Raw genomic sequence first — 72,089 nt, 5'->3', positions numbered from 1 at the left:
TACCTAAATTATTAGAAACAAAAGTAAAAACTATATATATATATATATATATATATATATATATATATATATATATATATATATATATATATATATATATATATATATATATATATATATGTGTGTGTGTGTGTGTGTGTGTGTGTGTGTGTGTGTGTGTGTATGTATATGTATGTATATGTATATAGGCGCATTAAACTATTTTGTTATACATCTTTGATGTTTTGGTGTTTTAGACACAAGAAGTTCTAGAAAAGAGAAAAAAAAATGTATGAATTGGGAAAAATTAGAGAAATAATAAAGTTTGTTTTCTTAGGAGCCTCGCGTAAGTGAGCCTTTTGGTCGCTTAAGCGAAATCTGGAAAAGATTTCTAGAAGAATCTCACAGAAGACTCACTTATGGGAACCATTTTCTCACTTAAAAGAGAGGTAATAAAGATCTCCAAGAACATTTTGTGAAAACTCACTTAAGTTAGTAATCTTCTTGTGTATGTAATTGGGCTTGCTCACTTTAAAGGATGAATAAAAGACTCAAAAAGAGAAATTTACTCTTATTCATGTGGGGACAAATTTTGGTTTCTTGGGAGAGAAAAAACAATGGAGGAACCTTCACTATAAACACTTTTAAGAACTTATCTTCAATTTTGTTGTGTTTAGACTAGCCAATAGAGGCTAATTTACATGTGTTTAGGATTGACTTTGTTGACTTAAATCCTTGTAATATTCCTCTTATTTTAATTAAAAAATTTATTCAATTAATTGATCTTCCTCCTCATTTTAATGGTTATTTTTTTAGTGACCAAACATAATATGAACTTAGGGAATTAAGTTTATTTAAAGTGTTTTTAATGCAACTATTCAAAAAGGAACCCTAAAGATATATATTACTTGGAATAGTATATGAGTTAATCACCTATACACTACCAATATAAAGTTTTTTTTACACTGGCAACCAATCATATACCTTAATAGTGTCATGTCACTATTAAAAGTAAATGATATGATAGTGACATAACACAATTAAGGTACATGATTGGTTGTCAGTATAAAAAAAAAATTACACTGACATTGCATAGGTGATTAACTCATAGTATATAGACTATTAGCCAATACTAAAACCTCAAAACTTAATCTGAATCACTTTATTAACATTTCTAAGGAAATGAGAATTTAATTAGAAGATTTAGAACTTCTCACCTAAGAAATTAGAGTCAATTTTTTTTTTTTTATCTCACACAACTTTATTAACATTATTAAGGAATTGAGAATTTAATTAGAAGAATTATAACTTTTCACCTAAGAAATTAGAGTAAATTTTTTTTTTCATCTCACACACAACTTTATTAATATTAGTAAGGAATCAAGAATTTAATTTGAAGATTCAAAACTTCTCACCTAAAAAATTAAAGTCAATTTTTTTATCTCTCACACACTTCAATTTAGAATATCAAAGATGAATAACTCAATCTTCTACCATACACATAAACACACACATTTAGAATATCAAAGATGAATAAATCTCTAAATCCAATTGTTGTGGATTAAATGAAAACTTTTTCAAATAATAAAATAATTAAAACCGGTTATGATTCACTTAGAAACTAATTCTTCTCAAGAATAGCCTTATGTTTTGTTTGGTAGAACTTATTTGGATGAAAAATTGAGTTGAAATGAGAGAAATGGTGTTGGAATTAAAAATGAGGGTGTGTTGATGAGAGACAACAAATAAGCATGGAAATAGAGGTGAGACTAAAGTAAAATAATTTCATCGCAAAAGTGAGGGGAAAGGACAACAAAAATTGCAATCACGTAAATAATAAAAATAAAAATAAAAAGAAGAAGAAGAGGCATGTTCCTAAAATAACCACTAAAACCTTCATACTACTCTTATTCATTGACTCCACATACTTGTGATTTTGATTGATTATGTAATTGCAATCGATTAAAATTACCCTCAAACCATAGATTGCCATTACATATATAATTTATTAAATAAATTTTGATAGATTAAAAATACAATTTTTGTTTTCTTTTATATATATTATACACACAAATATATATATATATATATATATATATATATATATATATATTATAATCGATTAAATACACACATCATGTTCGTCTATTATATAAGGAGGACATAATGTAAATTTATATAATTTTTATGTTTTCTTACATCTGTAATAATTTTTATGTTTAAACCAAACGATTTCAGAATATTGTTTCAATTTAATTTTCTTTCTATTTCTCTGAAATCAGATAACTCAAAATTTCATCTATTTTCTTTATCTCTTTCTCTTACCTATTTTTATCTATTTTAATTTTTTTTTCCTAGTAGTGAGTTGGGTTATAATAACCTAAGAAAAAGAATGTGTTATTTTTCGCACCCAATCCATTGGTGAGTTGGGTTGGGCCGATTACCTTGCAAGCTAGAATTTACATGGACACCTCTATATCTACATTGTGTGACTATTATTTATTTTGAAAATCTTACAGAAAATTCTTTGAATAATTAATAAAACTCCAAATATATAAATATTAAAAAAAAAATTATAACAGCGTGAGAGTTGTAAATATGATAAATATTTCTATACATTGAAAAAAAAAATGAGAAATATTTTCAGTATTCTAAAATATGAATAAGTAAACTTTAACCTAAAAAAAACTCGCATGACAGAAATGGTATAACGAATAACATGCGAATATTCCAATCTATCTACTGTGCCAGCAGATGTATTTAAAATGGCTTTTATGGCTTAGTTTTTTTATATTAATAAAAAGAAAAAACTATATATATAAAAAAAAAAAGAAAAAAAAAAGTTGACTGAGCATACATACAGCACGATTCAGCACATTGCCATCAAGTTCTTCACATATGGAACATTCCCTGAATATTCCTGTCTCTCCTCCACCACATATAAGAAATTTCTAGATGCATTGTATTAAGAAGCATTTATGTTTATTTAAGAAAAATGCTACACAAATTAAATATGACATTACCTTAGAAAAAATTGTTATTTGAATTGAATGGGCTGTCATTACAATGATCACTGGACAAATAATTTTTACTTATTTTAATCTGTTTATTTAATTATTCTTAAAATTTGACAAATTCTTATTGAATTCTATCAATATATCTTCTACGTGCAACATTAATTTTATTAAACGATGACTTTTTCTTTTCTCGTGTGTATACATTTCATCAAAAAACACATAAATTATATACAAATGTTAGGAAAACTTTCAAACACACTCTTTTAAATACTTTTTTTTTATTAATTAAAGTTTATTAGAAAATATAAAACTTGTGGATCACACATCTTGTTAAATGAATCAATGTAATATAGTACTCCTCTAAATTATATATCCATCGTGATATCTTGATTTTCTAAGGCCTATTAACACCAACTCCTACTTTAATCAACTATCTTTTTATATTATATTATATTATATGGAAAGAGAGTAAGTTTACCTAGACATCAATAACTCATGTTCTATATCAAATTTTAACGATCCAACCATTAAATTTAAAGTTTTTAATGCATAGATCAAGTTTGCAAAACTTTAGAAAATTAGAAAATTAATTGATACTTCATTTCATTAATTCAAATCAATGTATAAAATGATTTTATGATAATCCGTCAATTTGAATTAATGAAATGAAGTATCAAACGATTTTCAAATTTTCTAAAAATTTGCAAACTTGATCTATGTATTAAGAACTTTAAATTCAATGGTTAGATCATTGAAATTTGATGTAGAACATAAGTTATTGAACGGAGTAAGTCTAGGTAGACTTAATCCTAAAATAAATAGATTTCTTCTCTTATATATATATATATATATATATATATATATATATATATATATATATATATAGAGAGAGAGAGAGAGAGAGAGAGAAAGAGAGAGGGGGGGAGGGGGAATCTGATTACTTTATAAGTAAGAATACTTAAACTTAATTATTATGTTTAATGATTTATATTCTATATCAAATTTCAACAATTCAAATTTAAATTTCTTAATGTATAGATCAAGTTTGCAAATGTTTAAAAAAATTAAAAAATAATTTAATATTTTATTTCATTAATTTAAATTAACAGATAATCATAAAAGTATTTTATAAATTAATTTGAATTAATTAAACGAAATATTAAATAATTTTTAAAAATTTTAAATTAACGATTAGATCGTTGAAATTTGACATAGAATATAAGTTGTTAACAAGAGTAAATCTAAATAAACTTACTTCTGGAGTAAAAGGATCCATCTCTCTCTCTCTCTCTCTCTCTCTCTCTCTCTCTCTCTCTCTATATATATATATATATATATATATATATATATCAAAGAGAATATGGGAGATCGACTTACTCTAAGAGTAAATCTTGTTAAGCTGACTTAATTTAATAACTTATGTTCTACATTAAATTTCAATGATTCAATAATTTAATTACAAGTTCTTAATGAATATATCAAGTTTGCAAATTTTTTAAAATTGAAAAAACATATGATACTTTATTTTATAAATTCAAATTGATAAATAACTATAAAAATATTTTATACGTTAATTTGAATCTAAATAATGAAGTATCATATAGTTTTCAAATATCTTTTGAAAATATGCATACTTGATCTATTCAATAAAAACTTTTAATTCGACAATTAGATTGTTAAAATTCAATAAAAAACATTAGTTATTTAGCAGAGTAAGTCTAACTAAATTTACTCTTGGATTAAGTAAGTCTCTCTTCATATATATATATATATATAGAGAGAGAGAGAGAGAAAAAAAAAGAAAGAGAAAAAGAGACTCGAGAGATATATTTACTCCAAGAGTAAGTCTACATAAGCTTAGTCCCCTTAATAACTCATGTTCTATATCATATTTTAATGATCTAACTATTGAATTAAAAGTTCTTAATGAATAGATCTAGTCTATGGACTTTTAAAAAATTTAAAAACTATTTGATACTATATTTCATTAATTTAAATTGATGGATAATTATCAAAAATATTTTATACGTTAATTTGAATTAATGAAACAAAGTATATATATATATATATATATATATATATATATATATATATATATATATATATATATAAGTAGTTCTCCAATTATGATTTCGTGTCGATTTTCCATTTAATACTCTATATATCTGTTAGGTCAAAAGACAATCCTCTAAACTCGAAGTTCTAATGCTAACAAATAAAGCATTTTTATATAGAAGAAATGTTTGTGAAAACATCTTTGAAATATATCTTTGAAAGGTTTATCAGATGAAGTGTAAGACGTAGATTGTCTGTTAGACATTGTTAATCAGATGAATTATACTGTCTATCTCATGCGCATTGAATATTTATCATTTATTGAGACTAACGACAAAGTTTATTTTGAATGCTTCATTCCCTAATAGATTGAATCAAAAAGACCATCTCAGAACTCACAAATTTGTTAAAGAGAAGAATCGTGCCTTCCATCAAAACCAAATCCTTAAAATCACGGAGGAAAGAAAATAAAGTCACTAATATAGCTGTTATGCACTAACGTTGCTTCTACAAACTCCATTTGGTATGAAAAGTTGATAAATAGCCTCCATGGTTAGAAAAAGGTACCATTTGATGAAATATATTTAATGCTCGCATTAAAAAAGTTGAATACTCACCTACCACCACAAGGAAAGACAATGAAAATAAACGAAATAAACTTATGAGTTAGACTCAAAATGTTGTAATAGTCATCTTTTTCAAGCTACTATATAAGAAGTTTCAAAACATAAGAAAGATAGAAATGCTAATTTTACATAGATACATTTATATAGAAACCCATTCTTTCTAAATCTGTTCTTTCTTATAAACACTCATTGCCTTGTAATTGGTTGTATAACCTCTTAGTGAGACAAACATAACTTATCTATAACCTTCATAACCATTGTTATAAGGTTGAGCCTAGAGAGACTTATTTGAAAAAGAATACTTGTTCTTGAGCATGGAAAGACTTGATTGTAAAAGAATACTTGGTTGTTAAGCCTAGAAAGGCTTGTTTTTAAAAAAGAACACTTGGGTAGTTGCTTGAAAAGGCAAGTTAAAGAATACTTAGGGTTGAGCCAGAAGTGACTTGTTAAAAGAATACTTGTATCTTTGATTAAAGATAATGGAACTCAATCTGATTGGATTTAGAACTAGACGTAGTTTTAAAGGTTGAGGAAAACCAGTACAAAAATACTTAGTATTCCATCTAACTACTCTTCTTGCTTTATTTGACTAACGTTACTACTTCACTTTAGAAAATGTGCAAGTTTGTTATATACATTATTCAACCCCTTTTCTATTGTTTATCTTTTTTTCCACAATTTGGTATCAAAACTTAGCCTTTAACGGGGTAAAGCATCTAAATGAGGTTGAGAATCTAATTGTGCTAGAGGACAAAGATCCATTATGGGAAGCAATGAAAGATAGTATCTACCATAAGGATACTCTCTCACAAGGCCCCTACCTTTAATAGAAAGGACTACCTGTATTGCAAGGATCGAATGGAAATAATCATTAAATCCATCCAATACCACCTTTGGAGAATCATCACTCAAAGTGATATTGTTGTTACCAAGCTTGAGAATGAATATACTCGAGATGACTACAACACTCTACAGTTTAACACTAAAGCAAGATACATCCTTGCTTGCTCTTTATCCAAAATAGAGTACAATAAGTTTTGTAGTTGCTCAATTTTCAAAGAAATATGGGATGCTATCAAGGTAACTCATGAGGGTACTGAATATTTAGCCACCTACCAAAAAGGTCACTCTGATCCATTCGAAAAACTCGCCAGTTTTTCATCCAAACCATCCTCTGAATTTCACCACCTCAAAAACCCCCTAACATCCAGGTCCACGACACTTCATTTGACTCCGTTGATAAACCCCTCATCCACCTTTTTACCCGAAAATCCTCTACCTTTAGCCTCAAAATTCTCTTTCAACCTCATCTACATAACCACTAGTTTTTTCCTTTGCAAACCATCACAACCAAAATCCAAGCCTCAACCACCTCCTCAACCTTAGCCTCAGCCACCTCAATAAACCACCCCATAGCCTCCACCAACACATAAAAGATGCCTAGTGCATTGCCCTAAACCAACCCAAGCCTTGGAAAAAGAACACATAATGAAGTATCCAAAGCTTTAGTCTACTAAGGAAGCCAAGCAGTAAGCCCTCACATACGCTACTCTAATTGCCTTGGAGGCCTAACAATTGGAAGTTGCCATCAGTCTCTCCCTTTTAGAGTAGAGGATTGATGATACTCAGGCTCAGGTGGCCCCTCAAGTTGTTTTTAAGGGGGAATCTAAATCTGAAGGTCCTGCTTAGGTTGATCAAGATGAAGTTAAAGCCCTGAGTTTGACTTTGCTTGCATTGCCTAACATCCTTGTGGCACCATATTTCCCAAACTTGGTGGAACCTTTGCATGCAGCCTTAAGATCCAATGTCTCAACTAAGGTGATCTTTGATGTGGGACCTCTCAATGAGGATTGCTCCATGGTGAAATTGGATCATAGAACCCCCAAGGATTTCACTTCTACAATACATCTGTTTGCTTGGGTTGTGTTTGAAGATGAGAGCCCAGACTTTGAAGAAGTAAGAAAAATTGACTGCTTCATGGAGGAGAAGTCATCAGATGATGACTAGACACCATATGCCTATGACTCCAATAAATTTTCCTTCCTCTACAACTTTCATGAGTATAAGGGATTGCATCTTAGTAGTGAATTAGGAATCATCATTCATCCCACTATTGTGATGCAACCTTTGAGAAGGGAGATCAACTTGGATTGCCCTTCTTAGCTAGATGGTTAGACCATGCATTTTGTCAAGCAACAATAGAACGAGATATGGAACATCCTGAATTCCAAAGTTGCTCTTCAATTAACCATTGAAGACACTTCTCACAACCTTTCTTTCACACTTGGAAAGCCATACAAACCATGGATGATTCAACCATCAACAAAGTTCTACATGCAAGACTTTGTTTTCAGACCTACTCTTCACTTTGTCTATAAAGGCAAGGAAAAGTTGCCACAATATGAGCTTGAATAACAACATGATTTATATGTGTCATCACACATCCTAGCCTCTCTATCCTGCTGATGACAAGCTTATATGACTACCTCTAGCCTTAGGTTAATGCTTCATCATCTATCTTCTCCCTTCCAAGGTTGCGCCTACATCACTCAACACTTTTTCTATCAAACAATGCATATACAAATATTATTCCCCTTATGATGTCATTTTTCATATATTTCGGCCTGGGAGTATAATCTTTCTATATAGAAAAATGTTTAGGCTATCAAACCCCTCAGGACCCTTTGCTCCATTTGCTTCTTCACTACCATCCACTCCACCTTTCCTTCCACTTGCAACTAAAGAGAAGCATGACAATGTGATCATTGGCCTCTATCGAGCTCTACACTACATGTTGAGGAGGCAAGCACGTACTGAAAGGAAGTTCAACAAGATGTTGTCTCGCCTCAATCTTAACTTGAGGTCTGACGAGACAGATGCCTTAGACTAGCTTTTATTGATGCAAAAAAGGGGAGAGTGATTAAAGTTTTTGTTTTTGCTGTTTTGTATTTTTGCTCTGATTTATGAAGTTTTATTTTCCATAGTTTCAAATAGTTTTTTTTGCTCTAATTAATTCTGTTTTCTTCTAAACAACAGGTTCTTAATAGTTTACATTATATTTGCTCTATATTATATAAGCTATATTCATCAAATCATGCATGTTTTCAGAGAAAGTCTCATATGCATTGCATAAAGCATCTAGAGTAGATTCACATAATCTAATCATATATCTTCTGTCTTCTAAAATAGAAATACATACTCTGATTGACAACATATACTCTAATACATCTCAACATATTTTTATGCTTAATGAAGAGATAAAACAAGCATGTTATGTCATAATGATCCCATATACTCTGATATATTTTAATATGTTTTGATATAATTCAATATATTGTGCTTTGATGCTTTCTTATATGCTAAATAAAGAGATAAAAACAAGTACACCTTGCTATATCTATCATATATGCTTTATTTTAGCTCTGAAATATGAAGACCATTTCACATAGAATTTGTATGCCCTGTTTTAGCTTTAAAATATGAAGACTAGGTCTCATAGAATATATATGTTTACTGCATCTGATGTAATGGTTTAGTTTATCTCATACGTTTTTTTGAATGATGATAGATCTAAGGTGATGCAAGACAAAACATGTCTTCAAAAACATTATACTCATGAAAATCAAGCTGCTTGAATAATCTTTTTAGCGTCCTTGATAAGTGCCTTACATCAATCTGATAAAATCTTTTTTAAAATTGCTTCTATGTTTTTTAAGAGAAAAACATCTTAAGAAATATTGAAAAAGTTTTTCTCTTTTTCAAGGTCAGAATTTCTAAGGAAAATACCTTTTGAAAGATTACAAATCTTCTAAACAAAGGGAAAGATTTAAAAAATCCCTTCATCTTACTAAAGCAAAATCTTTTTCAAGAATAAAGAAAAATGAACATTTCAAAAATACAAAAATGTGTTTGTCACCATCAAAAAGGGGAAAATTGTTAGGTTAAAAGATAATCGCCTAAACTCAGAGTTTTATTGGTAACAAGTAAAGTGTCTTTTATATAGAAGAAATGCCTGCAAAAACATCTTTGAAACATATATTTGAAAGGCTTATTAGATGAAGTGTAAGACATAGATCATTTGTAAGACTTTGTTAATCAAACGAAGCATATGGTCTATCTCATATACATTGAATATTTATCATTTATTGAGATTAATGACAAAGTTTGCTTTGAATGTTTTATTCCTTAGTAGATCAAATCAAAAGACCATCTCGAAACTCATTAATTTGTTGAAGAGAAGAACCATACCTTCTGTTAAAACCAAATCCCTAAAATCATGAAGAAAAATAAATAAAGCAACTATTATAGCTACTATGTGCTAACATTGCTTTTACAAGCTTTGTTTGGTATGATAAGTTGATAAGTAGCCTTCTTAATCAGATAAGAGGTACTTGGTGAAACACATTTAGTGCTCACATTAAAAAAGTCAAACGGTCACTTGCCTCCACAAAGAAAGATGATAATGACAAATGAAGTAAAAAGTTTCAAAGCACAAGAAAGGTAGATATGCTAATTTTACATAGATACATCTATATAGGAACCCACTCTAGTAAATCTATTCTTTCTTGTAAGCATTCATTGATCTGTAATTGGTTGTATAATGTCTCAAAGAGACGAACACAACTTCTCTGTAACCTTGATAACTATTATTATAAGGTTAAATTTGGAAAGACTTGTCTAAAAAAGAATACTTGTTCTTGAGCCTAGAGAGGCTTGACTATAAAAACAATTACTTGGTTGTTAAGCCTAAAAAACTTATTATTAAAAGAATACTTGGATAGTTACTTAGTATGAATATAAGAATAATAGTGTCTAATAAAAAGGTAAAAACCAAAAAAGTTAACAAAACTATCCATTTTACAATAGGTATAGATTATGATATGAACATAGACATGTCCTTAAAAATACATTAATTCACTTTATAACACAAATTATTTTAGATGCATATGTTTCATTCACCGAATATAATCTTATTCAATGTATGTAAAACCATTATAAACAATAATTTTTATAAAAAAAATATTTAGTATTATTTCATATATTCCAGACTTAAACTTGACATCTAATTAAAACAATCCTAAATCTTATTTGAACACTCGTGTTGGAAAAATATAAGAGGCTCTCCAAAAGTTGCCCTAGGACCGATCATTAACACATGCTTTCCACTCTTACTACAATTGAGTAGGGACAACATACTATATATATTTTTGTGATAGATACGATAAAACCCATAAGTATCAAGATTCATAATGTTATAAATGAAATAAATAATACAATTATTAAAATAATAAGGAAAATTAGGATATTTGTTTCAAAAATACAAAACCATCATATATGGAGATTTTCAGACCCTAAAATGGTAAGATTATCTCATTGAATGTTTTAAACTTGGATAATAGTTTAATTTTATATATATATATATATATATATATATATATATATATATATATATATATATATATATGAACGTAAAGTTATTTCAATGTGAGGGTCCTTTAATTATTCAGAAAATTTAAGATGAAACAAAGTTATATTCTTCCCTTTAACATCAGCTAGTGGTTATTCGTAAACTGACTTTCATTCAGAATCTGATTCCCTTCTTTTAAAATATTTTTCAATGAAGAGGAAAAGTTAAAATCCATTCAGTTGCCATAGTTTTGATATTAACGTGTGTTGAATATTGTTGATTGAATGTACTGAAATATTGTCCCGTTTCTTATTCTCAAGTCAATGGAATCATATTATTTGTGTTTTAAATTTCTTCTACGCAAAATATCTCAACGATCAATATCATAAGAGATCACTTCTATATTTTTTTTTTGTACAATAAGAGATCACTTATTTATACCATAAACTTATTAATATAATATTTTTGTAATATTATTTTTCTCTATTTCTTTATTTTAAATTATATTAAATTGATCATCTTTTTATAGAATCTCTTTTAGTCATTTTTTTTAATCTTTTTTCTTTCTGTTTCTTATATAACTTTTTTATATAATACTTTTTTATGAATTTAAGAGACATATAATTTCAATATAACAAAATTTACACTATTAATAATTAATAAAAATATTATCTTAAAATGTATTTTAAATATTTATTATAAATTAATAATATTATTATCCATGATAATAACATTATTATGAAATATGTTTATATTTTTTTTCATAATATCTTTAGCTAAGAGCAGGAAATTAATTATTTCCTTGAGAACACACGGATCTAATGATCATGGAGAATGGAGAGATTACATTCAAAATAAAGTAAAATATTACTTTTGCTATTTTCTTATAATTAGAAAGTATAATTTTTTTCTCAGCGGATTAACTCATTTTGTGAGTAGAGTAATACTATCTCTATACCATAATTTTTTATGTTTAAAATTTTGCACATATCTTAAAAAAAAAATTAATTCTAGCATGTTAAGTTTATACTCTCATTTAATATCTTTAAAAAAGAACAATTATGAGTAAGATCTAGAAATAACAATTATTAACTAAGGATATATGTGAAAAAATGTTGATTAATATCATTTGAAAATGTGTAAAACATCAAGTATTTTAAAACAAAAGAGAAAGTCTAAAATATCAACAAAAGAAATTATGGTTCAAAAGAAGTTCTTTTTATTACAACTATGTTCAAGATAAAAATTAAACTCAAATCATAACCAAAAAAAATACATCTATGGAATCATTTTTACCAAGAGGATTTTATATTATTCCTTGGTTGATCATTATTTGAATATACTTTTTTATATTCAACTTCAACTTACCCTTATAATTCCCTAGTAAAGTGTGTCAGGTTTCCATTGCTTGACGCAAAGAGAGACATACGATGTCTACATATAATAAGGTGACGCCAATTGCCAACAACAGCAATCAAATACATGAATGCGTATGGTCTTATTCACAAGAGTACTTTGCCCAGTTATTGGTTTGTGCACTTATCCCAATCAACCTTATCTTTGGAATAATGAATAATAGAACTATAGAAGAGAACAGCAGAAAAACACATAAACTAATCAAAGATAAAGGGCAAAATTAAAAAGAATAGATACATGGGTCATGTCTTTTTCAGGTATCTTACCCAGAATATAATATGAACGCTATAAGCAGAAAGGTCGCATAGAAACTAGCTAGAAAGTAGAAAGATTTGCTGTAGCCGCCATATCTCTTTTCCACTTTGCCAGATTCATTAAGTTGGCAATTTGAATGGTGTCAAGTGGACAAAATAATGGAGCTAGCCATCAGAACACTGTTTAGGTGTCCCTTTCACATTTCTAATTCACAAGTTATGTATTGCTTCTCCCCTAATTCACTTCCTTTCCAAAATCAGAGTCAATGGGACAAAGATTTGGATTTTCTTTTCACTCACTTGGTCTTCATCTACAGTGCTACAAGCTAGCTAGCTAGGGTATAGTTTTGACTCTATTTTATTCTCAATTAACAACCAAACAAGTTTTTTTTAAGAATAATGTTGCACATACAACAAAAATTATACGATGCAATATTATTTTTATGTTTATTTCAATCTGTCACTTCATTTATTATGAAAAAAAAATATTATTAATGATAAAGAGATAGACATAAAAGAGATGTTATATAAAATTAAATAAATAAAATATTGTCCATCACGATAAGGGTTTGAATTTTTTTCTTCTTTCATTATGTAATCGAGGAGTAAAAAAGGCAATATAAATAATGATAGTGTTTTAGGTTAACATACTTTAGTGGATTATTTTTATTCAAATTAGCAATTTTTATAAGTTTTAAACAAATATTATATATTAGTTCTGACTAATAGTATAAGATAACATCTGCTATAATGATAGTGCACTTATCACAATCACAATAAAATACTCGAATTATTTAACTAGTTTTATACATTTTCCTAGTTTTGTAAAGCAAGAAAATAAGAAGAAAATGCTACAATAAAACTACAATCTCATTAAAATGGAACAGAGTATATGTGCACATTATCCTTGAAACCATAAATCATTTAATCACTTGTCTACGATTTGGTATATGAAAATTGGGTTGATATAGATGACCGATGTTACTAGCAAGACTACTTGGAATATTGAACTAAAAATGTTAAAAACTCCCCTAACGCTTAAGGACTTATCCGTAATATCGGTGAAGCCTCCTAGAATGTAACACTATATGAACTGGGAAACATAACTAGCAAGACACAAATAATGCTGAGAACCTAAATAAAAGAGAAAAGAGAGAGCTCGAGTGAGAAGATGTGATTTTCTAGATAGATGAAAGCTTCTATGTATAAGTGAGGGAGCTCGAGAGGCTATTATATTCAAAAAATTTATTTATTATATTCTTTGGTGTCAACAAATTTTGCCCTAGCAGGAGACCGGGATTAAGACTAGTCTTTCAGAATATGGCAAATCAATATTTAAATTTTCATTCAAAGATATATACTTAAAAACGAAGGAATATAAATAAATGGAGGAATTGATATATAAAAGAAGAAAGCGTTGAGACCAAGTTTGTAAGATATTTTTCTTAGGTAACTAACTCCACATATCAATAATCCAATAATAATCTCAAATAAATAAAAGCATAACAAAATAGTCTAACATCATGTCTTAAAAGAACGATTAAATAACATAAATGAAAAATCCTAACTATGTTTATCCATTTTTTGTATTAAGATTGAAAAATCTTAACACCATAGGCAATTATGTAAAATTAAAATAGTTTAGATACAAAGGTTTTTTCGCATCACTACATAAACTATCATACACAATCAATACCAACATCATGAATCATATTAATGATTCATCTCTAAATTGACTTGATACTTTTGTGTTTGACGCACTTGTATGCGTGACATATCTAATAATTCACCAACATGTTATGTTCATACTCTATAGCTTTTAAAAAATTACTTTTTACCTACACAATAACTACAATATATGTTGGTATATTATTAAAAAGTGTGGGTATAGATTATAGTGATACACAAAATATATGTTGTTAAATCTCATTCAAAATCAACACTAAAATTATGCGTAACTATATGTCAAATAGACATATACCTACATATATTATACTTATAGTGACATTTTTTGTATGTCACTATTCTTGTAGTGAAATCATAGTTTCCAAAAAATAATACATTTAATTATATAAATAATTAAAACATATATTTTATCCAAATACTTTCTATAAAATAACTTCACAAATCCTTTTTATTAATAAAAAAAACTCATAATTATTAAAAGTCTCTAAATTATTTTATAAAACTCTCCGTAATTAATCAAAATAATTTTTTTAATGATTTTATAAAATTTGAGATATTACAATGATAATTATTATTTTTGGTAAATGATTATGAAAGTGAATGTTTTGCTTATATGTTTTATTGTTTGTATTGTCCGGCCTTTGCTTCAGAAGCGTGAGCGAGACATATCCACTCCTTTTCTTTTGTTTGTTTTGTTTTTGTTTATATTTGGCTGAAGATCATTTGAACGAGGATCAATTTGAGGATGATGTTAAAGGACACACTTACAACATACACTTTAACTTTTGGTTTGTCATTGCGACATTGAGTCTTTAGTTGTTTTGCTTTTAAATATTCATGTTATTTATGTTTCAATTATCTTTTGGATTGTAAGACATTTATGATCTTTGGAGTAACAATATATATATATATATTTTTTCCATTTATTTAGTTAAAGTTGAAGCTCGGTTCAACTTACCATCGTATTGTTAAATAATTTTATCATCATGTATAATTTTATAGTATTTATCATTTAAGATAATTACACTCTATAAATTTTAAGGATTTTAGATAATATATTTCTTATTATTCTCATACTCAATCATTTTATGAGAAATTTAGAAGACATATCTGGATGCATAATGCAATTCAATTTTTTGATAAGTTATTTTTCTTTCTCTTATTTCTTATAATTAGTTTTCTTGATGATGTTGAAAACCCCTTTTAAATATTCTAGACAATTTTCTTTTATTTTTTTACAAAATGCTCCATGAACGTAGTCATGAAGAAAAGAGTAGTAATGAAAAGGAAAGAGGTTATCCTTTTGTAAAACATCACCTCTTAACTTTCATAACTTCCATTTATTTATTTATTAGTTTATTAATTTATTTTTCAAATTACTTTTTTTTATTGTCAAAATTGTCAAGGAAGGGAATTAATTTAATAATTTTAAAATAACTCTCAATGACTTTTAATATATTTTAAATCTAACAACTATCACATTAGACATATTTTCATTAAAAGTCATTCTTTAAATATATGAGTTAATATTAGATTAAATAATTTAACAGAAATTCCTTTATTCGCTTGAAAAAATTATTTTAATAATTTTGTTTGCATGTTTTTCTTTTCTCGTGAATTCGTCTATTTAAAAAAATTAATGTTATGATGGATAGAAGGTGTCATAATATTGGGGAATAATTAGTGACAAATCAAACATAATTTAAAAGACAGTTATAAACTTGTACTTAGTCATGAAAGTAAGGTGCTTAAGTAACACTATTTTCTTCAATCATGTGTTCATCTCTAAGTGTATGACCGGGATTCTTCTTTTCTTTTCCCTAACTTTTGAATGGATTTTGGCTTAAAGAATCCATACAAAATTGCATTCCCATTTGACATACAAACTAATACATATACCTACTTTATTGAAATAAATTTTAATGTAATAGAGGGTTATTTAACTACTAAAATTATGAATATAAGGTACTTACATCAATCATAAATGTATAATTAAAATGTTTAACATCTTATTCTTGGATATTATATCCAACGCATCATTCTCATTTATTTACACTGGGACCGTTCTAGTTCTATCAATGACATTAGCATTTCACTCCACCAATATATATAGGCTTATGTCTAATAGCAACATCTAATAGTTGATCAACCAAATCTAGGTCCCGAGTCTGATCAACTATGACTTTCATATTTCACATCAGTTAAGTAAAAACGATGTAAGAAAGTTCTTAAAAATTTTAAAATTGTGATCACACTTTTTTACATCAATTGTCAGACAATCAATGTAATTAAAATCTAGTTATTATTAAGTCTCATTTTTCATTAGTGATTCTAAATTGATTTATTTTTTTATTGAAGATATATTAAAATATAAAATGGTGGTTAAGGAAAAACATAAATTAACAACATTCATTATTATGCGTTTATTTGTGTTTACGTATTTTGTTTTTAAAATTATTTATAATGAAAAAAAGAATCTGATTCTAATATATGCATATATTATATAAAAACTTAAATGGAGAATTCACACCTAGTAATCTTCTCTGCTAATTTGACTAGAATAGTTAAAGGAATGTATTTAATAAAGAAGTGAAAGAACTATCAAAATTCGTGTCAGAATTAGTTGGTGTATCATTCATTAAGTTCCAAATACCAGAGTGGTTTCAACTATAAATAACAACTATCTTTACGTATAATGCACTCAACTTCATATCATATAATTACTTATTATACTTAATTTGAGTGCATAAAATTCATAAAATAAATTAACTATAAACTAAGTTACATGGATATCTATTTTTGATCGCACGTAATATTATGAAATTTAACTTATTATTTTAATAATTCTTGTTTTATTTTTTTCTTTTGAGAAAAAGTAAATTATATTTGTGAATATTAATTCATTTGATGAAAATATTTGTATATCAATTGATTCAAGAAAAAAAAAAGTCTTAAATTGTACTATTGTAAATAAAATAATAGGTACTGTCACAGTTTTATCTCCTTATAATTGGTCTTCTGTTCTAATTAGTTAGAACCCATTTTTAAAATAATAATAGCATACTTGTTTATAACATTTAATTAAAAAAAGATAAATTTTTATGAAATATTTCGTTCTCACTTTATTTTTATCTGCCTAATGATTCTAAATAGGGAGCTTTTTGCATAACTTACAATAGAATCCCTCTGAACTATAAGAGAGTCCAATCCATAGACAACTAATTTTAATTGCTAATTAATTTCGAGAGTAAGACAGTTTTATTCCATCCTTTTTTATCTTGAAACATGAAGTCATTATTGAAAAATATTTTTTTGTGTTTTTACAATTATTAGATCACCTGTCAAAATAATTATTAGGTCAAAAAATTATTTATATGAAGTTTTCTCTTCAAATTTCAACTATACTAATAAATTTATGCCTTACTTTTTTCATCACCTCATTCGATATATTTAAACTAATAACTTTTAATTTTGTCATTATATCAAAGTGTTTATATATATTATACTACCACATCGGACACCGAAACTGAGCTTGGTACCCAAGCGCTACATGACATCGGCCAACACGAAGGTTCACTATCTATTAGGCCGTAGGCAGCTATAGGCCCAGATCAACCTTATCCTTGACCAGGAGGAAAATCCTAATTTACATTGAGGTACATGCACTATATATACGAGACATCTACACTAGCAAAGACTAATTTTAGCATTGGAGTCTCTTTTACCACCCCATCCCGAAGCAGCCGACGTACCAAGCAGAGGAGGCTCACCGATCTTGCCAGCAGATCGTCCTCACGATCGATCTCGAGTAAGAACATTTGGCACCCACCGTGGGGCCGATCAAGAATTCTCTTATCGGCCAATCTTATGGTTTTCACCCGAAGCCATAACAAGAGAGTAATAAAAGAAGAAGAGAACTTATCCATAATGGAAGGAGAAGCAACGCTACGACGATTGATCGAGCAGGTCGACCAGTTGCAACAACAACACACCATAGACTTGGAAAACATGCGCAGCCAGCATGCAGCCGATTTAGCAGCGTTACGAGCAGAGAACAAACGCATACGTGCCCAGCTCCATCAACGTCCTCCAAACCCGCCTCCTCAACCAAGCAACCACCACGAGGAGGGGCACCAGTCAGTTTTTGCACCGTCGACAGCGCACAGGACAACATCTCCTCGTTCAGCAACACATCAGTCACGCGCAGATGCAAAGATCGAAACACGAGGTCAGCAATGCGCCGACCCAAGCTCCCGCACATCAGACGAGCGTCCATCGTCACCCCTTTGTCGACGGCATCATGGAAACACCCCTCCCTTTTGGGTGGAAGCCATTGAACATTGACCGATATGACGGCACCACCGACCTAGATGAGCATATCGATCTCTATGTCGCGCAACTGAACTTATACACTAATGACGATGCTATCTTGTGTAGGTCTTCCCAACCTCGTTGAAAGGCTCGGCACTCGCTTGGTACACCCAATTGCCAGCAGGTCGATCAACAATTTTGACACTCTGTAAGACGTTTTACAGCACAATACTGATAGACTATGGCCAAGGCCAAGGAATCCAAGAGGTGATATCTTAAAAGAACCAAGAGGAATGGGATGATCTTAAAGATTTTTTCATATGTTTGTACATATAGTAGTCTCTTTGTATAGGCTTATTTTTGCCTTTGTATTTGTGAGGCACTTTACTTGCTTTTATTAGTGATTGTATATTGATTTTAGGGTAGGTTACTTGGAGAGTTTAACTTCATTTAACCTCCTTTGTTGATACACTCATTTTCTATTTTTTCATTAGGGAAAAAGGGGTGGCATTTAGCAATACTTGAGGGTGTGACTAGTAATTGGGCCAGAGTTGGGCCTAGGCAAAATCTTACATATTAGACTCATTTTGCTCCTAATTTTTCATAGATTTGATTTAGCTTGGTCTCATCATCATATGATGAACCTAACTAAACCAAATCAAATATTTTTTAAATTAATTAAGTGAAAAATTAAGTCTTGGCCGCCTAGCTCCTTGGTTCTCCTTTGGCCGAATTTCACTCATGCTCTTCAAAGTTTAGAAGCTTGCTCTCCAAGCTTTGTAAACCTTGGACGATCAAGCTTGACCTTACCATGGTTCCTAGTGAACCATGGTTAAGGTTAGCTTGCTCTACAAGTTTTACAAACCTTGGATAGTTAGGCTAAACCTTACCATGGTTCCTAGTGAATACCTCTCTCTATATATTTCTAAATTGTTCATTGTACTTCACTTTTTGAGATATGAAATCAGAATTTGACTCAAATTCTCTTCTCTTAAAGTCTTAAGTTCCATGGAGAAACTTACTCTCTAAGTTTCTCTCAAAGGTTTCCAACATTTTAGCTTGGTTCAACAAGTTTCATCACCCTTTCATGGAGTAACCGAACCTCCTTGGTGATTCAAACTCCTTGAAGCTTCTTCAAAGGAGTTCTTCAAGATCAAAACGTGTCAACCTCAAAGAGCATCTTCGATCCTTGCATGGAAAGCTTGGAAGAACATCAATCCTCTCCAAGATGAGCATATCGATCTCTATGTCGCGCAACTGAACTTATACACTAATGACGATGCTATCTTGTGTAGGTCTTCCCAACCTTATTGAAAGGCTCGGCACTCGCCTGATACACCCAATTGCCAGCAGGGTCGATCAACAATTTTGACACTTTGGTAAGACGTTTTACAGTGCAATACACAACAAGCTGACCTCACCACGTCACATTCGTTGCCTTAGCCAACCTCAGGCAGGGCAATGACGAGCTGTTGCAGAAATTCATGGAATGATTCGCCAACGTCTCCATTCAGATCTGCAACTTGAATCCAGAAGTCGCCCTACATGTCATGTTCATGGCACTAAAACCAGGCCCCTTCGTCGACAACCTCTAACAATGACCTCCCCTTGACATGGACGAGTTGCGCAATCGGGCCGCTAGATACATCCAGATGGAGGAATATACTGAATTTCGCAACCAAATCTGTGAAAAATCACAGGGAAAGAAGACCAAGGTCACAAAGATAAACTGAGAATCTCCAATGACACGGTAGAGGGCGAGGACGAGGTCGAGGCTCCAGCTCTCGAGCGGACCAACCCTCCGGGTCCTAACAGAACATTAGCAGGACAGTACAGGCCGAGGTAAGCCATGGAACAGAAACCCCTCCTTTATGAGGAGTTATCAACACAATTGCAGGTGAATTCGCCGGAGGAGGCCCAAGCAGCTCGGCACACAAGCGACACCTACGGAGCATCAACAACGTCCATACTAACACCTCAACTCCGCAGCACAACACACCACCTATCACTTTCACAGATGACGATTAAGTCGGCATTTGCCCAAACCAAGACGATCCCATGGTCATCGCGGTTGAAGTAGCCAATTAGGAGATCCACAAGACATTGATCGACCAAGGAAGCTCGGCAGACATCTTATATTAGCCAACATTCCTGAGGTTAGATATCCCGCATTCTCTTATTCAACCTCACACAAAACCCCTAGTCGGTTTTGTAGGAGAACGAGTCCACACTCGTGGGTACATAGAGTTGCTGACAACCTTCGGGGCACCTCCCAACTCAAAGAGAACAATGGTTAGGTACCTCCTCGTCGAAACCAACACATCATACAACATCATCATTGGAAGACCGACGTTAAACCAACTCGGAGCTATAGTGTCCACCCCGTATTTGCCGATGAAATTCCCAGGGGGTAAAGGACAAATAATCTCCATCAAAGCAAATTAGAGAACATCTCGGCAATGCTACGCCGAAAGCTTGAAAGTGTCACCCCCAGTAGAGGAACAACACCGCGGCGAATCCCCGACCGTGGCTCACATAGCTTAGGCCGAGATCACCGACCTTGATCCAAGATCAAAATCCCATGATAGTCGACCAAGCCCAATTGACGAGTTAGTCGACCTCCAAATTGGTAGACACCCCGGCCAGTGCACAAAAATAAGTCAGCAATTAATCCCAGAGCCGTGATAGCAACTCACAACCAAGATTTCCAAGAACGCTGATCTTTTTGCGTGGTCAAGTGCCGACATGCCAGGTATAGACCCTAATCTCATCTATCACAGGTTGACAATCTACAAAGAAGTCAAACCAGTGGCTCAAAGGAAACGAAAAGTTAGAGGGGAAAGACGAGAAGCCATCATAATTGAGACACAGAAGCTGATGAAAGCAGGTTTCATTCAAGAAATCAGGTATACCACGTGGTTGGCCCATGTAGTACTCGTCAAAAAGAGCTCGGGGAAGTGGCGTATGTGCGTTGACTACACCGACCTAAACAAAGCTTGCACCAAGGACGCGTACCCCTTACCGAGCATTGATAGGTTGGTTGACAGAGCCTCTGACCATGCCCTCCTCAGTTTCCTAGATACATACTCGGGATACAACCAGATCATTATGTACCCACTGGACGAGGAAAACTCAGCCTTCATCACCGACCAAGCCAACTTTTGCAACCATGTGATGCCCTTCGGCCTCAAGAATGCGAGAGTCACTTACCAAAGGCTGATGGACAAGGTTTTCCACCAACAAATCGGGAGGAACATGGAAGTATATGTAGATGACATGGTCGTGAAAATCGTGTCGGCCAACACTCACGTCGCTGACCTGGCCGAAGTATTCAATAAAATACGGAAGCACAATATGTGTCTAAACCCTGAGAAGTGCGTCTTCGGAGTTTAGGGAGGTAATTTCTCGGTTTCATGATCACCAACAGGGAAATTGAGGCCAACCCGGAGAAGTGCGAGGCCATCATACACATGCGGAGTCCCCAAACCGTCAAGGACGTTTAAAGGTTGGCGGGCAGGTTAGGCTCTCTCACGCTTTATACCCAGGTTGGTAGAAAAGGCGGGACCCATCTTCACCCTGCTACGAAAGTCGAGGAACTTCGAGTGGACAAACCAGTGCGAAGAGGCTTTCAAAAGCTTCCTCGCCACCCCATCAATCTTGCAAAGGCCAGACCATCTTTTCGACCTCCTTCTCTACTTAGCCGTAGCAGAGGATGCCATCAGCGCCGTAATAGTACAAGAACGCCACAAAGAACAAATTCTCATATACTTCATCAGTCGAGTCCTCCAGGACATGGTAAAATGTAGAGCTGTCAAAATGGGCTACCCGGCCCGGCCCGGCCCATCACGGGTTGGCCATTTGGTGGGCTAACCCAACCCGGCTCATTTATCAGTGAGCTCAAAAAAATCGAACCTGGCCCGGCCCACCACGGGTTGGTGGGTTAAACGAGTTGGCTCACCTTTAAAAAAAATTTCATTTTTTTTTCTTAATATACAACTAAAGTCCAAAAATTTAAACTTATTTTAAAAATCTGAGATTCTTAATTAAGACATCCATAAATGAATCATTTATCCTAAACATTAAATGATAATTTTAAATACAATCAAATCAAATCTAAATAATCTCAAATAGATAAATATAATCCAAAATTATCTTAAACTTCAAATGTAATCCAAAATCATCTTAAACTTCAAATACAATCCAAAATCATAAAAATTACAAATCACAATCCAACATTAAATTATTATTGTCTCGTGTTAGACTGCATCATGACCCAATAATTATTGTATTTTTTCAAAAAAAAATTTAATCACGGGCTGGTGGGCCAGCCCGGCTCACCACGGGTTCAACCTGGGTGAGCCGGGTTGTTAGTGAGCCGGGTTCAAATTTGACCCGCATTGAAATTTTCAAATTTTTTTAACCCAACCCGGCTCGAACCTGTGGTGAGCCGGGTTGGCTCACCGGGCCAAGCCCATTTTGACAGCTCTAGTAAAATTGTACCATACAATTGAAAATCTAGCCTTGGCACTAGTCACCTCAGCCCGACATCTTTGACCTTACTTCCAAAGCCACTAGGTCGTCGTTAAGACCGACTATCTAATTAAGCAGATATTGAGGAAACTAGAGCTCATAGGGCGCATGATCGCATGGTCAGTGGAGCTATTCGAATTCGGCATCAGATACGAGGCTTGAGGGCCTCTTAAAGTCCAATGCCTAGTAGATTTCGTAGCCGAGCTGACTCTGACCTCCACAGAGGAAAATCCAATCTAGACCCTGCACATCGACAAATCCTCCAACACTAAAGGCAGAGGTGCAGGAATTATCCTCGAAGGCCCCAACCAACTCACCATCGAACAATCCCTCAAGTTTAGGTTCAAAATCACCAACAACCAGGTAGAGTATAAAGCACTATTGGCAGGATTAAGGTTAGCACGAGACATCGTAGCAAAAAGGGTGAGTTGCAACAGCGACTCAAAACTCATGGTGGAACAGCTCAGCGGAGCCTACCAGACCAAAGATGCACTACTACAAGGATACTATCACATGGTCTCCCAGTGCATGTCATCTTTCGAGGAATTTATAATACACCACGTGCCCCGGGAGTAGAATGTCAGGGCCATTCTCCTGTCCAAGCTCGCCAGCACGAAGCGCCCCGGGCAGCATCAAACCATCATCCAAGAAACCCTTAACTACCCTAGCCTAGATGCCAAGGTTGTCAACACCAATGACACAGAAGATAAGGAATGGATGACCGATATCTAGAATTACTTAAAAGAGGGGTCACTACTCGAAGACAAAGACGTAGCTCAGAAAATGAGGGTAAGATCATCTCAATTTGTCATTTTTGCAGGTGAACTCTTCAAGAGAAGCATCTTGGCTCCCCTGCTTAAATGCCTAACCAAATCCCAGGTCAGCTACGTCATCAAAGATATTCACCAAGGCATATGCGGCATGCACTCCGGCGCACGCCCTATGGCGGCTAGAGTAATCCGAGCTGGGTATTACTGGCCAACACTAAAGTTGGACTGTAAAGACTACGTGCAAAAGTGCAAGGTGTGTCAACAATTCGACAACACACATCGATAGCCATCGGAGGTTCTCCACCAAATGGCGTCCCCATGGCCCTTCGCCTAGTGGGAAATGGACATCCTCGAACCTCTTCCCCTCGCGAAAGGCCAACTAAAGTTCCTCCTCGTCGTTGTCGATTACTTTACCAAGTGGATTGAAGTGTTTCCGCTCGCCAAGATCACTGCCGAGAACGTGCAAAAATTCACGTGGAAGAACATCATTTACCGATTCGGTCTCCCGCACTCTCTCATCACCGACAATGGAAGACAGTTCATTGCGCAAAGTTTTGAAAGCTTCCTCCGAGAACTCGGCATCAAACACCTCGCCAGCTCGGTCAAGCACCCCCAAACCAACAACCAAGCCGAAGCCGCCAACAAGGTCATACTCTTAGAACTCAAAAAATGACTAGGGAGTGCTAAGGGACAGTGGGTTGACGAGCTCCCAAGCATCCTCTAGGCATACCACTGCACCCCATAGTCAAAAACTCAAGAAACACCTTACAGGTTGATCTACGGCGCCGATGCCATGATCCTAGCAGAACACCCAAGAAACAACAACCAATCTCGACCTGATAGATGAACTCAAGGAGGAAGCTCGGATCAGAGAAGAAGCCTGCAAACTTCGAGCCTCTAGGAGATACACCACGAAAGTCCAACATTTTCACCAAAACTACAACAGCAAAAAAAAATTGACTATAAAGAAAAAGGTGAAGTAGAAACCTATCTCTCTGGGGCAGCCTCCAACACAGGCTCCCTTGGCGGCGTCTCGGCCCGAGGACTTACAGTTAAGTCAATCGTACCAGGGGGTCGACGACCCTCGATGTCACCTCCTCCAGAATCGGAGCATGCGAAGCCTCACCAACCTCCTTCAAAACCCTCTTTCTTTTACGATGAGCATCCAATGAAGCAACCTCCTCCTCACCGGGCTCGGGCACCTGGAGCACCTCGATGTTAAACCTCGCCTTCAGTTCGCGCCATTTACTCTTCCCCATCAACTGTGCAAACAAACGTTACAAACAAAATGACTACGACAATAACACGAACTCGAAGAAATACAACAGGTAAAGTAACCAAATACTCACGCTCCAACCCCCTTTCTTTATTCTTCAAGTGTGCCAAAGACAACACAAGTTTGTTGTCCAATAGGCGCGGTAGTTCCACCAGATTGGCGATGTCATCCTTATCGGAGTCCGACAAATGAATGTAGCTTGACCCATTAAACTTAATCGGGCTTTGCTACCAGAAGAAGGGGAACCTTGGCTCTCCCTCATGGTGGAAAACCTCATCGGTTCTTGGATCATTGTTTACAGGACGGATTCAGAAGAACTCCTCTTTAAAAATTTTATAAGACTGGGAGTAAAGCTAGAACAATCCACCAACTTACTCCCACTAAGCGATACCCAACCTACGGGAGGCTCGCCCAACTTAACCTGATAAAAATGTAAAAAGATAGGCAAGGACACACCCATTCCCAAGGCCGAGCACAGAACTTGGAAAGCCTGCAAGAAGCCCCAACTATTGGGAATGTAGCTGACAAGGGGCCACATTGACAAAAGAGAGGAAGGCGCACTCGAACTCGGTGAATGGCAAGCAAATTCCAAGGTCTCTAAAAAGGCAGCGATACATATAAAAAACGGGGTGTTCACAATTCCCGCCATATACACACGCTCACCGGGTTGGCAGGGCTCAACTCGGATGAGTTCAGAAACGGCCGACCTACTAATCACCAACGACCTACACGCGGTATTCACATCATGGAAGGAGCTAAACTGATGGAGTTAGGTTGAAGCAATGATAGGCTATTTGCTTCTTTGGACCTCCTCCGGATGCATTGATCTTTTCCTTGAGAGTTACTCCGTTTGAATGGTGGAAGAAGAGAAGAGAATCGGTGATGAAGACTCCCTAGTCTATGTATGGAAGTATCCTAGCCAAAAGAACCAAATGAAAGCTCACTTCAAGTGCAGGAAAGTTTAGGGATCCCTAGAACTAAAGGAGACTTTCGATGACCTTTGAGAGGGAATAGGCTGAATAAACTTTTCAGAATTCTCTATTGATTCAAAAGTGTTTACATAAGAGTGAAGGTGTCAATATATAGGCCAAAGAAGCTAGCTAGTGGTGCCTAAATTCAAATGACCAACTTTGGAGCCAATATTTCAATTCAAGGAAAAGATCAATGCATCCGGAGGAGGTCCAAAGAAGCAAATAGTCTATCATTGCTTCAACCTAACTCCATCAAGTGGTATCAAGAGCAAGGTTGCTTCCTTGAGTTAAGTGACTCCTTTTCACCGATTTTTTTTTGTGATTTTGTGTCATTCCTTGTCTCAATTGTGCTTCGCTGTTTGGATCTAAATTCTTGTTCAAAATTTTTGAGAGATTCAATTGGTGTGATTGTATTTGAAAATTCGGCAATCACATTGAGTCTAGGAATTCTACCTTGTCCGATTTTCAATTTATTTGAGTCTTCTTGAAAAATTTTTTTGATTCGGTCATTTGAAATTTGTATGCATGTGTTTTGATTTTTGAATCCTATTTTTTTTTGTCTAGAAGTCATGTTTAATCATTTCTTTGTCATAAATTCAAGATGTGCTTAGTTTATCCAATTTTTCAATTTGCTTTGGATCTTGTTTCTTGCTTTGGCCGAGAGCAATCATTTTTGTGAACCTTTGCTTATGTGCTTTTCATTTTATCACTTTGAGTTCATGTCCATCGTTAGTTCATTGGTGGATTCTTAGAGTTAGGATTCCATTGTGTCACATTTGTTTGTTTGAATTTGATTCCAAGAAAATTTCCTATTAAAAAAATTGTGATCATTTTTTTGCTAGATTTTTGGTTAGTAGACTAGTTCAATTTTGGTGCATGAATTTAGCATTTATGAATATGGAAATTTGCTTGTAAAACAAGGGAAAAAATAGAACCAAAATTGAAAAAATACATGAGCAAGTGACTTTGGATTGAAAACAAGCAAGTGATTGCAAAGAAAATGCATCAAACTCCTTATAAATTTTGAACTAGCTCTAGCTGAAAATTGTTTTAGTAATTCGGATTCATTTTTCTCAATTAGTGTGGCTGGAACATATTTCTGGAAAAATGCAGTAAGACCTTCTTTGAAACAAAAGAAAACATTGCAAAGAAATATATAAAAAAAAAAAGTAGAAAAGCCAAGAAGGATCAATGAACATTCAATTTTGCCTCTATATTGAATCCGGTTTACTAATTTGATTGGTTCTTTGCTTAATCTTTCCTTCCTTTTAATTTTTGGTTTTCTTAATCTACTCTAGTGCCAATCTAAGACTTTCCTAATTGTGTGCTAGTTGTTTTGAGTCTTAATTTTTGCTTTAATTCCTTGGCTTTCTTTGAGTCTTCTCTTAAACACTTAATTATTCAATTTTGGTATAAGCTTTCTAAATTGTGCTTTTGTTGCTTGTCTAAGTTTTCCTTGAACAAAAATTCTGTGCTGGAAGTGGCATCAAATTCTTGCTTAAGAACCAAACATTGACTCAACAAGGATAGGAAAGGAGTTTTGAAACAAGGACCTTAAATTTTGACCTAAATTTGGTGACCTAAAACTCCTAAAGCTACCTTCACAAGAGTGATCAATCCTTTCATCTTGTGAGCAGCCTTCTTTCACCTATTTGTTGTGTTCACTATGCAGGTTCAAGGAGCATCAAAGGACCCAGGTTGGAGGTGGATTAAAGCATTCAAACAAGTGATGAAAAATGTGGCTGAAAATCCGTCACTAAAGTGGTCACAAAACCGTCACAACTTTGTTTTTAGGACTAGTTTAATTTCTTGCATTTTTCTTGTAAATTCAATCAATTTGTAATAGCTTGGAGGGAGTATTAAGAAGATGGTCAGGTATATATAATCCCTTATAGTCACTCATGTGTAGTACTAGTGGAAGTGGCTTGGAAATTTCATATGTTTCAAGCTTCCACTTAGGGAAAATCCGACTAGTTGCTTAATATTGTTTTCCTTTGAGTTGTTTGTTCTTAGTTTGTTTACTTTGTTTTATTCAATCGACTAGCATGAGTAGAATTTAAATTTCTCACGTTTATTTGTAATCAAAAACACTTGACAAAACCATCAATCATTAAAAGTTTGTGAAAACAATTTGTGAAATTGAGAATACCACAAGGAAGTTTAGTGATTTCCACTTGAAAAGGCTTGGTTATTAAGTGGCTCTTAGTAGCTCACCTCCCTTGAAAGTGCAATTTGTACACTTAGACTTCCAAGTGTTAGTCTTGTTCCTAGAAAAGACCAAAAATATTTTCTTTTTGCATAGCATATAAAACTCTTTTTGTTTAATCATGAGAAAACACTCCTTAGGTATTAGTGAATCAAGCTCTTCAAAATTTTTCGCAATCTACTCAAGAGCTTAAGCCACTAACACCTTGGACAAAGCAAGAAGTGTTAAAAAGAGAAAAATAAAAACTTGAAAGAGAAGCACAACTTGCAATTTTGGAGGAAGAAATTCTTATTCTAAAACAAAAAGAAGAAAAACTTTTAACAAAAGAAAAATTGAGAAAAACAAGAGAAAAACAAAGAAAAAAGGCATTTCTCTTAGGGAAGAGTAAAGAGGAAAATATCTCCTCTAAAGGACTTGTGAGTGAAGAGAGTTGTTCTATCACTAAAAACCATTTGCAAAATACTATCTTCATACATCAAGATCTTAACTCTTATCCTTATGCTACCGCTAGTCATGAAGTAGAGATTCTAGAACAAAATATTTTAAAGAAAAATGAATCTCAACTTCAAGATGTAGTGAAGAAGGAGTGGACTACACTTAGTTCTACTTTTTGTGCTACTTCCTTGGAGGTGCCCAAGTAAGATAGCCTACCTCTCTTTAGGACTCCTTCTACCTTAGTTGTTCTAATAACCAAATTTTGGAATATATTGTTTGATAGATACATCTTGTTATATTTCATATTCTATTTTTGATCTTATGGGAAGTTCATCTTTATTTGAACTTAATTTGCCTCCTTTCCTACAAGACAAAAATAGTTTATATGAGTTTTCAGGATTTCACAAGACATTATCTCTTTATCTACCAAACAATATGATTCAAAATTGTTTAGGATTTCCTTCTAGGTTATGCTTAGAAGAAGAACCTATTTCCATTTTTAGGGATTTTAATTTCAAAAGTTTAGTTTTCTTTGTTAGGATAGATGGAAGGATTCCTCTTCGGATCCACAGTCCATTTTCTTCACATTTCACCTCTTATACATGGTATGATGTGCATGTAGGTGATGATTCCTATTCCATGGATCCTCGTGATTTGAGGTCAAATCCTTTTCAAGAGGGAGAGGATGATGGAATCATGTCTAGGAAGGCAAGGGGTGACACATTGAAGGAGCCAAGAGGAATGGGCTAGACATGAAGGTTTGGGCCAGTTAAGGTCCAATGGGCCCGATGGGCTTGGAAGGCCCAGGTTGAGCTTCTCATGGGCCATATCTTGTTTTAGCTATTTCCTTATATCTTGTATATATCATGTTAGTATAGGTTTTTTATATTTTAGGTCTTGTATTTTGGACCATCTAGGATAGCATTTTAGGCCATAGACTTATTGGGCCTAGTTTTGGGCTTCATGGGCCTTTGGACTTTTGGTACCCAATATTGGGCTCATTTTAATCCTTGTAATTTTTCCTTTATATTGTATTTGATTGGCCATTGTATTTAGGCCATTAGATTAGGAATGTAGAAGGTTTTCAATATTAAGTCATTTAGGCTAAATCTAAGTTTCATTAAGGTGTCATTTGGCATGAATTTAGGTCACATGTTTTAAGTTTGTATGAGCTGAACATGTGCACCCTAAATGCACATAAAATGAGTCTTAAATGCAACTTAGTTGATGCTAGTTGCCATAAATTTCGGATGAGTACATGGTATACCAAAATTTGAATTTCAAATTCCATTTGAAATTCAAATATTGGCTCCAAAGTTGGTCATTTGAATTTAGGCGCCACTAGCTAGCTTCTTTGGCCTATATATTGACACCTTCACTCTTATGTAAACACTTTTGAATCAATAGAGAATTCTGAAAAGTTTATTCAGTCTATTCTCTCTCAAAGGTCACTGAAAGTCTCATTTAGTTCTAGGAATCCCTAAACTTTCCTACACTTGAAGTGAGCTTTCATTTGGTTCTTTTGGCTAGGATACTTCCATCCATAGCCTAGGGAGTCTTCATCACCGATTCTCTTCTCTTCTTCCACCATTCAAACTGAGTAACTCTCAAGGAAAAGATCAATGCATCCGGAGGAGGTCCAAAGAAGCAAATAGCCTATCATTGCTTCAACCTAACTCCATCATAAACCTACTCACAAAGTTACCCACATCTCCCCTAACCCATTCATACCCAGGAACAGAGATAATGGGGGGAGTCCTTAGGGTTATTACCCCCCTCTTCTTCTTAGGGTCGTCGTCAGCGGCGACTACTTTCGCCTTACCTTTTCCCTTGGCCTGCCTGGAAGCGGCCTTAGGGGGAGTGATCCCTGGTCTCCCTCGCCGACCATCACTCACATTACGACTAAGAAAAGGGAAAGATGAAAACAGATGGAAAGAAGTACCTGGTACTCCTAGACTGACAACCGAAAACTCGTAGATGATGACGACCGACGACGAATGTATTGCTGGAAAAAACGATGGAGGAGTCAAACAAGAGCGAAGAAACCCAACCCGCAAATGAAAAAGCAAGTATGCAAATGAGAAATGCGAATAGCCAATAGAGGGAAACAACAGAGGGAAACCAGTGTTCAAAAACAAAAAACAACAAAGGGGCAAAGCATTAAATAGGACGTCATAATGACAGGGTGCATCCCATCATTATGAGCTGCCACTCTTCATTACAAGCTGCCTCCGTTTCGTGAAACGAGGAAACGCCTTAATGACACGTGACACTCAGCCCAAGAGACAGAAATGAAGGGTTACAATCCCTCACCAAACTCGGTACTAACTCTTCGAACTAAGGTACTCAAAGCTCGAGGGGCTAGTGTACTATCCACATCGGACACCGAGACTGAGCTTGGTACCCAAGCGCTACATGACATCGGCCAACACGAAGGCCCACAGTCTATTGGGCCACAGGCAGCCATAGGCCCAGATCAACCTTATCCTCGACCAGGAGGAAAACCCTAATTTACATTAAGGTACGTGCACTATATATACGAGATATCTACACTAGCAAAGACTAACTTTAGCATTGGAGTCTCTTTTGCAGGTACCATCCCATCCCGGAGTAGCCGGCGTACCAAGTAGAGGAGGCTCACGGATCTTGCCAGGAGATCGTCCTCACGACTGATCTCGGGTAAGAACATATATATATATGTATATATAAATGGAGGATAGGGTGGACTACCTATCTACTATGTATGACTATTTTTGTTCCTTATATTAATATGAGACATAGATTACTAAGGTGCATTTTCCACATTGTATCCTAATAATTCATCTCTTCTTTATCACCAACCAGAATACATGATTATTGGAATGCTTTTGTCTATGGTGCATCATTATCAGAGGCAATTTTCGACAACAACTTCGTCATTTTTTTTTCCTCGACATATTTTTCTCTTCCCCTTTTCTTTGGGTTGGGTTTTTGTTTTGGATGTTTGATGCAAAATGCAAGAAAATGCAGATCTCATGTGGTGGAAGAGGTACGCAAGTGCGGACAGTGTAACAACTCAACAGGCCATTACACTTATTATAGTTTAGAAACTACACAATAAAAAAACTAAATAGTATACAATTAACTTAGGATTATCATGCAACAACTATATAGACAATCATATAATCTATACATGTATAGGGTAGAAAATATAAAACAACTTAAGATATAAATCCTTTCAATGGGGTTATACACATACCCTATACACATATACAATTTACATCAAATACCTAATTGAATACAAAATAAATCCTACTGGCCGGCCAAGCATCTACACAATAATTGCTACACATAGAGTAACAATATCAATACCAAGCCACCACCAATGTGACCCTCCACCAGCGAACCAAACCATCCTACTGATCATGTGTTACCCTCATATAAAATATAATCATTGCAGTTATAACCATAAAGAAAACATAGGGTAAGCTTGTGAAAGAATTCAACATGTATTGCTTTACATAAAGTATCAGCATAAGCAACTTAAACAACAACAGTTATTTAAACAACACAACTTCAGCTTATCATCCAATTTACCACATACAACTTACAATACAACACATCAATCTTTAACAACTTTAGAATTACAGCATCATTAACATAGACATCAATAAGCAACTAATGTATCATCACATGAATCAACTACGAAGATCTCCTACAAAAAATGTGTGCAATTTAAGTGGCTAGACCCTACCGAATCACAACATTTGAACTATCGCAACCAAGTCAGGTATATACAATTTAAGTGGCTTAATAACCTGTTTTGATTTCTCAATTTTTGCCAATTAAACTAAGAAGTCTAGTATCTTTTTAAGGGTAGAAAAGCTTGGATATGATCGTACCACTACATTAGCTTATAACACTAAGATATCCATGGAATTAACCCATGGATTGTCCTTCAAATACTACGCCCTTTTAATACTCAATTAGGGACTAAGTCCTTGACTTTGAACTTTACTCAATTGGTCATTTTATACATATATGTATCGACCTTGACCACATACAATACCACATAAAACTTAAAGGAGACAACTTTAAAATCAACTACTCATTCAAAAGTCATCTTATTTACTAAAAGGTTTCAACTAGGTTCTTAGAATACCATAACTTATATCCACACAATAAGATATTTTAATTTCTAAATCATTTTTTCTCTCTTCTAGTTTTTTTATGTATCTTAACAAAGACGTGTCAATACCACATAACTAACAACTTAACATCTTAACCAACTATATCATTATACAACTTCACAACTTAAACATGTATCAACTTACATCTTAACATCATAAACATCCTTATACATTATCTCAAACCAATGCATAATGAATTATCTTCATACAACAATTCATCATCCCTCAACCATTCAATCATGTTAACATCATGTTTTAAATCAAGCAACTCATACTTGGCACTATTTGTTGGGTACTCAATGCCATTAAGGTAAAGGGTTTCCTATCTCGCCCACGCCTGACGTCAAACTACTCATGCCTGGCATGGTTGAGGCAAAGAGCCCCCCACCCTCTTGCACCTAGCGTGGCAAAACCCATGTCTGACCCCAATTAGGTAGAGGGTCTTTATTTGACCCACGCCTGGTGCCACTCCATTAGCACTTGGCATAGATACAGGTGTAGACAATTCTCTCTTCTCACATTTAGTGTCTTTCAAACCCACATCCGGCATAGTCAAGTTAGAGATCTCTCTCATGATGCCCGACACCACCAATCTTATGTCCAATGTCAAGAGAATAAGAACCTCTAACTTCGAACCACGCCCAATGCTATGAAGGCACACCAATGCGTTATCATTTTTTGCACTTATGTAAAAATTGATTTTGTCCAATCTACCTAAAATGTAGAAAAAATCCAACATGTAATTCAATATATATAATACATACCACATATACAACACCAAAATAATCTAAAACAACACATACAACCCTCTCAACATCTAAATTCAACCAATCAACCTAAGAACACCATTCAAGGTTACTCGTTCACAACAAATTCAATTCATAATCTTCACCAATTCAAGCCTGCAATTGATGAATTCAAAACATAACAACAAGCAATTAACATCAAATGATTCAAACCACAAAGCTTTTTTTTACCTCTAGTTGCTCCAAAGAGAAGAGAAGAGGAAGAAGAAGAAATTCTCCACACGATTCCTACTCAAGCTCTTTAGCTCCTCAAGCTTCGAATCTCCTCTTAATCAAGTGATTCAACTACAAGAACGGGAGAAAATAAGGGTTTTAGTTTATAAACGTCAAGAAGATCACTCAAGCTCTAGAGAACTTCTCACCAGCTTCTCTCTAGGATTTCTGAAAACACAAACTTATAAGGTTCATATCTTATCGAAGATTTGATATACCTTTCTTGAGTTGAGCCAACTTAACTATGTCTAAGGCAATCTTAGAGGCATCCTAACCCTTAGAGTCCCTTGACTTTAGAGTTCTAAAACAATAACACTAACCACTAAAAAGAAATAATTCATATAATTAAATTAAAACATCTAAAACTCATAGTGTTACACTTCTCCCGTGCAATAAAGGTGTTGAAGTTAGAAGCACGATGTTGCATGATGCTAAGGCGTTGGAGAGTGGAGTGCATCTAGAGAACTGCTAACCACCGCTATCTATCATTAGAGGTAATTTTTGGTGGTGACACTATTTTCCCCCTTCTTTTTTTGACCTTCTTTTTCTTTTGTTCTATTTCCATGAATGCGGATTTGTCGCTTGAGTACAAATATGCCATGCAAGTGTGAATCTTCCATGATGCACGAGTTCAAATCTTACTCAACAAAGTTCAAATCTGCCGCATTGAAGACTCATAAGTGCATCCAAATGTGTAGATTTGTTGTGTGAGTGCAAATCTTCCATGATACGATTCAAATTTGTTGCAACATAGTGCATATCTATTGAAATAGAGACATGAGAGTGGAGAGTGTGAATTCATTGCAATGGAAACATGTTAATGCATACAAATTTGGTTTATTGTTTGCCTAATCAAATGTTGTAGAATGGAACAATACACATGAACGGATTCTGTGTTGGACATCAGGATATGGAATCTCAATGAAGGTGTTCTTCTTTCTATGAGGAAGAGAAATGAAGAAGCAAAATTAGATGTGGACAACAATGTTCTAGTGGTGGACGGTGACGTTTCAATGGTTGTCGATGGCAATCAATGATTGTGACGATTGTTGGGAAGAGAAAAAGAAAATAATTATAATATCCTAGTGTACGGAGAGCACTTTAGTAATCTAGACCTTATGTTAACCTAATGGTTGTTAATTCTTGTGCATGGTGGAGCACCTTTCGAAGTGGGTCACCTTAAACTTCATCATATATACATATAGATAGAAAGGATTCACTTATTCTTTAATAACTTATGTTTTGCATCAAAATTCAACGATCCAATTGTTAAATTAAAAGTTTTTAATGCATAGATCAAGTTTACAAATTTTTAAAAAGTTTAAAAACCACTTGATACTTTGTTTTATTAATCCAAATTAGTTGATAATCATAAAATTATTAGTTTACGTAGCTTGCTAACTTACTCCTAAATTATAAATGGGTGTAAGTTAACAAATCCATATATACACCCACTTGTTTTTAGAAAGAGTAAGTTAGCAAATTATAACTAATTATTTTTGGAAGAATGATAAATAATTTATATATTTTAAAGTTAAATTCTTTAAATTATTTATACATATATATTTTTCACAATATTTTTTATTAAAGAAAGTCTAGTTCAACTAATCTAATAGAATATATGATTGTTGTAAATCCTCTTGATATTTTGTTTGATTCTCATAAATAGAAAAATTATACATTTTTACAATATTTTTAAATTATTTTTAAACTTATTTATATTTTAAAATATTATTCAGACTACGGTCAAATATGTGAATCAACTTGTACTTTTTATTATTTTACTAATAGTAGTTTCGAATTTAAATGTTACATGTACAATTATATAAAAACTAGTAATTTAACATGTCTAATGCACACATTAAATATTTTTTATATATAATTAAAATTTATAATAACTACATATATAAATTAATATTATATTTAAATTTATAAGTCATTTAAAATTTATATAAATAACTACTTTTAAATATATAAATCATATTTTAGATTTATAATAAATAATTTATATTATAACACCATATTATTTTTACGTGTGATAATTTATTTTAAAATATTAAAATTTAATTCATAAATAATTATGATAAATAAAAATTAAATTTTATAAGAAGTTAAAAAAATTTCTAAAAATTCTCTCGACAAAAAAAATTAAAAATATTTTTTTGTTAAATAAGAATTTATATTTAATATATAGAATTAATATTTTAAAAAAATACCATTCAATAATAATCCTATCATTAAGAAATACAAAATATTTGCGAACAAAAATACAAGAAAAAAGGCTGACCCTTCATTACTTTTCCAGTAACTTCTAAAAATTATATATTATCGAATTAATCCCTAACTAACATCCTGTGTCATAGTTTCATTTGTGATCTAAAAAATAAATAAATTTGGAAATAATTATGAAGTAAGTTCTAGTATATTTGAGTTTAACTGAAACAGACAATGACATTGATTTAGAAGAAACGAAAGCAAAGAGAATTTTCCATTGGCGTGAAAGACACGTCTAGAACATTCCACCGAATATTGTTGCGAATGCGAGGTTTGAATTTGGGTTTTGGATAAGGTCGCACGCGCAAAGGGCAACAAACCAATACCAATAACCGTCAATTCCATGAAATGCGGCAACCGGATAAGGCGGGGCCCACATTTCCACCCTCAATTCACCGCGCCACTAATAGTAACCAGCCGTCTAGTATGTTATTTGTATTATTAAAAAATAATAATAATTATCTACACTATTAATATTATTATTAACTAGTAAAAAAAAGATATTTCATGTTTGTATTGTATTAAGAAAAAAAAAATGAAAAGTTATTCATAAAAAAATATATTAAAAAATAAATAAAAAATAAAATGGTTCATATATTTAAAAATAAAAATAAAAATAAAATAATAAAAATATATTAATTTAATTAGTATTATGATTAATTTATTAGTTTTAAGTTCTTAATTTTGATATAAAAGAATTTTTTTTCTAATTTTTTTAAAACAGAAGGTTATAATGGTCCAAAAATTGTGGAGACCAAGGTGGTTACTAAAAAGGGTATCCCCTTTATATATTAGTATAGAATTATTATTAATTAGTAGAAAAAAGATATTTCATGTTTGCATTGTATTAAGAAAAAAATAAAATAAAATGAAAAGTTATTCATAAAAAAATATATTAAAAAATAAATAAAGAATAAAATGGTTCATATATTTAAAAATTAAAATTAAAATTAAATAATAAAAATATATTAATTTAATTAGTATTATGATTAATTTATTAGTTTTAAGTTCTTAATTTTGATATAAAAGAATATTTTTTTCTAATTTTTTTAAAACAGAAGGTTATAATGGTCCAAAAATTGTGGAGACCAAGGTAGTTACTAAAAAAGGGTATCCCCTTTATATATTAGTATAGATAAAAAAAATTTAGTTTAAGTGATATAACACTTGTATTATTTAATTAGAGATTAAAGTTTAATTTTCTTCTTAGACACAACATTGAGATCGAAAATATCATTTTATCTAGTTTTGAAACTTATCACTATTAAATAATCAATTATAACTTATTTACGAAGTATGTTTTGTTTTAATTTTTTCTATTAAATATATGAAAATTTCAAAAATAAAATGAGAAGAAATTAAAGTTATGAAATATGAATAAAAGAAAAATATTCATTCAAAAATGAAAATCGAAGTTTATAACATCCTGTTTTTGAAAAATAAAATAAAATATTTTATTAATATTTATATTATGAACTTAATTAATTTATTAATAAATTTTATAATATAACGATATGTGTTTTCATTAAATAAAATAAATATAGACTATGAATTTGTGAGAAGTCTTTAGATTTAGACTCTTGAGTTCACCCTAGAATCTTATTAATAAGATAGAAGAGGAAGTGTTAGGTCATAAAGCATTAGCTTTTTAAAACTTGAAAGTGCCTAATGAGGAAACCCTTTTAAGGATAACTCTAAGGAGCGCATGGAGTAACCTCAAAATAACAGAGAATGTGCTCATGGCCTCGAAGATTGCCATATGAGATCTTGTTACCAATAAACAAATCTTGGAAAATCCAACTAGCAAGGAGAATGAGAATGGGAAGAACTTGCTTTCACCAGAAAAAATTGCAAAACTAAGTGTTGATCAAGTTAGAAAAATCTATTCATGCACGTTGTCTTGGAGATCATCATTTAAGGTAAAAGGGTGATTGAAAATGTTTCACCTTGTAGACACGTATGAGGGGTATGAGTAGTGAAGCAATGTCCCCTAAGCCTCCTGTAGGTTTACAATAGTTGTGTTTAGTAATGAGATGTTAATGCCTGAGATTGATATTGTTTTATGATGATAGATGAAGATGAAATAAACACACACAAGGGGTTCAATGTGTGTAAGTGTATTGTTAAGGCTTTTTGCAAGTAAGTAGTTATAAGTTAATTAAAGTTGTTCGTCCAAAAGCATGAGGGGTTAGGGATAAAATAAAAACACTTTGTATTTTTTATACTAGTTCACTCAATTGAGTTACACTCGGTCAATTTTAAATTCGAAGAGTTTCACTAACTTGGAAACTTTTACAAACAATTATTCTCAATGTCACCTATAACTTCACCAAGTATTCTCTAAGTCACTCTTGACCAAAACACAACAACACGTTGCAATATTCTTTAACTAGTCTCTTCAAGCTTACAAGAAAAAGGTTTTGAGTGTTTACAAGCTAATTAACTCTCACAAAGATGATATCTATGTTTGAGTATACTTGAAAGAAGTTCAACTTGCTAAGGTAAGAGTAACTAACTTAAGCTTTTTCTCTAATTGTCTACCAGAGAAAATATTTTGTTAAAGCTTTTGCATAGCTAAAAGGGTGTTTATACAATATTCATAAAGTTCTTCTTATACTCTATAAGTCTTCTTATATTTATAGGTTTCAAAGATATATCCATTGATGAGAACCTTGACACATGATTGTTTGAAATGTGATCTTTGATCCTCACAATATGGTCATTCTCAACACTTGTTCAAATGTTCCAAGTCTTCATAAGTCCTTAGGCTTGATAAGGGAATGATGCAGAGTGCTTTGATATTGAACAAGCTGCTATATATGCTGGTAATTCTCTTTATGATTGACTTTCCTTTTCTGTTGTACTAGTTCAGACATATTGTGCTAATTTGTGCATATTCACAAATGAGGAAATAAAGATATATAACACTTATAATATCCACATATTATCAAAGCACTTATCAAAATATGTTTTTCAAACATTTGAATATGTTTATTAAGGGTGTGATATGTTCTACCAGCATTGGACTTATGAACACCTATAAGACATAGACACTTGTCACAAGCCTTGGATGTTGGACGTAGGTGTTAACTATCCTATTTACTAAGTATTACACTTATCTTATTTTATGTGTTTGTAGGAAGAAGTTATATATATATATATATATATATATATATATATATATATATATATATATATATATATATATATATATATATATATATATATAAGCACACTACAAAAAAATTGTCATATAGTGACACGTATCCTATAGTGACACAATATGTGTCACTAAAAACTACTTTTACCTATACAATAAATATAATATATGTTGGTATATTGTTAAAATGTGGGTATATGCTATAGTGACACATAAAATATATTGTTAAATCTCATTCAAAATCAATGTTAAAATTGTATGTAACTATATGTCAAATAGATGTATACCTACATATATTATACCTGTAGTGACACTTTTAGTATGTCACCGTATGTAATATTTCTTGTAGTGGCATATTTGTTTTTCATTCTTTCTATATTCTTAAATGCATGCTTCATGAAATGACTTAGACAAATATTAGTCTCTCAAGGTCATTGCTTTGTTATCATCAAAACTAAAGTATTGGACATATGGAACATCTTCAGTTCAAAAATAGATTGTTTTAATTCTCATGGATATGTGATTTGAGTTATGCCTTGGTTATGTGTTTGATTGTGAAGGGTTAAGGTTTGTAGATTTTGGGGTTTTGAAATGAATTAATTATTTTGAAGTAAATTATGTTGTATGAATGCTCTAAGGATGTATTGAGATTGTTGTATAGATTAATTGAAGTTTTAGAATGTTAAAGATGGATTTGGAAGGTTGATGAAAAACCCCAAGATGTGATGTGCCAAGTGTAGAGTCTGTGGTGAAGCCAAATGCGGTGATTACAATTCTTTGCTTTAGGTGTGGGAAGTGTCACACAAGTCGTGGGAACCATAGAGGGGTTTCAGACCTATTAGTGTTGGGCAATAATTGTGTCTCTTCAGGCACCCTTTGATGTTAGATTTTGAGAGTTGCTTCACTGGGCATTGGCTTAGCCACGTCAGGCATGATTATGGTAGAGAGGCCCTTTACCTCTCCACGCTAAGCATGAGGATTGCCTTACCAGGCATAATGTAGCTGATCGAGATAGTGTTGTAGTAAACTTTAAGGAGATTAAGTTTATAGAGAGAATGATAAATTATAAGTAAAAAAAAATAGAAAAGAGATAGCAAGAGTCATAATTGAGAAAGATAACATATTATCATAATTGAGGAAAAATGAGAGAATGTAAAACGTTTCCATAATTAAATAAAGGGGAATTGTAAGGGAGAGTTATAATTAAAGAAAGAATATGATAGAATAATGATGTTGATGAATAGATGTAGTTGAGAATAATGAGATGTTGTTAAAGAGATGTATGTGATGGTTTATTTGAAAACCTTACGCACAACATTTGAGACGTTTAACGTGTTGCAAGAAGATGTTGGTGTTGATATAAGGAAGTCTAGGCAAAGGCTTGGCAAGGCTTGATCATTTGAGAATACTAGACACAAAGGTCTAACAATATGACAGAGATGGCACTACGCATTCTCATTGTTGGTTGTGTTTGGTATAGTTTGTTTGAGAGTCCATGTATACCTACATACTTTCTTTAGAAGTGGGTGTGTTTCTATGCAGGAAGGCCTTTATGGTCTTCTACCTTTGCCCAATGGGTGTTATGGTGGGAAATTTCTAACACTGGATGAGAGGTGACCATGCGCAGTTGTGATACCTTGATTGGATCCTAATAGAATTCCTTCTAGTGAGAGTGGACAATAGATACAGGTTCCCATTGTGTATCAGTCATGTGTTGTGTTTATGTTCTCCTAGATTGCTACAACTTTGAGCGCCTGGGGCGATGTTGCGATTGGTAATTTGATACCACATGCATATGTAATTAAGAGCATGAGTCTAGATAAATATTTGAGAAGTGGATGTGCATGATCTATAAATAGATGTATTGGATGAAGTTTTATGAATATTAAGAATTGAATGTCTTGTATTGATATGGGTGGTTGTGTAGTGTGATAGTATGTTATCTATATGTCCTATAGGTGTTTATACATGCGTGATATATATTCTTATTTCTTTTGTGTTTGTGTTTATTTTTTGTTGAACTAAACACCAATTTCAGGTGATAATTAGGTAGATGATATTGAACATGAAGGAGATAAAGTTTGAGACTTTGATTTTATTTTTCTAATTTTTTTCTCTAATTAGTGTGACGTTGGGATACATTAGGACTTGAGAACTTAGAGTTTATGTTTTTCCTTGTTCATTTTGAGGATATTGATTTTCATTTTATTGGCTTACCTTATTTTCTCTTAAGAACTTGTAAAGGCCATTTAAGGCCTATATTTATGAACTTATTCTTGCTTTATTTCTTCTTTGATACAATTGGAGTTTTATATAGGAAATTTGGACATGTGAACTCTTTTATCGTATTAAAATATTTTACGGGTAGTAAGGTATTACAAAGATGGTTATTAAAAGAGATATTGCTCTTATATAATGGTATAGATTAGTAGTAAAAAAAAAAGTTCATGCCTACATTAAAAGAATAAAAATAATTATTTTATAAGTAGTTACTAATTATTAAAATTCGTATGTTATAATCAAATGAAAAAATATAGATGTGTAAATATTAAAAAGATAATAAAAATATGTGTATGAAAACTAAAAATAAATACTAATAAAGATAAATAAATTACTTGAAACTAGAATGTGGGGATGAAAAAAGGATATGAAAAATATAGAAGCTGAAATTCAGGGGGAAAAAAAGGTTTAGGTTACTTAACACATTTGTTTTTTTTTTGATGATAATAAAGGGTTTTGGGCAATAGGTTGCATATATATATCACACCACTAATGAGTAATGAATCATTTTAGACACCACATCAGTTAACTTTGTCATTATTATGAGTTTTCGTTGATCTACAACCAATATAATTTCTAGGAAATTATAGGCACGTGTGTACATGCATTTCTATTACTCTATACATCTTTGAAGTGAGATTTAATACATTATAACAATTTTTCTCCTTGTGCATTGATGAATATGTTAATTTTTGGTTGAATACATATTTTCCTTCCTTCAAAGGTATGTTTGAATTTTGTTTTTGTTCTCTAAGATTCTATAAAATAGGAAAACAAAATTGTGTTAATATCTCAAAAAAAAATTGTTTATCAAAGTTTTTGCAGGAAAAAAAACTATCAACACATACAGTTACCATAAGTAACAAAAGTTCCAATGTTAACAAAATTTCAAATAATAAAATCCGCATAGACAAATAAATAAAATTAAAATTTGTAAAAATGGAAAAGTTAAAATTCCTATAAAGATTTAGGGGGGTGTATTGGATTAGGATTTTAAAGGACTTTTTTAGTTAAAAAAAATCCTGCGGATTTTAAAAGACTTTGCAGGATTTTCATGACTTTTAAGATTTTGCAAGATTCTACAATACTTAAAATCAGGATTTTAATGGATTCTGCAAGACTTTTAAATTAGGATTTTAATGGATTCTGTGGGATTTTGTGGAGTTTTGACATTTGATAAGATTTAAAAAAAATTATACATTCAAATTTAAAAAGAGTCAAAGATAAAAATAATAAATAAAAAAATAATGCCTAGATAAATAATAATAATAATTCTCTATAATATTCTATCCTCTTTTTATAGCATCCACTATCAATTGTAACAATTCATCGGAATCATCCTTAATCCAAGCTTCATAGTTTTCTTTCTCTTTTCATTTTTCTTTATTATTTCCTTGTGAATCTCCCATTTGAATTACTAAAACAATATATGTTAAAAAATAGTTATATAAATAATTACGGATAATAGACAAAATCAATAAAATTATATTATTATTTTTAGAAGCACACCATCATACAAGATCGAATATATTTTTGCTATCCAAATGGATCAAATACCTCAGTTATTATAAAAAAAAATGTAAAAACGAAAATATAGAAACATAAGATAATTTTTTATATAAAAAAATTAGTATATTCGATACTGAAAAAATATTTAGATATATAATTTTTTTTATATAAACAGAAGTATTTAGATATAGAGAATATATATATATATATATATATATATATGATAATTTTTAACGATATTTATAAATATAAATTATTCTAACAAATATTTTAACAATATTTTCTTTTTTAAAAAATAAGTTAATGAAGGCATAAATCCTAAACCCTAAAAAATTAGATATTGCAATGTCTTATGTTAATTTTCTTTTTTTAAAATATAAAAAATCTTAATTTCATAATATAAAAATAAAAAAGAAAAATTCATAGTAAAAAAAATAAAATAATTGTTGAGTCATAAAAGGAGGAGAGATAAGAGTAACAAATTCAAGGGAAAGAGAGAATTCGCAATTTTTATGCTAAGAGGGTTCTTCCCCCTACTAAGATCCATTTTTATCTCATTCTACTCACAAAAACCCTAACAAATTCATCTTTTATATATATATATATATATATATATATATATATATATATATATTGTTGAGATTATGATATCAATTTCATCTTTCACCTTTTTCTTTTCTTAACGTGTGTCATAAAAAAAATTACCACTTAAAAGTTAAAATTTCAAATATTTTTTTGTGTTATATAAAGGAACAAATTCAACTACATAGAATAAAATAAAGTAAGTCAATTAAAGAGAATGAACAGAAAAATAAAACAAGTCAATGACACTATCATTTACATATTAGAGTTTCACAAAATAGGAGAATGGTATGAGAATAGTATTATATATGAGCAATGAACAATAGTGTAGTATTATTAGTAGAGAAAAAATGGAGAAGACAGGAGCATAGAAAAAAAAGATGAAAAACTCACTTGAAAATTCTTAAAACACTTGAAAAATCATTTCAAACAATCCTTCAAAATCCGATGGGTTTGGATGAGATTGTTTTATGAATCTGGTATTTATAAATAACACTAGAAAGTCTTTCAAAATCCCTCTCACACAACAATCCTTTAAAATCCTTAAATTTTTGAATACCAATGGATTGTTTTTAAGTTGTAAAAAATCTCAAATGAATACCAGTGGATTTTAATGGACTCTTTAAAAAATCCTAAAAATCCATATTGAATACCACTGGATTGTTTTTAAGTGACATAAAATCCTGATTGAATACCAATGGACTTTTTTACTCAAAAAAAGTCTTTTAAAATCCTACGAAATCCTAAACCAATACACCCCCCTTAGGTTCATTTACCCATTAGTTATTGGAGATGAAAATAAATAGAGTTTGGTGCAACAACTTGTAAGAGTCCACTACACCAGTAATGAGTAACAAGTCAACATAAGTCCTTACTAATTAACTTCATCATTATTATTATAACAAAAATATAGGCACGTGCATGTCTTCATTCTAATCGCACTAATACTTCTTTAGTATTTTAAATTTAATATGAATTAATAATTTATACATTGTTAATTTAAAGTTTTTTATACCGGTAACTAATCATATTTTTTAAATTATTTTATTTTACTTTTATTTGATTAAATAAGTAAATGACATGTCACTATTAAAAGATATGATTGGTTGTCAATGTAAAAAAACTTTACGGTGACAGTGTGTAGGTGATTAACTCATTTAATATTTTGTAACATTTTTTTTCTTATTATGTATTGATAAGTATAATTTTTTTTTTTAAAATATGAATACAAATTTACCTTCAAGTAAATGTTTGCTTTGGTAATTGTTCTCTAAGCATTTTCCGAAATAGGAAAACAAAAAAGTGTTCGCACCTTGAAGCAAAAATTGCTAAACATATAAAAAAATTTGCATAAATAAATTAAAAAAAAAAAAAAAGCATCTACGGTTGCCATTAACAACAAATGATACAATGTTAATAAAATCTTAAATAATAACAACTAACAAAGATAAATGAATAAATTAAAATAAAAATTTGGGAATTTAAAAAAGATATAAAAAATATAAGTTGAAATTAAAAAAAAAAAACATCTAAATTACTTAACACATTAGTTCTTTGAGATGAGATGAAGTGAAATAAAGGATTTGTTGCAGTAACTTGTATGTGTCCATCACATGACTAATGAGTAATTAATGAGTCATTTCAGTTCCACACTAATTAACTTTGCCATTATTATTAAGTTTTATTTTGTTAAAAATAATTAATATTGATGGAGACAATATAAGCACGTTTCTCTTACAATTTAATATATTATAACATTTTTTATCTTTCATTAATGAGTATATATATTTTTTATTATATATTAACCTTCCTTGAAATGTCTTTTTAAAATTTGGTTATTGTTTTATATAAAGATGACATCAGAATGTAGTTGGATTTTAACTCTTTGACACCAACCCATAAAAGACAAGGTGAATTCGAATTCAAGTTTTAAAGAGATTAATTTATATTTTTAAAATCTACCTCAATTGAGTTTTATCGAGTTTAATTTATATTTTTAAAATCTACCTCACAGGAACTTGCAACATATTTTATATATATATATATATATATATATATATATATATATATATATATATATATATATATAAATAGCAAGGTGGGGACTTATATACCCAAACTCAATTTATCAAATTGAGAAAAACTTATGTCTGTACTCGTACATGTACTCCTAATTAAATAGAGCAAATTTTTCCCTTCAAAATCAGGTCAAAATCAAATAGTTATAACTTATAGATACAAATTTAGTTAATCATGTCTTGTTCTATAAGCTTCTATCAAAATAAGAAAACAAAAATGTATTAATACCCCAACCCAAAAATACATGAGCATGTTAAAGATTTAAAAAAAAAAATCTCAAAACTTACACTTACCATCAAGAATACAAGTTATAATGTTAATAAAATTTCAGATGATAAAAGATAATAAAGATAAATAAAATAAATTTTTTGAAATGGAAAAGGATATGATAAATATAAAAATTCAAATACAAAGAAAGATTGAGGTTGTTTTGCCTATTAGTTCTTAGAGATGAAGAGAAATAGAGGGTTATATTGATTAATAACTTACATGAATCTACCACATTATTCACTCTAGCTAACTTCATCATTATAAATAATTTTCATCATGTTACACACATTATTATCGATGGCTAAAATATAGGCACGTGTTTTTACATTTTTATTTCACAAATATATATTTAATGTGCTAAATTTAATATGTTATAACAATATTTCTTATTATGCTATGATGAATTTAATAATTTTTTAATACATATTTATCTTCCTTCGCGTATATGTTTGACTTTGGTTATTGTTGTGTTAGGTTCTGCCAAAATAGAAAAAGAAACAAGTGTTAACGTCTTGTAGCGAAAGTTAATAAGCATAACAAATATTTTTCAAAAGTAAAGAAAAAAAAAACCTCCTAGACCAAACTTTACCGACAACAAATGTTACCGTGTTGAAAAATCTCAAATAATAACAACCAACAAAGATACATAAATAAATTAAAATTAAAATCAAGGAAATGATAATGAATATGAAAAATATAAAAGTTGAAATTCAAAAAAAAAAAAGGTTTAGATTGCTTAACCCATTAGTTCTTTGAGATGAAACGAAATAAAAGGTTTGGTGTAACAACTTGCAAGTTTTTATCACAACACTAATAAGTAACGAGTCATCTCAAGCTCCACACCTATTAACTCTGTGATTATTATTAATTTTTAATGTTATTACAACCATTAATATTGCTAGTGGAAATATAAGCATGTGCATGTCTATATTTCTATTGTGTTGATATTTTTTGTGTTTATGCTTTTATATTTGTGCATGGTATTTAATGATATAGATATTGTCTTGGGTGTCACTCTTCAATGTATCCTGACATTCTTAGAGATATGACACAAGGATTGTACCTTAACTAATACTTAGATAATATTTAGGGTTTTAGTGAATCAAACTTGACTAGATGAGGTTTTGTTCTTGAGGAGCCCGACTTGATTGAGTCGGACAATACAATTTTTATTGTTGGTTAATATAAGCATGTGTATCTTTGCATTTTTATTCCACAAATACATCTTTGATGTGCTAATTTTAATATATTATAACAAATTTTCTAATTTTACAATGATGCATCTTAGAATAGTAAATTTGAGCCCACAAATTTCCTTTTTACTTTCTATTAAGTTGTATTCTTAAAAGTTTGATCACGTCTTGTAAGTAAAACGAAGCTTTTTATTATCTTTACGCAACTTAAATTGTGTGTTTTAGGTTGAAGCCTGAAGAGGTTTTATTGTTTAAAGAATACTTGGTGTTGAAGTTTGGCGAGGCTTTGTTGTTCAAAAAATACTTGAATAGTTTGCTTAGAGAGGTAAATTAAAGAATACTTAGGTTAAGCTAGAAGTGACATGTGAAGGAATACTTGTGTCTTTATAAAAAAAAAATAGGGAAACTTGATCAAGTTGATTAAGTAATAGACATAATCTTAGTGGTTGAGATGAATCAGTATAAAAACACATTGTATTCTTTGCTCGACTGCATGTACATTCTTTTGGACTTACGTAACTAGTTTGTTGTAGAGTCAAAATTTTGATAAACATTATTTAACCCTTTTCCAATGTCTTTATTTTCTCCATAGTTTGATATTAGAGTTCAACCTTTGACGGGATTGAGCATCTAATTGTGTTAAAGGAAAAAGATCCTAAAATAGGAAGCAGTGAAGGACAGTATCTTCCCAAAGGAGCTTCTCTTACAAGGCCTCTTGCCTTCAATGGAGAAGGTTGCTTGTATTAGAAGGAAAGAATAAAGATGTTCATTAAGTCCACTCAATACCACCTCTAGAAGATCATCACATGTAACGGTGTTCTTGTGACTAAAACGGGAAATGAGTACACACAAGAAGATTGCAATATTTTTGCAACTCAACACAAAAGCAAGATACATTTTAGCTTACTCTTTGTCGAGAACAGATACAACAATTTGCAGCTACAAAACTACAAAAGAGATGTGGGAAGCTATCAGGGTAACAAATAAAGGAATTGAAAATGTGAGGCTCAGGAAAGTTAGCATCTTTCAAAAACACTATGAGTTGTTTTCTATGAAGGAGAACAAAACCACTTATGAAATGTTTGGAATATTCCAAACTATTCTCATTGGGCTAAAATCCCTTGGAACTAAGTTCTCCAAAGCTCAAAATAATCTGAAGATCCTCTATAGCCTTCCCAAGTTTTGGGAGCCTAAGACCATGATTATCTTATAGGCACATGACCTTATGACTTTTAACGTTGGATGAACTCTTAGGAGCTCTAAGAGTTCAAAATGTTTATCCAAACAACAAAGATCATATAAAAATCAAATGATATTGTTGCTCTAAGAACTAGAAAAACTAGTAGAAAGAATGACAAAGGGAAAGCTCTAAAACTGGAGTTTGAGAACATCTTAGAAGAAAGTTATGAAGACTTCACAGGAAATAAGATATCTCTCATGTCTAAGAAATTCAAGAACTTGTTGAAAAAAAATGGAAGACTCAAAAGCTTCCATAAGAAGAAGAACAAGTTCAAGGAGCATGTCAAGGAAGAAAGCAAGGAAATCATCTACTATGAGTGCAAGAAACTCAGAAACATGAAAGTGGAGTGCCCTATGCTCAAAAAATGATGGTTTAGCAAAAAAAATGTCAAGAAGAGTTTGATGAGCACCTAAGAAGATCTAGTCAGTAGCAAAAATAGTTTAGATGTTGAGAAGGCCAACATTTGTCTCATGAAAAATACAGAAGAAACAATGATAGAGGTAGATTAATTTTGATCCTAGCTCTCACTCTAGTTTTTCTAATGGGTCGGATGACATTTTTGACAAGGAAGAGATGCCCAATGAAACTCTTTTGAAAAACTCTCATATGATCACTCTTGAGTACAAAAAGAATAAAGAATAATATAAACTTGTTATGAATAAAAATGAGAAAGTCAAGAATGACTATCAAACGCTAGAAATTCAAGATCTCAAAAGCAAAACGACAAACAATGAACCATTTGAGGTTACAACGTTGCAAGCAAAAAACATACAACTCATAAAGGATCTTGTTAAATTTTTGGATGGATCTTCTAAACTAAACATACCTTTGAAACATAAGAAACTGCCATCTAACAAAAGTAGTCTTCATTTTGAGAAAAAAGGAATCAAAAGCTTCCTTTTCAAAACCTAAGACTATCTTTTGTAAATTATATGGTAAAGGTAATCACCACACCAATAATTGCAACCTGAAAAGTAAATAAAAGAAGTCTAAGGATAAGGGTACTAACAAAAATGGATCCAAGAAGATTTTGGGTACCAAAGTCTCAGATAATACATATTGCATGAAAAAGGAAGGATTCACACTAGTAACTAGATAGTGTCTACTCATGAAACATGATGGTAGAAAGGTCTATATTCCTAGAACTCCACGATTTTTAAAACATAGGGCCAAAGAGGAACTTGACCTCAACCATGACTCACCGCTAGAACCAAAGTTATCAAAAAGAAATGTGACCTTAACCGTGACCTGCTAGTAGAACAAATGCTATAAAGTTCTTAATACTAAAGATTAACTTGGAAACTTCGATTCTAAAGTGGATAAGACTATCTTCCAAGGTTATTTTGATACTTCAAAGGCATATAGAGTCTTTAACTTTATAACCTCTGTTGTAGAAGTATAAAATCCATGTGAACTTTAATGACTGATAGGAAACTACCACATTTATAAGAGGGTTTTGTAGATTTACAGATAAAACCTAAGAAAGCTTATAAGAAGAATGGAAAAGAGTAGAATAAATTATCAAAATGAAGGATAGACCATTTAGAAAGATAATACATATAGACATCACAAGGATTGGAAGTTTGTCACATATCATCTTCGAGATCAAATTCTTGGAGATACAATTGAAGGAATCAGAACAAGATCTATTTTCATTGATAATGATTATTATGCCTTAGTCTCAAAAATTGAGCCAAAAATGATAAATGAAACACTCAAAGACAATTGTTCGATTTTGGCCATGCAAGAAGTACTTCACAAATTTGTGAGAAATGATGTTTGGACGCTTGTACCCATACATGAACATCAAAGCATTATGGGAACTAGATGGGTATTCATAAACAAGCTAGATGAACTAGGTAAAATGGTAAGTAATTAAGTTAGATTAGTAGCTCAAGGCTAAAATTAGTAAGAAGGCTAAAGTTCTTTCTGGAACTACAAACCAGACAAGCAAACAAAGGCATTTTCACTCATCAACAAAAAATATACAAGAGAACTTTTATCCAAGTTTAAGATGAATGATTGTAAGCCTATGCCAACACTGATGTATCCATTTGTAGGACTATCAAAGAACAAATCAAGTAAACCAGTAAACCATATGATTTATAGAGGTATGATTGACTCACTTGTATATCTTATAAAAAGTAGACTTGACATCATGTATAATATATGATTATGTGCACATTTTTAATCTGATATCAGAGTGTGGCATCCTAAAACAGTTAAACACATGATGACATCATGCCAAGGAGCCAAGTCCAAAAGGTGTCAAGAGAAGTGAATTAGGCTTTAAGGAAGAAGGTCCAAAATCTTACTAAACTTTGGTTCAGTTTTAGTAGTTTACTTTCTCTTCTTTATATATATTTTACCTTGTAAATATTTTCTTAATGTTGACCTTGTATTTCTGGGTCAAGTAGTTTAAGAATTTATTTCCTTGTAATTTTCTTGTTAGGGGTGTAAGTAGTATTTTAGGAAGGTGTAACTAATAATGGGATATGTTCTTATTGGCCTTGTTTGGCTCATGAGAGAGTGGGGACATCCATTTTAATTCCATTAACTTTCATATTTCATGCAAACTCCAACAAGTCACAAGTATTACACTTAGTTACACTTTTAGCACCTTGCCATGTGACATGCTCTCACTAGTTCTTCTAGATCTAAGATGTTGACATTTAGCCATACCTATTGCACCTTGCCATGTGACATGCTACCATTGACACTTTTAGATATAGGGCAATGACATTTTTGGGAAGGAAATTCAAATTTGAAAATGAAACTAAAGTTAGTAATCTTGAGTATATGTTAACCTAATCTTAGTTACATGTAATCATGGTTAGCTTAACTTGCACCACGAGCTACCAAACTCTATATGGCTTCCTCCATGAGTAAAATAGTCACTTTTGAGTGGAATAAGAAATTGAGTTTCAAAATTATCTCTCAAAATCTCTTCATGGAGCGTTTCTTCCTTATGAACTTTCATCAAAGAATTCCTCATTATGGAAAGTTCTACACATTTTTATTATCTTCCTAGAGGAGTGAGACACCATATTCTCTTCCTTTTCACCATTTTTTATTTACTTTTGAAGCTTAAAGATCCATGGATGAATATTGGAGCATCAATGGAGTTAGATGAGAAGATTCAACATGTTTCTTCTAACTAGTTTCATCATTTTTTATATCATGAGCCTAAGTTCATCCATGGAGGTTCTTTATTTCATATTTTTGTGTTTTATTGATGTTCTTAAGTGTCTTGTTTAATTTTTGTTGAATAGGACTAATTTTTTATGCTATTTTGATAGATCTATAATTGTCTTTAAAATTTTGGTTCAAAAACTTTTAGATCTTGTAATGTATGAACCAAATCTTATTATATAACCTTAGAATTTATGTTCTAAGAGCTTTCCTCTATATTTTGATGTAAGATGTTTTGTTTGATGTATGAAACAAAATTCTTGAGTTATAGGTATTTTTCTTTTTGAAATCTATGTCAAAATGCATGTCTCAAAAGTCATGTGTAGTCCATATGTCTTATAATTTTCACTATTTCTTGTTTCCTCTAATTTTTTGTTACACTTCATTTAGATTGAATTTGTATTAAATTTGGAAGTAAATTTGAGTCTTTATTGATTTTGTAATCTAATTGTAGAACTATTCATAGGACTATTCTTTTGAATTTTTAGCTTTCAAATTATACCTTAATTTTTGCTTGTATTTTTTGTTGAAATTCTTTGACTTTTGTTACATAAAATTCCATTTGAGTTTAACTTTATTTTAATTGTGCATTTATTATTTTTCTTATAAAAATTTCTCTAGTGTTGTTTTTGATGTGAAATTTCCTAGGGAAGGTAATCAAGACACTTGCTACTAGGTAGCATCTTGGAATGTTGATAAAGGCCTAGGAAGACTTGACACTAAAGAGAGGAGTGAAACACTAGAAGATCTCTTATACTAATGAGTTTGTTCATTGTGTAGGAGAAGACTTGAATACTTGTTTTGCATTTTAAACTTCATTTCATTTTTAGTTTCATTTATTGTAAAGGTATTTCTATTACAAGTGGTTTTGAGAGGTTCTAAGTGGCTACTCAAAACTTCCAATTTGGTTGTAATTTTTTGTCATTTTTGTTAGTATTTGTGAAAGTATGTTGGAAGACTCGTATATGTCCACTCAAACTTTTACCTAGGAATATGTCTAACTTACATCCTTTACTTTCTTTATTATTCCCTTTTATATTCTTTTTAAGTTTTAGAGTGTTTAAGAGGTTCTAAAGACTTCTTAAAACACATTAGCTTGCCTTTTCGCTTAGCCTAGGAAAAATCTTTTCTCCAAATTGCATCATGCCTATGAACACGTCACACACTTCTCAAAATGGTAGTGACTTTATAGTTCACCTTCAAATCTTGAAAAACTTGTGGGTAAACCAAAGGCACTAAAACATTGAAAAAAAAAGGAAATGAAAGACAAAGAAAGACAAAAGAAAGAGATAGAAGCACATCTAGAGCTTGAGATTAAAGAGTTTAAGGAGAAACAATAACTTTTATAAAAAGAAAAACAAAAAAAAAGCATGGTAGTAGTTCACATAATAGTGGCTCTTCCAAGAACCTTAGCTTGAGTCATCATGATAGTATACACATGATTGATTACTACCAAAGTGAGCCTAAGAATCATAGGCCGAAGAAAGAACATGGGAGGGAATCCAAAGTGGATTTTCCTCATTTTCATGGGAAGGATGATGTTGAGGCTTACTTGGATTGGGAGATGAAAGTGGGACAAGTCTTTGCTTGACATCAAGTGAGTGAAGAAAAAAAAGGTTCCACTAGTAACCCTTAGCTTTCAAGGATATGACATGTATTGGTGAACCTCCCTAGAAAGAAAGAGAAGGCTCCAGAATGAGCTTTATGTTAAGTATATTCAAGATATAAGGTATCTTCGCTATGCCAAAGCACATTAATCCAGAGTGTCTAGAATAAACAAAGATTACCTTATTTATACAATGGGCAAATGCATTCTACAAACCCCTAGTCCTTTTGTCACCACACCATTTTCCAGCAATGCTTTGTATCAACCACGCTAGAACTTCATTTATCCATCACCATTTTCTTGTTATTTACATGTAAATATATGCTTTATATATATTGCCCCAATCTTTGTTTCTTCTGTTAAAGAACCTCAAGTGCATGCCTTTTCTTCTGAAGCACACCCTGAAGTGCTTGAAATTTTCACCAAGATAAAAGCTCTTGTGGCAACCTTGGTCACTGTCTTGGATATATGTATCTCTTCATGAAAAACATTGAAGTAATCGAAAATATCAAAGTTTCTAAGCAAGATCTAGTCGGATCTTAGCTTAGACAATGAGGCTTCCCTAATTTAAGATTTTTGTTGGTGTTTAAAGGGGGAGAACTAAAGAAGAACATGGAGAAGAAACAAAGAAGGAAGGAAGAAAACTTTTTTTTTAGAAGAATTTATTTTTTATGCTCCATTTCAAGGGGAGTCTTCCTTTCTTTGAAAAACTCGTTTGTTTAAATATTTGTGAAGTTATACATTGCATGATCTCTAGAGAATATGCTTTCATATATACTATGATATAATATGATAAAACATAACTATATGCTCTATATAAATAGATACATATTGTTTGGAATTGAACATGACTAGATTTTACATGTTTCAATATTCTTTTTAAATAAATGTGTTTGTTATCATGAAAAAGGAAGAGATTGTTAGATAAAATGATGATCTAAGAACTCTTAAAAGTTAAGTTTTAATGTTAACAAAATAAGACATTTTCGAAAAAGAAAATTTAAAATCATATGCTTCAGATGATAGTACTAGTCTTAGGCACAAACTCTTATGAACATTTAGATGCATAATAAGCTCTCACACTACACTTTGTGTATCTATGACAAAAGCTTAAAAATCACATTTTTAATATGTTTGATGTTTCTATCATCTGCTTTCATGAGAATCCTTAACAAGTTGAAGGAATAAAAGTTTCTTTAATACTTACAATGCTTAAAGGAATGATAATTTTATTTTTATCCGAACAAGGACAAGTAGAAATCTCAAAGTGCATGAAAAGACATTCTTGACTAACACATGCAACAAATCCTTCCTTTTAGTACCTTAAATGTGATAAGTAATCTTCTTGATTAGATAAAAATGATCATTTGGTGAAATGCATTTAATGCTTATTGCACCAATAAACACCTAGCTTTACAAGAAAGTAAGAGGAAGTCAGTTGACAAGTGCTACTTAAGAATTTGCAATGGTCATCTTTCATATCACTTATATAAAAGAGCTTAGACCTCACATAAAATAAAGAATCAACTATCAAGATTTATTCATTCTTTTCTCTTCTTTATTTATCTTTATACTCAAAAGTTTTTATCATATCTTGTGTCTAAGACAAAATTTTCTATTATTGTTAGTTATCTTAAAGTGTATGTTTTAGCTTAAAATTTGGAAAAACAGTATTGTTTAAAAAAATACTTGATACTAAAGTCTGAAGGAACTTTGTTGTAGTTTAGAGTTTACTTGAAAAGACAAAAACCTAAATCCTAAATTTTAAAAATGTTGAGTTTTTTTATAAATACTATTCAATCTCTATTCTTGTGTCTTTTTTCTATAATAATTTTTGTACATATAACTAGTAAATTTTTATTATTTACATGATATATTTTTATTTTTAATTTATATATTAAAATATAAAATTTTGCACTTTTGATTTTTTTTGTACTATAGATATTCTTTATCATTAAAAATTAATTACATTCGAGAAATATAATGGTCCACTAAAAAGTAGAGATAAAAAACAGTTACTTATCTCAATATCTCTTTTATAATAGGTATAAATAATTATATTTATATTTATGTAATATAATTATTAAAAGTTTAAAGGAACTGATCATCAACTACCTCCAATGGAACATAAATTTTTTTTAATTAATTTATAATATAAAAATAACAATACTTAAAAATTAAACTACATTTTTATTTAATAAAAATTAATCTTTATTTCATACTATTATATCTTATATCTTGGTAACAAAAATCTAAATCGACTCGAAAGGTTCGATCGTGCGTGTTTAATAACACGTTCGTTTAAAACGTAAAAATTATAACCGATAACTTCTTCTATATAAACGTGATAAATTACGTAAAAAAATGTAAAAAATTTGAACTAAACACACCGTTTAACTGCTACGGCTACGTTCCACGCCACGATGGTCATACCGTTGGCGTGATGGATAACTGAACTTACTATTTCATAAGTTTAAAAATTAATAAAATTTATCTTTACTGATACGTATTTTTGATATATTTATTCTTACATTTATACATACTATTTTACAAGTTCAAAAATAATAATTTTTTTTTACTTTCACAAATTTATTTTTCAAATATCTTACACCCTTTAAATAATTATTTAAAGTATTCATATTTTCTAATTACAAATTAATAACACATATTTAATATCTAATATTTTTATTATTTATTTTTATACATAAAATATACATAAATACAAAATATCCTTTTTATTCTAATACTATCAATAATCTACTGGTACTATCAATAATCTATTAATAAAGGAAATTATTTTATTTGTGATACACTTTTTTTTAGACAATTTTATCAAATTTTTAAAAATTATCTTTATAGTTACAATTATTTAAAAACTGCTAAAACTCTAATTTTTAACCACTCTCTTTTATTTGATTCATATTTCTATAAAATACAAATATCTTTATAAAATATACATAAACATAAAGTGCTTTTGTAATAAAATTAATTTAAATGATAACTTTAGAATAAAATAGTACAGTATTTATTTATTTATTTATATTTTTTTTTATTAAAGAGGTAGGAGACGCGGAAAATGGTTGGAAATGCATCCGATTGGTGGTCGGTGATTCCTTCAGCAACGACTTCCACCTCAATTGAAAGGCTCCGTGTTCCATTTAACTACGATAATGCCACTCCTACAATAAAAGGGTAGCAAATATTAATTAGTATTTATGACATAAATTATAGAATTAAAATTGGTTTTTATTAAAAATGTTATTACTATATTTTCATTATGAGTTTTAATGTACTTTTCAATGAATATAAGGACTAAAATAAGATTTTTTGAAATTACAAGGACTAAAAATAATAATTTTAAATTTGAAGACTAAAAATAGATTTACCCTAAATTTGAGGGACTAAAAACATATTTAAACCTAAAATTTTATTTACTAATATTTTAATCTATAGCATAAGAAACTGAATAATATATTTTTATTATTAATAATAATAAAATTTAAATTTAAAACATTTTACATACTATTTTAATTATAGCTCTAATAGTCCAAATGGATAATAAAATTTATAACAAATATAACTATATTTCGCTATCTATGTTCGTAACTCTATTTATTAATACAATCGTCATTTGGTAAGAAAACAATAATAAACATTATATAAAAAATAAAAAAATCATATAAAATTAAATTTGAGTTTAATTTTTATTGTAATATTTAATATAATAAATATTATTTTTTTGCAGTATGTTAGCTGATATTTTATGTTAGTTTTTATTCATCAAAATTATAATAATAACATTAAACTTTGGTTCTAAGACTTTATTTGAATCTAAAACTTTGTATGTAATATTCAAATCTTTCACTATTAGATTAATTATGATAGTTTATTTTATTTTATTGTTTAAGAAAATCTTATATGTGATATTAAATTATTAATCAACCTTTTTTGTTTTAAAATGAATTAACCAATAAGTAGGTAGCTTGCTAAAGTGAAAATTATGTTGCATATTAACCTTGTGTCTTTATTTCTTTTTTCTTCTTGTATGGTCCCCTACAATGCCTGCATGTTAGTAGCATGGTAATCCATCAACTTCTTATCATTATTGTTCAATTATGAAAATGCTTTTTGCAGCCCAGGAGTGGGTAACATGGCTCGAAAATAGGTACATGATTTAAGATTGGCAACAGTGCCACATACTTTATCCATAGCACATATATTGATTTTTTAGGATAAATCTGATTTTGTAGTTGCATCCAAATGTGATACCCATCTTTTTATGGTGGCAAAAAACAAAAATAAAAATCACATTTTATGATTCTTTTAATTAATATTTATCATTTACTAAACATAATTATAATTAAATTAAATTAAATTATTATGGATAACAATTTTTTTAAGTGTTTAATAATTTGTATACTACTTATAAAGTTGGACACAATTAATAAATAAACGATTTTTTTTCCTTAAGGATCCAAAGTATATTGATATAAAGTTAATTTTTAATATGTATTTAATTTTTTATTAAAAATAAAACTTAGTTTGAAAACTTTTACGCAAGAAATTAGTTTGAAATTTTTTACAAGAAATTAGTCTTCTTTCTTTGTACATGGTTGATATATAACCCAAAATTAAGATAACTGATATGCTGCTGCCAATGCAAATTAATGGTGTATACATATAAGTTAAAAAAAGTGTTTTACTCGATAAAAATTTAAATATTATTATAAAAGATAAATATTTATTTTATATAATTAATATTTATAAAAATATTAATGTATAAATTGATTATAATTAAAATTTATAATAAATAAATATTTTTTAATACTTAAATTATATTTTGAATTAAATAGTTCAGATATAAATCTATTTTTAGTTATTAATAATGTTTTAAAAATTATTTAAAAAATTAATTTGTAGACTAAAAGAAAGATACTCTGCCTTTATTATTTTAAAAACAAAATTATTTAAAAGTTTGCCTCTCATTTAAAAAAAATAATAAAATGAGATAATTATTTAAAAAATATCAATAATTTATAATTTATAAACAAATAATTTAAAAATAAAAATAAAATTTAATTATATACCTGATAAAGAACTATCATCTTCATTATATTTATAAAATAAAAAAAATTCTTATAAAAACAATGACACATAAAATAATAATATAAAACAATATTTTAATTAGAGATAACATACACGTGGACGCACGAGCACACACAAACCCTTATTAGGAATAGAGACACTAAAAAAAAAGAAAAAAGTATATTTTCTACTTGGAAACTTATATTAAATTATAAAAAAAAATGGTTTTATAAGTATTATAATTTATGAAAGAATAATTTCAAGGTGAAATTGAAACTAAATTTTATACACAAAAAAATCTATTATTATATTTATAGATAAATATAAATAAATTAAAAGAAATAAATAAAATAAAAAAGTATTTTTTTGATAATTAGCAGAATTTATGCGTAAAATAAGTATAAAATGAAAATCACTAAAAAATATGTAACTGAAAAAAATAAGGAGTATAAAATTCCACCTCAAATTATATAATTCAAATTCTAATATAGAAATAGATATATAACAACACGTTTAGACTTTGAACACCAGTGCTTTCTTAAACTCCGACATAATCCCTTCCTTTGTTTCCTTTTTAACAAGATTTTCAAAACAGTCTATAAAAGGTTGTATATGTTAACGTTCTTAAGGTTAAAAGGTAAAAATATAATTTTATTTATTTTAATTATTCATAAAATATAAAATATTTTTAAAAGTTTAATATTTTATTTTATTTTATATATTAATCATTTCAGTATTTAACTTCTTTGTACATTCTCAAGAATTCGATAGTATTTAAAATTTTTGAACTAAAATTTAATAATTCAATTTTATTTAATATTTTAACTAAAAAATGAAAATAAGCAGGTATCATAAAAAGGTAACTTCCCTTTTTATAGAAATATAACTTATATACAAAAATGTAAGATACCTAATCTATTGAGTTTGGGTATTTTATATTTCTCCGAATCAACAATGTAAGATCATCCTGTAGAAAGTACTAGACAACAAGAAATAATTTTATAATGTTGTGATAATTGTAGAGAGAATTGCGGAGAGTCGAAAGAATTAGTGGATAGTGTGAAATCATCAAACGGCGTGCTGTGTTTATCCAAACAATTATTAATAATAATATAATATATACTACTTTTGTTTTCTATGAATAAAAAATACTCACTTTTTTTCTTGATAATTATTATGTTTGGATAAAAACAAGTTTTATTTGTATTTTCATATAAGAAGTTTCAAATCAAGAATTAAGAATACACATGAATACACTCTCTAATTAATTTTTTTTTTTTTAAATACACATCTTCTGCTTCTGGATGTAAAAAAATTAAGAAACCTCATATCTAGTTCAATATCTCATTACTGTAGAAATTTAATGAACTTTAACTACTAAGATGTGTAACAATATACTTAGTTTGTAGTTAATGTATGTAAGACATTGACAGACTATTTTATAAGCATATTTTAAAATAATTATAATTACAACTTAATAATATATATTTTAATTAAAAATACAAATGAGTGTAAGTGGGTATATCTTAATATATTTATATATATATATATATAATTAAATCTAAAACATAAAAAAATAAAAAATATTTAATAAACTAGAATATTTAAAAAAAAATTATTTTGTAACAATTTAAAAACAATAAATGTAATAAGCTCATAAATTAAATTTTATATCAAAATGTCAACTGGGAAATGGGTGCATTTGAAAAATTTAAGAAACATTTTGAAAGTAATATATTTACACTACAATGACTAAAACCTAATTCATGAATTAATTCAACCCCATATTAAATGATTTATACATGCATGACCAAATTATTAAAACTTACTTTGACCAGTTAGTCTGAAATTAAATTCCATAAGGGGTAGCTTATCCGCATATGGGGGAAGGGGAAGAGGCGTGGTGTGGAGTAAGTACGTGGAGCTGAGTCAGCTATGCACGCTCCACAACTCACCGTTTCGCTCTTTTCATGTGTTCCTCGTTGTGAGAGCTTTGCATTTGCAACAGATCCAAACGCGTACTACTGCACCTTATCCTCTTCTTTTCTTTTCACCTTTAGCTGGCACTTACTTGTTACCAGCTCATCTTTTCTCCCTCCAATATTTTTTCCATTTAACCATTCTATTCATCTCACTGCCCCTGCCTCCAACCCTTTGTTATTTTCGTTTACCACTAATACCCTTTGCCATCTCTACCTTCGTCAATGTCAACTTTCTTCATTTATTATTTCAATGAAATATATTTCACTTTTATTTATATTTTTAAGGGCAATGCCAGAGTTATTTGTCAAAAACTTGTTAACAAAACTTAATATGTAACGGTGGAAATAATACTTCAACACACATAAGTTTATATCACTAAATTAAATTAGTCATTAATTATTAATTATTTATAAAAAAAAATATTTAAGATGTATTTTTTTTCTTCTTATAATACCAACAAATCATTTGTCTAAATAGGTCAATTTAAATTCTTTACCTAAAATCTTATATAAGAATGACAATAAGACAAATTAAATGTAAGAAATCTTTTACAATCAGTTTTATTTAGTTTAGGTATCTATTTAATATATATATTTATTTATTTTAAGATCAAGTTTAAATAAATTTACTTTACTTAATAATTTATATTTTACACCAAACTTTAATGATGTAATAGTTAAATTAAAGGTTTGTAATACAGTCAAATATATTTTTTTAAAATTTTGAAAATCAAATGATATTTCATTATATAAATTCAAATAAACTTATAATTTATTTTTATGATTATTTATTAATTTAAATTAATAAAATAAAGTATAAAATAATTTTAAATTTTTTTAAATTGTAGACTTAATTTATATATTAAGAACTTATAATTTAGTAATTGAATCACTAAAATTCAATATAAAATACACCCACGCACACACACACACACATATATATATATATATATATATATATATATATATATATATATTAAAAGTCTTTAATGGATAGATGAAGTCTAAAAACTTTTGCAAAGTTTGAAATCCATATGAAACATTGTTATATAAATTCAAATTGTAACATATAAAATGGTTTTACAAATATTTATGAATTTGAATTAATGAAATGAATGATCAAAATTTTTTAAAATTTGTAGACTTGATCTAGATTTTTTAATTTTACAGTTTAATCGTTAAAATTTAATATAGAGCATGAGTTGTTGAATGAAGTAAAAACTTGTATACATACATGCTTAGAAATGTTCTTGAAAGCTTTTCTACAAGAAGATATTTTTTATTTTATATGAGAAGCTTTCAAAAATGTTTCTCTCAGAGTAAGTGAATTCTTCGCATATTTCAATGATCGAACCATTATATATGAGGGTTATGCTTATTTCAAGAGTAAGTTTTGATACTTACTTTATTCAATAGTTTTATATTTTATATTAAATTTCAATGATTGAACTATTAAATTAAAAAATATTTTATTATATTAATATTTTATAACATTTAAAAATTATTTAATATTTTATTATATTAATTAAAATTAATGTATGAATGTTTGTATGAATACTTACCTTATTTGTGAATTGTGGATAATTGTTAAAATATAAGATTTTAATAAAAGGTAGGAAATAAGATAAAATTAAAAAATAAATATTTTTTGTATTAAAAATTATTGCTGTAACGTATATTTATAAATATACTAAACATAGTAATTATAAAATATATATTTACACTAAAAATAAATTAAGTTAATTTATTTTATATAATTAAAAACTTTTTAGTAATTTTAAAGAGCGAGTACATGCAGTACGGATTTTCTTACTTCTTGCCTCATTCCATTAATAAACAAGTACATATTTAATTATTTATTTATAATTATAATATATTTTACATGTAAATATTTACGAGTACAAGTTTTTTTTTTCTTTCCATCCTTAATCTGATGTTAGAGTTTTTGATATCATTTAATTACATACTATCATATATAATAATTGAAAAATATGAATACATTCTTATTGTTGATTCTGTATTTTTTAATAGGCTTGATTGTAATTTTTTTTGTCTCCAAAATTTTAATATCACATGAATTTCACCGTTCAATCCTTTTCACAAAATTTTTCCTTAATTAAAAAAATATCACGAATTTTTCTCCCAAGTAGAAAATCGAGGCAATTTAAAAAACATTGTGACAAAATTATCTTAATTGTAACGGTTAAAAGGAAAAATAATTATACATTATCTTGATCTTGTTTATTTTTTTTTTTACGTGGGGTAAAGTTTGTGATATTTATAAATTTGGGAATATTTTATTTAAAATCCAGAACAAAATTCGTAAGATTAGTGTAATTAAAAGTTTTTAATAGTTTTTTACCTGGGAGTTAAAAGTCATACACTAGTTAGTATCTCCAACTAACAGTGAGTATAATCTTTCTAAATTCACAATATGTAAAAAGATAGTCATAAAATTACTAAAAGAGATATATCATGCTTAAATTAATAATTACTGAGAGAAAAGATTATTTAGAATCTAAGTTTGAGTGATGGTGTTGTGACAGATGCATGACTTGCATTCATGTACGAACCAATCGTGCCTCTTACTATGGGTGATAATTTCCTTCTAAAATTAACACAAGTACTTGAACCTTATTATCCTCAACAGCAACAAAATTGACCATACAATATCCATATTCAGTTGCACAGTTAAATCAACGTGCATTTTTCATGCAGCCAGCTAGGGCCACATAAAGCTAGGGTTCCTTTCCCCTCCCACATGAAACGAATTTTTTAAAAGAAAAAAAAATTAAGGTACATGGATAATAGTTTAAGGATTAGTTGCTATGATTTCGATTTGAGAGAAAAGATTGTTTATCTAAAATAGAAAGGGCAACACCTGTTTCTGCGGTAACCTATCTCTGAAGGGTTGTTAAAAGTGTGGAACAATATAAGACCTTTTGTGTGAAGAATCGGAATTACGAAGGGTCATTCATTCATTCATGATGTGTGGGAAATAAATAACTTGCCAAACTCAAACACACACATAATATTTTTTTTAAGCTTTCTCCAGATAAAATGGACCCGGTTGACAAAGGATAAGGTATTTAAAAATGTGTTAATTAATTAATTAATTTTTATAAAAGGGTTTAGCCAAGAAGGACCACAACTTAGCTAGGTGTATGAATTTGACTATAATTATTAATGAGATAATTATTCAAAGAGGGAAGCACCTTCTATATAGTAAAGAATATATTGAATGGAGGAAGGTGTGAACTGTGAAATGTTAAATGATAGTACATTATATTAAATTGTCTTTTATCAATGGTTAGGGAGTAGGTGTTTCGTTTGGGTAAAATGAACTGTAATGTACTTGAAAACTTAGAATAAGATATTCAACCACACTTAATGATAAGGATGTGGATAAAGGATTCCCACGCTTGACCCAAATAATTAATATTGAAAAAATAAATACACACATGGGTGTATAAAAAGGATAAATTAAAATACTCACAAAAGGCAAGGATTAGTGATTTACAATGTGAAAAGGGTATAATGGTAAGAAAAGAAAAAAAAGAAAAGTAAACCATGGTTAAAAAAGCGAACCGCGGTGAAGGTTGTTGTTAATGGACACATGAGTCTCTATCCATATATTTCTATCCAATTTGTCAAGCAGACACAAAATAATTAAATAATAATAATAATAATAATTATTATTTTTTATTTTAAAAAAGAAAAAAAAATCTATCCATTCAGTGTCTGGTTCTACAGTGGTAACTCGGAGATATAAATAAAAAGAGAAAAAAGAAAAATCTCGCAGTTGCCGTTCGCGTTTGTTCTTCGTTCTGCGAAACCGAAACGAAACTTCTCTCTCTCTCTCTCTAACGCAGTATCGACTTTCTCTCTCATCACTTGGCCGGAATCTCGCCGTCTCCGACGCCGGAAAGGTGAGACTCCGAGCTCGCGACTCGCGAGTGAGGTTACTCTGTTTGTGTGTTTGGATTTTTGGGATTTTGTGATCCGTGTTTTGAATTGAATTGGTGGTTACTTGCTTTGTGACGTGGTGGCAGTTACGGGTTTCTTCTTTTTCGTTGTTTTCTCGGGAACCGGGCGAGCCCGATCGTTCGCGTTTTGAATGCTAGTTTGCGTTTTTGTTCGGTTTGCGAATCGGTGGATGTGAGTTTGGTGTTTTGGTAGGGAATTGTTAAGCGGTAGCGTCGTTGACGTGAAGTTTGATAATGTGATGATGGCTGGAATTTGATTTTGAGTTTCAAACTTCTGTTATCGTTTTTTTTTTTTTTTTTTAACCATGGTGTTGGGATTTAAGAGTTGCGAATCCCAATCGTTTTTTTTGGGCTGGTTTGATGGAAATTATTCTATCTCTCTCTCTCCAAAAACTATTCTCTTATTTGATATATATATTTAAATATATTCATTATTTTTCTGTAATTGATAATTCAAAACCTGGTGGTTTTTCTGTAAATAGATTTTGTTTGGTACTTTTGCTGGATGAGGTTTCTAAGCACTTTTTCCATGAGTAAAGCAGTGGGATATAGTCCACCAATGTATTTTGATTGAAGTTTTCAGACCATTTTGTATTATTTGAATGTGGTGATTATCATATTTAATCACAGAGTTTATTTTTTCACTGTTTCACAAATATTGTAAACTTGGAGAATGGTACGTGAAGTTGGATTCCTACAGGGTTTCAACATGCCAAGATTTATACTAGCTTTGCAGTTTGAACTGTGGAATCAATGACATAAAAATTAGTGAATGTGTATAGCATAGTCAGTAATTTGTGAGGAATAGGATCTGTTTGTATTTGAGTGTGCCTAAGCCTATAGATAAGACAAATGACATTATCATTTTTAAAGGGAATCCATCTGCTCTTTCTTATGCAGTGGTTCTTGATTTGGGAGTTGGGATGTACAGTTAAATTGGAAGAGATTTTCACGAACAAAATTGGATTTTCCTGATATACCTGGGAGCACCGTGGTAATTTGATGTTAGCACTTTTGAGATGTAAACTGAGTTATCGATGTCTTCTGTTTATGAAAACCAGAATTTGTTTTCTTGTGTGGCGTCAATATTAAAGATGCAATATTTGCCCTCTCCACGTCCATGTGGTACTGTGTTTGTCTCGAACCAAAATGAGAGAATGATATAGTGGGCATGTGTCTTCTGGAAATAATTATATCATTGTGTATGTCATAATCGGTTCACTTTACTTTTCAGTTTTGGCCTTATTGTCATCGATTCACAAGTATGGATAATTATTTGCTCATTTGTTTTTCTCTACTATTTTTGGAAAGCCTGAGGAGAAATAAATGCTATCAAGAGTTTGCTGATTTTATGTACAACATATGTGTCAGTGTCTTGACTCTTGATGGAAATGATGATCATCCCAGTGAACATTAGCCCAACTTTTTTTTTTCAGACAAATCCTTGTGTCACAGAGTTAGCACTATTAGCTGACTTATGTTTAACTCGTCATGCACTTTCCATCTTTCATCACATCCTGGTGCTTATTGTTTGGCAGTCTATTTGAACCACCTTGATGATTAAGACTTGGATTAATAGCTATTCATGAAGTAATTTGTTGAAGCAACTACAGTAGAACCAAGCTAGTAAATGTTCCCGAAATGAATTATATATCAGATATCTAGTGTTTATTGTGTGAAATGTTGTCTTTGTCTTTGTCCTTTGACCTTTTTTCTTTTATTTGTAGGTCCATGATAGGTTATTTGTTGGACACTTGTTATAAATGTTGTTTGATATTCATATTTATTATTCTGTTTTTTGGTATGAATTTATAGAAAGGATTGAAGAAAGGTCCCCTTATCCAATCATGGCTTCAAGATCATATGCTAATCTCTTAGACTTAGCTAGTGGAGACTTGCTTGATATTCCTCACACTCCAAGAGCTCTTCCAAGGGTTATGACCGTTCCTGGAATTATTTCTGATCTTGATGGTTACAGTTGTAATGATGGGGATTCAGATGTTAGCTCTTCTGGATGTAGGGAGCGGAAAATCATTGTGGCAAACATGTTGCCATTGCAGGCTAAAAGAGATATAGAAACTGCTAAATGGTGCTTCAGTTGGGATGAGGATGCAATTTTATTACAATTAAAAGATGGTTTTCCTTCTGATACTGAGGTAATCTATGTGGGTTCCCTCAAGGTTGAAATAGATGCTTGTGAGCAGGAAGCAATTGCTCAGAGATTGCTGGATGAATTTAATTGTGTACCTACCTTTCTACCCCATGATCTTCAGAAAAAGTTCTATCTTGGCTTCTGTAAGCAGCAACTCTGGCCACTCTTTCATTATATGCTACCCATATGCCCAGATCATGGTGATCGCTTTGACCGTATACTTTGGCAGGCTTATGTTTCTGCAAACAAAATATTTGCAGACAAGGTCATGGAAGTAATTAACCCTGATGATGATTTTGTTTGGGTTCATGACTATCACTTAATGGTTTTGCCTACTTTCTTGAGGAAGCGATATAATCGGGTTAAACTTGGGTTCTTTCTGCATAGTCCTTTCCCTTCATCAGAAATCTACCGAACTTTGCCTGTAAGGGATGAAATTTTGAGGGGATTGTTGAACTCTGATTTAATTGGGTTTCATACATTTGATTATGCTCGCCACTTCCTTTCTTGCTGCAGTAGAATGCTAGGTCTGGACTACGAATCTAAGCGAGGACATATAGGGCTTGATTACTTTGGCCGCACTATATTTATTAAAATTTTGCCTGTAGGCATTCACATGGGTAGGCTTGAATCAGTATTAAATCTTTCTTCTACATCTGCTAAACTAAAAGAGGTTCAGGAAGAGTTTAAGGGTAAGAAAGTAATTCTTGGTGTTGATGACATGGATATTTTTAAGGGCATTAGTCTGAAACTTCTAGCTGTCGAGCATCTGCTGCAGCAAAATCCAGATTTGCAGGGAAAAGTTGTCCTAGTTCAAATTGTAAATCCTGCTAGGGGCTCAGGGAAGGATGTTCAGGAAGCAAAGAATGAAACATATTTAATTGCCCGGAGGATCAATGATACATATAGCTCAAATAATTACCAGCCAGTCATTCTCATTGATCGCCCTGTTCCTCGCTTTGAGAAGAGTGCCTATTATGCTGTAGCTGAGTGTTGCATTGTCAATGCTGTAAGGGATGGTATGAACTTAGTTCCATACAAATATATCGTCTGCAGGCAGGGAACCGCACAACTAGATGAAGCATTGGGTAGAAAAAGTGATTCTCCTCGTACAAGCATGCTTGTTGTGTCTGAGTTCATTGGTTGTTCCCCTTCTCTTAGTGGGGCAATTAGGGTCAATCCCTGGGACATAGATGCCGTAGCTGATGCTATGTATGCAGCCCTTACTATGAGTGATTCAGAGAAGCAGTTACGTCATGAGAAACACTATCGGTATGTCAGTTCTCATGATGTGGCATATTGGGCTCGCAGCTTTATGCAGGATTTGGAGAGAGCCTGCAAAGATCATTACACCAAAAGATGCTGGGGATTTGGTTTGGGCTTGGGGTTCAGAGTTGTTTCTCTTTCTCACGGTTTTAGGAAGTTGTCAATTGACCATATTGTTTCAGCATACAAGAGAACCAACCGAAGGGCCATCTTTCTTGATTATGATGGCACTGTTGTACCACAATCTTCCATAAGTAAAATCCCCAGCCCTGAAGTCATCTCTGTCTTGAATGCTCTGTGTAATGATCCCAAGAATATTGTGTTCATTGTTAGTGGGAGGGGAAGAGATTCACTGAGTGATTGGTTTACTTCATGCCAAATGCTGGGACTTGCAGCAGAACATGGTTACTTTTTAAGGTAAGTCATTTTAATGTTATGAAGATTGGAAAACTTCGTATCTCCCTCTTTGCCCACCCCCATTTTTTTCCACCCAAAAAATATATAACAAGGGGTTTTCTTTGATCTTTTTATGGTTTCAGGTGGAATAGAGATTCAGAATGGGAAGCCAGTCACTTGTCTGCGGACCTTGATTGGAAGAAGATAGTGGAACCTGTCATGCAGTTGTATACAGAAGCAACCGATGGTTCTAATATTGAAATTAAGGAGAGTGCTTTGGTGTGGCACCATCAAGATGCAGACCCTGATTTTGGTTCATGCCAAGCCAAAGAATTGTTGGATCACTTGGAAAGTGTGCTTGCTAATGAACCCGCAGCCGTTACGAGAGGCCAACATATTGTTGAAGTTAAGCCACAGGTATTTTTCGAATTCCTTCCCCTCATCTTCCTCGATTTGAAACTCAGGCTGGAATGGAATCAAATCATTGATTTGCTCTATGCAGGGAATAAGAAAAGGTTTGGTAGCTGAACAGGTTCTTTCAACCATGGTTAATGGCGGTAATCCGCCAGATTTTGTTCTGTGCATTGGAGATGATAGGTCTGATGAGGACATGTTTGAGAGCATTTTGAGAACAGTTTCGAGCCCATCATTACCATCAGCTCCAGAGATCTTTGCCTGCACTGTAGGTAGGAAGCCTAGCAAGGCCAAGTATTTTCTTGATGATGCTGCTGATGTTGTGAAGTTGCTTCAGGGCATTGCTGCTTCATCCAATCCAAAACCCAGGCATCTTGCTCATTTTCAGGTCTCTTTTGAGAGCACAGTTTGAGTTAGATAAGTTGAGGATTCTTCTACTGTGAATCAATGAAATTTTTGGTTATTAATCTTAACCTGACAAATGGTGCGACCTTGCTGTTGCGGATCTAATTCTTTTTGGGCAACTGAACCGGTGGTTTACGTCTGGAAGGTTTTTGTTAAATACTGCGGTTCATGAATGCCTCACGATTCTTCTCTTGTACATGGTAACATCAATTGTTATATTTGCTGGTGCCACCAAGAGCTTTTAGTTGTGCTAAGAATTGTTAGAACTTATCGCTGTTTGCACTGAACAATGTGGCACCGAAACCTGTATAGTTACAATACTTTGTTGCAACACATAATGCATTTCGGGTTTGGGATCTCTTTACTTGGTGGGTAATCTATCGGCCGAAACGCAGAATATGAAAGCAACACATTTTCTAATATACCTATTTTAATATATTTTTATTATTGTTTAAAATTTATTAAAAATCTTAAAATTACAAGTTAATTAAAATTAGAATGTGGTTAATAAAATTTTATAATTTTTAATTTTAATAATTAATATTAAAAATATATTTAAAAGAATGTGTTAAAAAAAGGGTGTTAGTAAGAGTGTGCATGAATCAGTCTTTCTAAAAATTTAATCTGATTCGATTCGCTTTTAAATGGACCAATTTAAAGGATTTTGATCTGATTCTATTTATTGATTTGATTTTGAATTGAACCTGATTAATGTTTTAGTTTTGAATTAAGATCTAAATTTATGGATTAATCCATTTTTAAAATAGATAGGATTAAATCTGATTTTAAATCAGTTTTTAAGCCAATTTTTTAAACCAATTTTTTAAACCAGATATTTTTTAACTAATTTTTTGAATCAGTTTTTTTTTAACCAGTTTCTGTGAAGCAGTTTTTTTAACTCAGTTTTTGAAACTAATTTTTTAAAATCATATTTTTTACCAATTTTTTTGACCCAGTTTTGAAACCTGTTTTTTCAAATCAGATTTTCTTATCAGTTTTTTTAAACAAACTTTTCAACCAATTTTTTTAAAATCAGATTTTTTAAATGGTTAAAACCCTATTTTGGTCTCTTATAATCTTTTTTTGTTTCAATTTAGTTGCTAATTAATTTTTGATCTCAATTTGGTCCCATATTAATTAATTAGTTTTAATTTAGTCCTAAATTAATTAATTGGTTTCAATGTGGGACTTTCCGTCCAAATTGCTTTAACGGTGTTAACTTTTGGCCACGTGGAAGCCACGTAGATGTATACGTGACATCCACGTGGACGAGAATTTTCTTGAAAACACCTGGACCCAGAATGGCTCGTTCTGAAACCAAAACGGGCCATTTTTTGTGCACTTTTGGTGTGTTAATTTTGCATCCGGAATGGCCCATTCCAAGTGCAAAATTAACACACCCAAAATGCACCAGAACGGCCCGTTCCAGTTTCAGAACGGGTCGTTCCGGTTTTATTTTATTTTTTTATATATAAAATATTAATAATTTTATAAAATATATATTATTAATTATATTTAATTATGTTATTATATCCAATAAAATAAATATATTAATATTTTTTTTATATTTTATTTTATTATGTTTATCTTATTAATTTTTATCATTTTATTCCTTTAATCTTAAATAAGTTGCAAAAAATTATAAAGTGATATTCCTTTTATCTTATTAATTATTATATTTTTTAATAAAATTAATTAAGAATATTAGTTTAATTGCATTTTTTATCCCTCAAGTATTACAATTGTGCAGTTTTGTGATCTCCAAGATTTTAATTGCATAATTTTAGTCCTTAAAGAATTGCAATTGCGCGATTTTGGTCCTTCAATTTTTAATTGAACAATTTTAGTCCCTCAAATATCATAATAGTATAATTTTTGTTTCTCCCATTAAAAATTAATAATTTTAATATATATATATATATATATAATGTTTTAAAATTAAATAATTATTTATCTATTCAAATTAACGTATATTATAATTTTCGATATTATATCAATAATATTATTAATATATTTATAGATAAACTAATAATTTGATAAATATAACTTGTTATATATTAATATACTTTTACAAAAATATAAGTATATTAATTAGAAATATATATCTGATCTTATATATTTATATTTTTGTAAAAGTATATTAATATATATTAAGTTACATTTATCAAATTATTAGTTTATTTATAAAAAGGGTAAAAATATTATTGATATTAATTTATCAGTAATATTAAAATACTAATAATATATAAATTTTATTTATTTAGTAATAGTAAATATATATCATTTGATACATTAAAAAAAATAATATACGTTAATTTAAATAAACAAACAATTATATAGTTTTAAAACATTATATATATATATATATTAAAATTTTAAAATTATTAAATTTTTAATGAGAAAGACTAAAATTTCACAATTATGATATTTGAGAGATTAAAATTGTTCAATTAAAAATTGTGAGACTAAAATACACAATTATAATCTTTTAAAGACTGAAATTACTCAATTAAAACCTTAGAGATCAAAATTGCATAATTATAATATCAAAAACACAATTAAGTAAAAAATATTTTATTCACAGTTCTGGAATGTGCCGTTCTGAAACCAGAACGGCCCGTTCTGGTTTCAGAATGGCCCGTTCTGATTCACTGGTGGTGTTTTAATTTTGCAACCAGAACGGCCCGTTTCGGTTTCAGAACGAGCCGTTCTGGGTCCAGGTGTTTTCAAAAAAATTCTCATCCACGTGGATGCCACGTATGCATCTATGTGGCGTCCACGTGGCCAAAAGTTAACACCGTTAAAACAATTTGGACGGAAAGTCCCACATTGAAACCAATTAATTAACTTAGGACTAAATTGAAACCAATTAATTAATATGGGACCAAATT

At 30.8% G+C, this 72,089-nt stretch overlaps 1 protein-coding gene across 2 annotated transcripts; it reads left to right on the top strand.

The window, feature by feature from the left end:
- The first annotated feature begins 64,355 nt into the window (after positions 1-64,355).
- On the top strand, positions 64,356-69,562 carry LOC109813819 (putative alpha,alpha-trehalose-phosphate synthase [UDP-forming] 10). Of its 2 annotated transcripts, XM_083074935.1 has the most exons (5): positions 64,369-64,508; positions 65,466-65,559; positions 66,381-68,400; positions 68,523-68,796; positions 68,882-69,562. In XM_083074935.1, the coding sequence occupies exons 3-5, from the start codon at positions 66,413-66,415 to the stop codon at positions 69,203-69,205; spliced, it is 2,586 nt and encodes an 861-aa protein (XP_082931061.1). In that variant the 5' UTR covers positions 64,369-64,508; positions 65,466-65,559; positions 66,381-66,412; the 3' UTR covers positions 69,206-69,562. The 2 variants fall into 2 exon arrangements, with proteins under 2 accessions (XP_020233670.1, XP_082931061.1); XM_020378081.3 differs by lacking the exon at positions 65,466-65,559 and having other exon boundaries at positions 64,356-64,508.
- Positions 69,563-72,089: the final 2,527 nt, after the last annotated feature.

Source organism: Cajanus cajan, chromosome 5 (assembly GCF_000230855.2).
Source record: "Cajanus cajan strain Asha chromosome 5, NIPB_CcT2T_4, whole genome shotgun sequence".
Lineage (NCBI taxonomy): Eukaryota > Viridiplantae > Streptophyta > Magnoliopsida > Fabales > Fabaceae > Cajanus > Cajanus cajan.
Note: the sequence above shows the minus strand (reverse complement) of the source record. Positions and strands in the feature narration are given on the sequence as shown.

Bases quoted from the DNA above. Each gene is read 5' to 3' on its own strand.
- LOC109813819 (XM_020378081.3), top strand. From the start codon at position 66,413: ATGGCTTCAAGATCATATGCTAATCTCTTAGACTTAGCTAGTGGAGAC. The intron at 68,401-68,522 runs GTAAGTCATTTT...TTATGGTTTCAG, and splicing joins GAACATGGTTACTTTTTAAG to GTGGAATAGAGATTCAGAAT. The intron at 68,797-68,881 runs GTATTTTTCGAA...TGCTCTATGCAG, and splicing joins TTGTTGAAGTTAAGCCACAG to GGAATAAGAAAAGGTTTGGT.